The following is a 70863-nucleotide window of genomic DNA, read 5'->3' on the forward strand; positions in this document are numbered from 1 at the left end:
CTCCAAACAAAATGTAGTGATCAGAAGTTCTTCTTGCATGATAGAATTAAAGAATTTTGCAGATCAAGGCCTGTCTGAAATGATGGGGTAATATCCCCTCCTCTTGATTCAACTTAAATAGCTGTGTGTGTAATGAAAACCAAATTCCCTGTATCTCTGTCAAAGAAATAAGAAAGCCAAGTGTGGCATTTCCTTACTCCTGACCTCCTACAACTGGCCTTTTTTGTAATACAGTCTATGGTGAGTAACCACTGCCATGAAAACCAGTTCAGTTAGCAGTGACTAGGTGTGTACAACAGTGTTTCAGAAAGAGAAGTGTGGATGTTGGGGTTTTTTACTGTGTTTAGGAAAATAAACACTGTAAGCGTCACCCTTCAACAACCCTTAACTTGCTGTGGGTGTCAAGAAGACTGTTCTTTTCTCCTGACTTTCTTGGTCAATAGTAACAGCAAGGAGTTCTGGAGCAAAGATGACAACTAATGACAATAGTATCCACTTGTGGCACAAGAGCTGATTTCAGTTCAGCTCTACCAGTTGTTGCTCTTTAGGGAAGTTGGTGTAAACCTGGGAATCCAGCTATAAACACAGAGAATTACATCTAATGCTCCTCTGTACAAGAGGAGGAGACCATTCCCTTTCCACATCCATCTATGCCAATAAGTCGTCAGCGTTGAAACCTGTGCAGCAAAGCTGATATCTGCTTCCTTGTTTTTAATAGAGATGTCCCAGATGTGGCTGGAGCTTGGACTTTTTTTGTGGGTTTTTTTTTTTGGTATTTTTGTTGTTGTTTATCCTGCGCATTCATGGCTTTTACACAGTTGGTCTTACAGGCTGGAGTGGTGATCACCAGTGTGAAATATTAGCAGGAAATTTTGAGCTGCATGAAGTGCTCTGAGATTAATTAGTCTGCACATTGGTAATACTTATACATGCATGTAAAATTTGAAGTTTCCCTCTGCAGCCATTCTAAATTCAAACTCTGTGGGAGGTAACAGGACTGGCAGATTAATGTGAGATTTGGGTTTGGATTTTGGTTTGGATTTTAGGGAGGTTCAAGCAGCAATTAGATTAAAACAGAAGTCTGAATTTGAAGATTCAATTCCTCTCCAACTTTCAATATATTTCTGTCAGACACAGCTTACATTTGACCCCTGTGTGCCAAGTGAATGAAGTGAATCCAATCTTCCTGAACTGGGGAAATCTTTACTGTTAATTGAAGTCCTTTTTCTACAGCGTGTCTTTCTCCAAATCACAGGACAATGTAGGGAGGGAAAAATATAAATATACTCACACTGGCCCTGTAAAGACGGAGTCAAACCTATAATGTTTGAACAAAATAGCATAAGAAATGACTAGGACTGCTATAGCTGTTATGAGTGATAAATGACTTGGTTCAACTCCCTACCCTAAAATGTCTCAGCGCTTCCTTTTACTGGGATTTTTATTGGGATCCCAAGTCCAGTGTCACACCCTTGTTTCTTCCATTTTAGCTAAGACTGATTGTAACTGTTTACAGGTCTCACTCTAGTTTCCATACAGTGCAAAAACAAGAAGGAAGCATTAAAAAAAAATTGATCTGTATATATATCCATATGATGTGTACATATCTGTGTGTGTACAGACATAAAAGGACAGCAGGCACTCTGAATCAGTGAACTTTGATTTTCTCAAATGTTTCTCAAATGATCAGAGAGATGGTGGCTTCAGCATTATATCAGCCTGGTTCTTCCAGATATATATATATATATATATGTATACCTCCTGTGAGACAGTTTAGACCAAAACACATGCAGGGTGGCACTAAACAGCATCCTAGGAAAAACAGAGTATCTAACACATAATTACTCATAGGAGGCTGTGCAAACAGCATAATGCTACTTAAATCACCAGACCACTGTTATCTTCATTTCTGAATGTTGCAAACTACTTTCATCATCCACTTTCCACTCACTACAGCAGAAATAAGTTGGTTTATTTCCCAGAGTCAAGCTTAAAGAGACAGTCGACTTCTAAAAACCTTGGTGGGCTGACTGCAGATCACTTTGGATGAAGACTTTTAAAGAATTTTAAGTTTGTCTTGGCCCTTTGTACATCTAGTTCAGCTTTTGGCCAACTTCCAGTAGAGGATGACGAATTCTTCACTTTCTGTCCCAACTGCTGTGAAATTTTGCTGTAAAATGAATTAAAATTGCAGAAACCCATCCAAGAGCTGGTTTAAAGACAGATTCCTGCATAGAGGAGGAAACAGCTTTTTCTACGCTACAGTAGGAAAAAACCCCATGAAACTGTTCAGCCCCAAACGGGCTGATGCAGTGCTTGTTGCAGAAAGACCCCAAAAGGCATCTTTCTCTGGTTTCTCACATCTTCTCAAACATGATGTGTTTTGCAGGTCTTGAGGCCTGCAGAAGAGAAGCTGGAAAGTGAAGAGAAGCTTCCACACAGCTTTTTTTACCAGGCCTACTTCTCTTTAGGTGGCTGAATGGAAGGAATAAAACTACAGAGAGGAGAAATGGAAGATCATCTTCTTTGCATGGTAAAAACTATTTAATAGTAAGCTGTCAAAGTCTCATCCATGTACAGTGAGACCAGTACCAGTCATTTTGCAGTGTCTAAGCTAGAGGCACTGACAGGACTTTTCTAACTATCTCTATTTCCATTTTTTTTTTTTTTTTTTTTTTTTTTTTTTTTTTTTTTTTTTTTTTTTTTTTTTTTTTTTTTTTTTTTTTTTAACCTGCAGTACATGAGGCAAAATTAGGATCAGAGCTGTAAGGTAGGCTTATATTATTTGGAAGGAAAAAGTGACATGCATAAGCACATTTCTTTCATTAAAATATTTGATTGTATTTACTTATATAAAAGTGAGATTTCAGAAACTAGTGGATCTCATTAAGTCACATATTGTTTTTAATGTAAAGCATTTCAGCACCATTCTTTAGGAGGAGTCTGTTTACATACAATATTAGACATCATTTTTCTGTATGTACTATGTGTGTGACTGTGGTACTCCTATATACAGTAAATAGTGTCATATGGCAAAAACAGCTGCACTGGGCATGTGGGATTTCCTGGAGGATAAGTTCCTAAGATATGTGTGTGTGTGTGTGTGTGTGTGTGTACACAGAGATGTAACAGCATATGAGCCAGTTTGTGAACTGGCTTGTTCAACTTAGATCTTACCATCTTATCTCATTTGGTAGCCAGCTACTTCTCGGAGCAGGTATTTTGGTTTCAGAAGAACATCTGTGAGACTTCTTATCAGCAATAACTTGGGTAGCTCAATTGCTTTTAGGTAAATTTGGGGGAAAAAAAATTCCCAGACTCCCAAAATGATCAGAATATCTTTGTGGAAACTAGAAAGATTCTGCAAAGAAACAAGCAGACTGTATGTACACACATATCTGTCTGTGGTGAACTTCCAACAACAATATCTTAAGCAGCTCTGCATCATATATGGTACCAGAACAGCTGATCTGCTGCAGATGTCTCTTGATATAGCAGTAAAACTCGGTTTGATTTTCTGTGTCACCATGACAGTTGGCAGTGGTCATGTTTGCAGAGTTCACATATGAATGTAATTTTCTTTAATGAAAGTCCGTTTCTACTGTGAATATGATTTAGAAATTCTTCTAGCTGCAGTAAACTACCTCAGGGAATTTTGAGGGGCACTGACAAAAGACTATGTAGGCACATCTGCCACAGGCAGTAGCATCCCTCCAGGTGGAAGAGCAATCAGAATCAGGCTTCTCAGCATTACAATCCCTGTGACACATTAGCAGGTTAGTAGAAGTCTATGCATCCACTGAGACTCAGTTTTAAAGAACCTCTGGCTTTAATGAGGTGACTAGTCAAGGGATTTTAGCTCATCCCTTAACATCAGCCGGCACAGCTTGCTTACTTGTATTACATACCTTAGGCCTATTTGTGCTGTGTCTGCTCTCTTCTCCCAATTCATATTGGGATCAAATCTACTCTGTAATACAAGGTCACATTATCTCATGCAATAGGGTGGAATATTTTGGGCTTACATATTAAATAATCTGATTTAAAAGTGTAAGATGTATTGACTCCCCTACAGTGTCATTTTTCAATGCATCTTGACCATACACACACACAAACATGCACCACTAGGAGCAAATAAACTCTGGACCCATAGAAACATTGAAGATTGCAGGTACTAAAGAAAAGGCATAAACCACACTTTCACTTTGATTGTGTTGAAGATTCAATCTCTCTTACACCATGGAAATTCTGATACAATACTTTTTAGAGTAAAAGAGTTAGCAAGGCTCCCTTAGGCATGAGCTCCCAAAGCCACACAGCAACTGCATCAACTGTACACATCAGAAAGATGTCTCTGCTGATGCAAGTACTTCACAAACAGAAAAGATGCAAGGGAGAGGGGTAGAATCAAATCTCAAAAGCAGACTAATCATAACTTCAAAAAACAAAATTTTGTGTAATATATGCCACTAGCAGTTGACTAAGAAAGTGCATTTTCAGTGATGCAAAACAATAGATCAAGATCTAATATATTTGTGAATGGCAGTAGTAATATCAGAACCTTTTACAACAGGCTGTGCAAAAAATATTTTGGCTGTAGTACAGATAGAAAGTCCTATGGTATGACATATACATACAGACCAATGGCAATAAACCACATAAAAATACACATCAACTGGAAATTGAGAATGGGTGGAAAGACCAGAGAGGCTACAACGGGCTTTGATTTAGTGCTTTTAGAGTAAATGCTTTCCACCTTCCAGTTTAAAGAGCATGTACACAACCAAAGACACCATTACAGAGGAGTCCAATAGAGAATATCAGCAGTAAAATGGCTAGAGTTGTTTGTTACATTCTCAAAGCCAAAGAAATTCTTTGCATAGCAGCACTATGAGAATTGCATAAGTTCTTGCATGCTAGGAAATTTAAGGTTGGTCCAGAAATAACAAACCTGTAAGGGAAATGTCCTGCATTCTGTATTGCTGTAGATTTTTGCTAAAATGCTGTTGAAGCCATTTGGATACAAAATCCCTATTTACAGAAAAAAAATTTTAAATAGACAATTGGAGAAATAGATTGGTGTTCTGAATGTTCTGGAAAATTATATTACACTGATTGGCAAGTCTTCCCTATATGTAACAGCCAACTCCCTTACAGTGTATATAATAGTGAAAGATAATTGTGTTGTTGGTAGAGAACAAGCAGAGTTCATCCCTTCAGCAACATTTTAAAGATACATAAGAAGTCTATCACTAACTCTGTAAAGACAAAACACTTACTGGAAATGTACTCTGAGTTTGAGGAACAATACCAAGGGGTTTTACAGGAAACTCTTTTTCTCTACTCCTGCCTCTAGCAAAGGCTGAGTCAGGCCATTTTTAAAGTCTCCAGGTGGCCTGCTCTGTAGCATGTGCAAATAAGGTCTAAATGATTCTACTCTGTGTGCTTCTACCCTGCCCTGTTCCTCCCTAAAAGGGTCTCAAGGAACAATTACGGCTCCATCTCCCAGCATGAAGGAGAATGATGCTTTCTGTCAACTAAGTACCAGCCAGCTGATTCCTGGCGGCATCCCCATTTCAGTGGGCAGCTGACTGTGTCTGCACGCCCATAGGCATGCAATAAAGAGTTTTAGATTCATTCAGAGTGCAAGTAAGAAAAACATATATCTGCATTAAGACTTCAGACAGCATATGGAGGAATAATATTAAAAACCAATTTTAAAAACAGGCTTACAAATCTCACCACCTCCATAAGTGACACTAGGATTAATAGAAAGGTCAAGTTATAGTTAGATCATTTATGTTTCTTGCATGAGTGTGTGTGTATGTGTAGATTTCCTTGTCAGAAATAATACAGGGGAATGAAACCCAGCAGAGCTCTTCCCCCTATAGCAAATAAGTGAATGAAGCCATTACTATGGTTCAGTAATCACAGCTATGGGAACTAGAAAAATCACCACAGTCCTCTGGCCCTGTTATGGGTGCAGCTGAAGAAAATATTTAAACATTGACAGTGGTAATTTTCTAAAATGAGTATGTCCAACTAGCCACCTGCAAACCAAAATCACCAGTTTTGATACTTTTGGGCATCAGAATCAATGTCTGTAATTAGGCGGACACAGAAAATCTTGACAAAATGAACTTGTCCTTGACCTATTAGTTTATTTCAAAAACCTTCTGTTCATTAAACTTACATACATCAGGGAATGTTGTCGATATTTGATCCTTTCTCTGTTATTCAACAGTGTGGTCTATGTCAAAGGCAACCAAAGAAACTGAAGGGAACTAAAGAAACACCTTCACTGACTAATCAACGGAAATGCTTTCATAGTTAACAAAATGCACCACCATTTTTCAGAACAAAACTACTTAACTTTACCTTAAAGGTAATTTAAAGTGTTATTTCAGTCATCTCTGACTGAAATAAAGAACCATTTTTTTTTACAATTCTTTCATATTACTCTTTCCTCGGCCCTAGGCATTTAAAGCTGGTCAGCTACTTAGGCATTAACAGGTCAATTTGCAAGGCATTTTGGTTTGCTAATTTCCACAGTTAGATAGAATATTAAGCCATGTTCCAAATTTACTGTGAATCATCTCTAATTTTTCTAGTGCTAAGGAAGTTAATGCAGTGCAATCTCTAAATTAGGGCAAGCAGGCAAATTTATAGAACTCTTGATTTTTCACCTAAGCACATAGATTTCTGTCTCTATACAAACTGTATAATTTTTCCTCAAGATTTTCTGTCCTTGTATCTTTTCCAACAATAACTTTGCAATGTTTGAGTAAATTTTGATGAATTGTTGATTGGCTTGAAGTCTTCCTATTCCCACTATTGTAGTGGGATAGACTTAGAAAGGACCAGAAGTCTAGATAGGACAAATTACTGTGGGCATAGTTGTGCCAAGCAGACAGCCACAATGGCGTGACAAGGAGGGATTTACAGCTCTAATGCCTGCTTGTTCCGATACTGACAATCCCAAACAGTTAACGATGCTACCATAAAGGCTATATTGCTCAGAACACATGGCCTCCTCTTTTCTCTCTCTTCAAAATCAAAGCTAGTGTAGAGGAAAGAACAATAAGGTCCTAAAAGGAAGGAAAAAGGCATGAATTCTCAACATGACTGGAATAGGACAACAGATCACTACCAAATTAAGCACAATTAATTTTCCCTATATTGCCACATATACAATTCACTAGGACAAAAGCCTACACTCTCTCTTAAATCCTTTTTACATTCACAGAAAAAGATGTGCACATTAATGAATCCCGGGATGATTTTTAAAATTCCTTTGAACATCCTGTGTTTCTCTAGGAGAAGAAAAGTTGTAAGACAAGATCAGGCTGATGTTGAAGAAGTGCCTCTTTACTCCTTTTAACCTAGACATGCTCCTTAAAGGTAACATTTATCATCATTACTGCACTATGTATCCAGCAGCAGCCTAACAGAGGGTGCAAAAATTCCAGGATGATGGACACTGTCTTTCTGAAAGTTCAGAGTCTGGGAAGCATCCATGTTTTGTTCACGCTGTGGGAAGGAACAAGCCAGGCTCTGTGTATGTCATTCAGATGGCCCATAATACCAAGTCAAGTGATGGCAAAAACATACTTGCAATGCCACGTGTCTAGAATTTTGGGCACAATTGTGATCATACCTCGATGCAATATTTCCATACTAGATGCAGTTTGTTGCCAGAGTGCAAGTAAACTTCGTAACTGACTGCCACGAGTCAGTTGGGGAGCAGTAAATGAGCAAGTGGCTCAGGCACTCTAGTCTAGGAGGAGAGTAAAAAAAGGAGTGTGGCTGCAGCACTGGGAACAGCGGCGTTTGTTCTCCTGCCTTGAGTGAAAGTAAACAAGTCCATTGTTATTTGACTTTGCCAAACCTCAAAGTATAATGCTAGAAGGAAAAATAAGTTTTACAGATTTAAGCATATACAACCCTTTTCTTCCCTTCATAAATTGTATGTTACAGTAGTTGAAATTACCGAAGTGTTTACAGTATGCTATATATAAAATGGCACATTTAAGCTTTTTAAAGGGATTGGAACATTTCAGAAATGTCTCTGGTGCTGAAAAAGGCTAATGTATTACAAATCATATAATATTTTAATTCAGAAAAAAATATGTTTGGGTATTTTGACTAGCATAAGGGTTAGGAAACCGAACGAGGATGCCATGAAGCATGACTGACAAATCAGTCGAGCTAGTCTGCTTCAGATACATATTGTGCAAGGCATTATCGCTGCAATCAGTCACAAAAAATGAATATTTAAGTATTTTTTACATTAAATACTACGCCTGTGAACCTATGTAAAAGATATACAAAATATAAATGTCATCAGGACTGTATATTTCAAACTTTTTAAAATAAACATGAAGTATATATATATATATATGTAGGCATATAGGTTGCAATTTCAATGTCAACACTAGCACAGTTTGTCTCTTCTAAATACAGGCCTGTATACTTCCTAGTCCAACACATGCACCTACACACACATGATCATGCATACAGCTTTACGTTCTGCTGTTTGCAGAAGAGTCAGAATATACAGCACTATACATTGTTTCAACTCAAAATTGATTGGCAAATTAAGGAAGATGCCGTTCAAAATTAATTACTTGTGAACTACTACCCAAAAAAAAAAAAAAAAACAAACAGAGAAAACCAGAGGTATAGTTATTTCATCTCAATAAAAACACTGAAGACCATGGTGATGATGACCTAAGATTCAGAATGCTTTGTCCAGCATGTGGCGGGGGTCACTCTTGGACAAAATACAACAGTGTGGAACTGGTTGCTATGACACATACCAAACACAGTTATAATGAGGCATAGAGCTTTCACAACACCATCCAACCCAGCTCTGGGTTCAGACTACTGAGGTCTCTGACCGAAAGGAGACAGAGCAGTTGTACACCGTTCTTCTCACAGCAGGGGGTGCTGACGGGGATCTAGATGCCCATCTGGAAGGTAAGCGTCGATTTGCTGGCCGAGCAGGACGGGAAAAACCCTTTTCACTTGAACATTTAGCTGGCACACAGATCTGGAACACAGAGGCAATTCCTTGGTTTAACAAGTTACGGCTTTTGCGGAATGCAGTGGGAATGCAGGAAGACATTTGCGGTGACCTCAGAACAGGTGGTCGGAAGCTATTAAAAGGAGTGCAGTCATGTACAGAATGCAAAAGAACAGCTATTTCTACGTACGGGGATTCTCACATCAGTTGTGGTTTAAAATACATGGAGACAAGTGTCAGGCACAAAGAAAGGTATAAAATGTTAGTTCAAGGCAAAACTGACATTTACCTCTTGTTTCTTTTAATTTTTGGAAGGTTTTTTTTGTCAATGAACACTGCAAACTGTTTTAAGTATAGAACTCAGAATACCATCTTATATTACTGAAGAAAGATCTACATATTTTTCAGGTATTTTTTGATAGATCCTATTTCAGCAGTCACATAGTCTGTTAAGAACTCTTTTTCCATTTGTTCAGTGTGAAGCTGTTTACACTTGGTAACTAATTCAGGATGCTTACATGTAAATACAGTGTTATGTCTACCTGCAGAGCCTTAGGAAACCCAACAGATTTTGATCATAGCTACAGTGATGTGAAATGGAAATAATGAACATAAACCAAATGCCTCATGCCATGTATAGTTCCTTACAGCTCTGTGACGTGAATGGTGCTGGACCTAAAATGTTAACTCCTAAACAGGCAGTATTCTACACTTTGTACGGATAGAAATGACAATATAAAGTGTGAACCTATGGAGAATTAAAATCTAATTGGCTTAATAAAGTTATTTTGGGCTTACATCAGTATAAACTCAGTCATTATTTAGTCATTATTCTTTCCTCCATTGATGAAAAATTGTTTTCCTGTCAGAAGTTTATTGGATGAAAAAGAAATCGTAAGCTTCATGGGTTTTTCCTTCTTTGCTGTAGCAAAAATGTGTCTACTAAGCAAGAGATGTTGCTTCACTGCAAGGCTGTCAGAAAGACATGCAGAAGGAAATCGGCATGGTCAGATTCTCAGCTGCTTAAATCCACATAGCTCCACTGAAGTCTGTGAATTTGTGACAGTTTAAAGCATACCAGCTGACAGTCTGAACCCATTTGAGTTTCTCAGCTCAAAACACACCTGCCTTCTCTTTTTTGAGATTCTAAAGGGCATATCTATTTGTGTTTGTTGCCCAAGGAGCACTTCACGAAAAAAAATTTTCTTCCTTTGTGGACTTTTACAGAACCTGCAATTTATAGTATATTTTCCAAACCATCTGTTTCTCTCTTCATTAAGAAAGAATGTTGGCAAAGGAAGTATTTCTAAACTTCTGCAAATAAAATTCAGCCAAATACAAATTAATTAGTCATGCCATGCTCTTCTGTTTCTGTGAGCCTATGTTTGAACATATAGGAGAAGCTGGTACTGAGACATGAGTAAGAGGAGGTCACTTCATTACTGGAAAATTTATGGAGTTACAATACCTCTTTGTCATAGGCAGTTCCAAGGAAATCATGAACCAAGCAGGACCCTGGATACTGAAGAATGCTACCTAAGTCCTCTAGAGTTTTGGACATGGCCAAGAGTGCTTAAGCCCTTTGAGAAGGCTTATGAAATACCAAAAGGAAGGAAAGATGGGGTTAAAACTCGATTGCAGTTCTCACTAGTTCAATCCTTGCCTAACTGCATTGCAGTTAAAATCTAGCTTTAGAGAACAACAGCAGGGATCAGAATCTGGCACACATCTCCACTCTTGTTCTTACTTATATGCTTCTGCCCTCCTACAGCTCTATGATCTGCAGAGGAAATGCTCCTGATTCATCCAGTTCCTGGTTTAAAATGTTTATTTCTACATAATTATTTACAATACAATGTTAATCTGCCTAATTTTAGAATCTGAGGCTTGGTATGAAACTGAATTTTTCTGGTCTTGCCACTCTTATGAACCTTACCTCTGGTAACTTCTGTCTCTCTTTTCCTTGCTTGAGTTGCTGCCCAATATGCTTGGCTGAATTCCTCGGAAATTCTTGCTTTTCTTGCTCAATCTGGAGCATTTCTAAATACTGACTCAGTTTCTCACAACCCCCATCAGTGAATTCAGAATTTGCCTGTGTCCACTTATCTTTGCAGCATTTTGCATTACATGGAGAAGTCACTGTCGATTTTTCATAGGTTTTCAAAAGCTTCTCAACAACGCCATAGTTCGACCTTGAGTCAGCTGAGCGCGGGCGACCGGATAAATTACTTGGTCTCCAGTCATGCTCCTGAAGCATGTGCCTATAACCACTAGTATTTGGATGTCCATTCATTTGTTTTTGTTGCCCTGCTGTCCTGACAGCTTTGCTGGGGTTGCTAGCTTCTTGCTCCTTGGCTGCAGAGAGTTTGGGATTTGAAACACAAGATGTATTTACAGTTTCTGTCCTGCTAGTAGCAGAGTCACACAGTGGGCCACAGGGTTTGTGATCTTCTGATGCTGTTTGAGGCACCTGGTTTTGTTGCAGAGCATTGTTATGTTTATCTGTGTGAAATACAGTCCGATTAAACTCATCGATCTTTGCTGCTAATGTTTCATTTCTTTGGTTCTTTCCCAAAGTATGTCTGGTGTCTTCCAGAATGTCATTGTGCAGGGTAGCAGGGGCATAAAAGTCATTACTGTAGAAAGGGCTGCTGTGAGACTTGGGGTTTTGTTTCTGATGCATCTTGTTGCTTTGGGCCATATTTCCGTCTGAACAACTCTTTTGGGCTGACAGTTGGAAAGGCTCACTTCTATTGTCTTTCCCAAGTTTGATCACATCATATGCCCAAGTGTTGTGGCAGAAACTTGCTGGAACATTGCACTCATTTTTGGTTACAGGTATTGCAGCAGTTACCATCACAGGAACTTTCACAGCCTGCCCTTCAATTGCACAGGCTGCTGCAGATTCATTCTTGTTTACAGGTGAAGAATTCCTCAGTTTCCCTCTACTCCAATAGTCCTGAACCTTACAATTGCTTTTGATGCCTGGGTCTCTTACTGGTGCTTCAGAAAGCTGTACAACTGTAGAAAGTGAGTTTGTTAGGTGCCGAGAAGTGCTCCGTGGAGGAACTGGTGGAGCTTCTTTCTTCTGCCAAGGACTGAAGTCTGTTCCTATGTCACCAGTAAGACCGCCATAAGACATGTTCTGCAAAGCCTCGGTGGAGCTCATCAGATTCTTCCTATTATTATGTTCCTCTGTTTCAAAAGCAACTGAAGTCTGTGATTCATTGCTGGACACATGGTTCATCTCAGGCAGAATAACTGTGTTTTGGGTTTCCTCAAATTCCCCCAGGAAAGGAAGTGACTTCATTCTGGAAATAACAGGAGAGGTGTTTTAGAGATGAGCAATAAGGATCCCTCCAGGGGACCTCAGCACGGATTCCTTCTCCCCGTGAGCGGGCATTTTAACACTGTCTGCCTAAAGAGATTTGGGAGCAGTTTTGCTGCAGCTGATACACCCAGTATAATTGAAACATACATGAAGAATTTGAAGAAATATCAAAAAAAAGTAATTTGTATTCCTTCCCTTTGCCACTATAATTCTTTTCTTGAGTTTTTTAGGTGATTTTTCATTTTCTTACTTATTCTACCATAAGGACAGGGGGATCTTGCGAGTTCTAATAACTCCCATGAGTCTACCTGACTATAAAGTGACTGAAGGAAGCCTCAGGACACAGTGCCTCCCTTGTGTAGGTCTCCTAACCTTACATATGACAGTAAAAATGTCTTTTGAGATCTGTTAAAAAATCACCTTCAGAAACTGCATCAGCTATGAATCTATTTGCTTTAAAGATACAAACACTAGCCCAGCTACAATAATAAATTAGTGACATACAGCCAAGTGACAGCATGGGGGAGTATAAGAAGTCCCTCTTCTCTTTGTGAGCATCTAAGAAGAGCTTGCCATGATGCACACTTCCATGGGGTCTCATTATAGCTAAGACAGCCTTCCTCAATCTTTTTCATGAGCACCCCATTACACCAGAAATTCAGTCTTACCTGAGGATTTCTGCACAACTTGAGGGGAAGTCTGGTATTTAGCTTGCTAAAGAAAACCACAAATATTGAATTTTTAACTGATGGTGGAATGTTCATTTGCCATACCTTTCAGGGGCTGACTTGCTACCTTTCCATTAGTACAAATGTATGGTGGTTCTTCCTTCTCTTGCCTTCTTTGCACTCGGGTTGCCAGTTCCTGTCATATCCCCCATGCTTATGGCTACATCTGGGCTTTAAGAAACTTCCCAGCCTGACAAACACATACAGTCTTGTACAGAACTGCATGAAAATGGGACCAGGGCAGATAGAACTATCTGTTCCCTTTGCCAATCCTCCATATAGCCATTAGAAAGAAGTACAATTTCATCTCATAGAAATACTAATTTCAATTTGTAGGTTCTGTAGAAAAACTCCATTTTGCTAATAAATTTCATTTGAATGTTTTATGCTGAGCACTGAAACACTAGGATGGTAGGACCTGCCCAACTCCTAATAACTCCAACAGCAAACCCACCTTTTAAGTGAACAGCTAAAGGAGCACAGTCTTATTATTAATTTTATTCCTCTAATATAAAAATTCCAAATACGTTTTTACCTTCTGTGGTTGGACCTCTTTCGAATTTCTTCTTGATAGCTGCATAATTCTTCACTGACTCTGGCCAGTTCTTTAAGAGCCTTTATAAATATAAAAACAGTCCTTTAATACAAGTGTTTTAAATGGTATCTCCAGAATTATTTTGAAACTTGTGGTCATTCGCATTTAAGACTCACAGCAAAGTGGCACAAAAAAAAATACAAAAGTGCCCCCATATTAGGAAGAGAGGTAAAGAGCATGCTGTTAACACATTTAAATAGTGAGAGGACACTCACTGACAGCAAACTGAGGAGGAAGTAGTGACTTGCTGGAAAGCTAAAACCAGGGAGATCAGTTCTTTAGGTTAACCTGGCAGGCCAAAGTCCTCAGTATTTTCCTCATCCTTTTACTGAAACATGCTCATACTTACTACATTGAGATCACCAATATAATTCTTGGTATTTTTCTTGGAAGGTTTGATGCTGTGGCTGTCTTCAAGTTCCTCATGGTTCTCAAAGGCCAGATTGTCCATTAACAGAGTATTGTTTCTGCTCTTGGCTCTGGTTTCTTTATATTCATGTCCTGTTTTACTGAGGAGACTCCCTTTTTCCATTCTGTCATTTTCCACATTGTGTTGAAAGTTCAGCTCCACTGTGTCACTCTCTTGCAAAGTAGGGGAATGCATGGACAGCTGCAGCATCTTGCTCTGAATGGCATTGTTATCACGGACATTCATATTGCTCTCCCTTCTAAGTCTTACCTCCTGGTAGAGCTGAAAAAACAATAGAACCTTCTATTAAATCATGGTATTCTAATGAACTTTATGGTAAAATACATATTTATCTTCTTTTGTTCACTCAGTAGCAGTGATTGGAAAGTTTTTTTATGTGTTTGTAGAAAAGTGCTGAGTCCCCTAGTGTGACAGCTCTCACACCATTATTGTCACAGGATAAGGAAAGGGTTGTTACTATTCACAAAGTCTTTGCCATGGTTTTAACCGTGGTTGGAATTGGAAGAGATCTCATGAGATTAATGGCTCTGCCTTGAGTTGGAAGCTGTATGATTGTCTTCCAAATAATCTTAGTGCACTATGTGGTGGACACAGCCCTGATCTGACGGATAGGGAATGTGGGGAAATGTGAGGGAAGGAGAGGGTTCTGGCTATGTTACAGCCTATTAAAGTATATTAGTTGAAGGAGGGGAAGTGAATTCACATCAAATATAATGCCATCTGCACTAGAGCAAACTTTTCTGGTTCTTAGGCAAGTGGAGTTCTTCCCTCTGACTGGAGTGATAAATCAGTACTGCAGAATAGTATTTGGCAATGCACTGTCACAGTCTTCTTTCATGCTATCTGCTGAGATCCAGTGGTTTCATTTGTAAATGAAAAAGTGTTAATTCCTGTCACCCAGCACATTCAAACTAGGAACCGTGATAAATTATAAATTAGAAAAAATAGCAACATCATAAAAACCTCTTCTGCTTACAGTATAATTCCCAGTGCCAAGAATCCCATGGCTCTTTATAAACATTCATTCTTAACTTGCTCTTACTAAGAAAGAACAGAGCATGCACCTCTGAACAGCCATCTGCCTGCCCTCTCACAGTGCACAAGGCCATCACAACAGCTTTTGGAAGGACAGTGAAAAAGAATAACAACATGAAGAACATGTGGCTATTTCATGGGTAGTGCTGTAGATGAGAAGTATTCTCACGTTCAGAGACTTAACACTTGACCTCATCCTAGGCTTTCAGATTTCACTTCCAAAGCCCAGCTGCTCATGGAAACTGAGGGCTGAACTTTGCCATTTCCAAGAAATGAGAGCTTCATATTGATTCAACATAGCAGTAAGAGGGAAGGACAGCATCCGTAACTATAATATCATCTCCTAAACCACACAAGTCTTCCTGGAGGAATCCAGGAATTAAGTCAGGTTTTGATGGGATAGAAAAAACTACCAAATAAAAATACAAGCTGATAAGGCAGCAAAAAATTTATTGAGGAAATCCTTGTACAGATGATGGCATTTAAAAGGTATCTATCTCCCCTGTTCTCCAGGCATGTGGCTTTTGGAGAAGAAATGTCAGGCAACTGAAATCAAGGGCAGCTATGACACAACTTAAGAGGGGACCTTAGGTTATCAGTAACCTTGGGGTATCACCTACAGGTTTGTCTGGTCCTGCAGTACACAGCTATTTGCTTATTTCTCTTCCCCTCAGCCCCATTCCATTCTCTCTCTCTTTTTCTGTCTCAGTCATGCTTTCCTAACCCATATGCTAATAAAGAACATGATGAAAACAGTCTTTGTTGACATTGCCAGAACTACTAATAGCCAGAATACCTTTTCATTACCATCATTCAAAAACACTTCATATACCTAAGAAAATGAAGTTCAACTATGTACACAGATCACATTACTAATTTTTGGAGTATTCTCACCTTGGCAGCGAAATTAGTTACAACTCCACAGAAAAGTCCTAACACAAAAGGAAATATGTGGCAAAGACCAACATATCTGCAAGTAAGAACTGCAGATAAAATATAAGAAAGCTGACATTATGGATTTATGCTGCAGGCTGGTTTAACGGGCAGTGTATGCCTGTGATTCCTTTGGCTCTGGCCATTTCACTTCTCATACTTTCACGTCAGCAATCTCTGCCATACATTCCTGTGTTGCTCAGCCACAGGACAGTGTTGGCAGAGAACAAGAAAAAACTGATCCATGTGTATATTAGATGAAAAATGTGAAAAGCTCACAAATGAAAAAACTTGCCTCTATATGTTGCCAGACTCATATAATACATTATAGTGCCAGAGGGTTCTGCTGCAGGGACAATTAAAAGAGAAATAAATAATTGCCATAACTATTTCTGGAAGGAGATGCATTGCAAATGGCAGGGAGTGAGCATTTCTTAGTATGTGTAAACACAAGTGGCGTCAGGACTTTCATGCTATTTACTGTACCTGTTTCCTCTCCTAAAAGCCATCCATAAGTGGAGGAGGTTCTAGCCAGAATGATTCTATATCATGCAGCATTTAATATATGCATTCTTTTTAATATTACCATTTACCCCAGCAGACATTGCCATCTAATTCTTTTTTGCCAGATTACGATACCTAGATATTTTTGTTACTGTTTATTTTCCTAAACCCCATACTGTTCAGTATGTACTTGAAAAAACTCTGTATGATATAGGCAGTGTGGCTCATGCCCAGTAGAACTGGCAGCAGTATGTACAGCCAACAATCTCATAGCACACAAAGTGACATTTCACCCACTGCTCTTTATTCATGACTGTTAAATGAGCAATTGCAAATACTGCTTAATCCAAGGTTTTTCATCCAACTATTAGCTATTAGAAACTTCCAGTGAACACATAAGAAATAGAATAAAATTCAGAAAAAAAAAATGTTGAAGTGACTTTACATCACCTCAAGTGAAAATAGTAGTGCTCAGAGCTTTTTTAGAAGTACCTCTTCTATTTTCTTCTGCATGACTTTCCATTGACATTCCCATTCTTTCCTTTCATTGTCAAATCTTTCCAGCAATTCCATCTTCTCTTTATTCCAGTTCCTCTCAGTATTCTCCAGCTGTTTACGCAGGTCCATGTTTACAGTCTGTGCGACAGCAAAGAGAGCTCTGCTTTTTTTCTTTCTTCCCTGAATGTTTCCTGGAAGTTTATCAGAATAAGTCTTACTTGTGTTTGATTCTAGCTTTCAGGGAACAAAAAAACAACCAAGCAAATTCGCCAAGTTCATAACTGAAATGTACTTTCAGGAAACAGTATCATATGATTGTTTGATATTTATCTGGAGTGTGACTGAAATATGGATGAACTAAGTGTTACAGGACATAAACCCAAGGGCACAGAGGCCCAGTCTGGAAAGGGGAGGTGGGACATGCATTCAGCATCACAGAATTCAGTAACATCTGCCACAGTGGGCTTTGTACCATGGCCACTTTGCATCTTTGCCATTAGTCTTCACTATAAATGTGTTTTCAATGAATTTGAGTCTGTATAATACTGAATGGCACTTCAGGACTGTGGGATCCTGCAATATCTGCCCTTGAGGATAAACGTTATTTTAAGTTTGTTTAAAAGACAACTGCAAATGTAAAGGTATCATGTTTATTCATGCACTCCTTTCATGCATGCATGGAGCACAACAAAGATTGTGACGTTCTTTTGGCAGTTAACGACTGTAAACTTGATATATGCAGAAAATTCTCATAGCAATATGAATGCTTTGGAATACATGAAGGAAAACATGACAGGAAAGTTAATAACAGGTACAAACACATATACAGTAGAAAGCATCATTCTACTATATAAAGGACTATCAGTCACTATAAAGACTTCAAGCTTTTTGGATTTACAAATCTAAATCTATACATGTTAGTTTTAGGACCAGCATAGGGAAAACTTGAAAATATTCTCCCATAGCACTAACTACAATCTAGTCCAAAACCTTTCTCAGAATATTTAACTAATTTGTACTTCAGTTTCTTCTTCCCCTTAAGAAGTCTTTAATATCTCAGTGTCTCTAAATGAAAAAATTATTATATGAACCACTAAATATTTGTATTTTAAAGGAAATACTTTAGATCTGCTCAAGTGGCAAAGCAGCTACAGATTTTACAGATCTGGTGTTACTCTTGACTTCTTAGGCTTTACATCAGAAACCCCACTACCATCAGCACATTTAGAATGCCAGAAAGACCAAAATAACACTCATGCATTCAGTTATGATGGCTCCTGCGGTATAATGGCTGGTACACATATGTTGATACTTCAGCTTGTTAATTTTAGTTTTTAGAGCCAATTGCTTTGTTACTTAGGTGGACACGGAATCTAGTTCTAGTGATAAAACACCTCTGCATTGCTTTGGTCCCCTGCCAGAAATCAAATGGGCAGGCAAATTAATTACCAGAGGGTTAACTAGGGCTAAGACCACTTTACCTTCCTGCAATTTGTTCATTTCCCTGACCGATGATCAGTGATTGTAAACTCACAGGAGCTGCCCGTTTCATTGCCCACATTTTCTATGATACAGTAAAAATTTATTCCTGAGCTTCGCACAAAGTTCTTCCCCATCCCATATGTTATTGGGCAAGTCTTGTTGATTCAGCTGTGGCTACTGTGTAATCACCATTTACAGCGTCCATTATTCAGCTCACTGGGAAGATGATGCCAAACTTGGAGAAGACTCTTTCCTGAGCAAGCAGAAGAGCTCAGATGAAACCCAACAATTTACTCAGGTCTTTGGGTCACAGCAAGTCCTCCCACAGGATCTCTCAAGCCATCACGGGTCCAATCTTAATTCAGGGCTCTTACCCCAAGCATCTGTTCTTGTGGCTCTGAAATGGCAATCTGTCCCTCAACTGCCTACAAACAGATTTCAAACCCTTCGCCTTTCCCTTGCCTAAAAACATACAGGGCAGCTTTATAAAAACATGAAACTCCTTGAAACAAAGACCTGCTGAAGGACAGCACAGCATCTCATGATAAGAGAAGCCAGGCACTGGTTTGCTCGCGGCCTCTTAGGGGATGCAGCCTGGCTATAGAGACTGCACCTCTCCAGGCCAGTGTTTCAGCTTTGTGCCAGACTTCAGTAAGTGCTGACCAAAAGCAACTTGCAAAAAAATACTATTGCATCTAAGATCTGTTGCAGTCCAAACACCTATTGATAATGAACTTTAAAAACATTTCCATACTTTCTCACTTTGCTAACTGAAAAATTGAAATTTTTAGTACAGTCATTAGCTTTTGCTTTTTTTTTTTTGGGGAGGGGGCTACATTTATGCCTTAATAACCTTTCAAGCTACCTCTGTGAAATAAACAAAAGTCAGCTCTCTGCTCCCCTATAAACCTTATACAAATGCATGTCAGAACAAACTTTTAAAAACCCCATGTGAAAATGCTGTGAAGTCATGAACAAGACAGGCAGACACAATCTTGCACAAGTGATGATTTTGCTAGTGCACTAATAGTAATAATGACCATACTTTAATCAGCAGCATATTACTAGAAAGGTCAATACTGTATAGCATATTATTTTTACACATATAAGAATAGATATAATATGTATTCCTTTACAGCACAAATATAGTGCTGAAAAGACCCCTGGTGTTTTCTTAGTACTATTGCCATGTTTGCATTCATCTTAACAGTTTTCCATTTTTTTGTATGGAAATCTGATTATAAAAAGAGATGAAACCATGAGAAGGAAATCAAGTCTTGAAAGAGGTTAGTTACAGAAGTTACAGATAGCCACTTGAAGCTCTAAGATTCACAAAAAAGCTTGTATTGCTTCTTACACTTCTACAATTTCCTGTTGCCAAAAATTCTGAGAAGAAAACTCATGTCTACTGATGTTAGCAGTTGAATTTTGGGGGCGGGGGTGTTGCTTGCTTTTTCCCCTACTAGAAATAAAATCCACTGTGCAGTCCTGGTATATACCCTCTGTCTGTAGAGTGCACTGAGATGTCCCCATGGGTATTTCACATGGCTTAAGCAACACAAAGGCATGTAAAATGCCACATTATAATTTGCTCTGTGGATCAGAACAGTATCTGTACTCTTGCAGTATTGGCAATTTCTGCATGTCCTAGACAAGGTCAGAAGCTCATTACAACAGTCAAATTCAAGCAAATAATCAATTTTGTCTACATCAGCTGCATTTTCCTTTAGTCCTCCCTCCTTTCAAGCAAAAAATGTTTTAAGCAACAATTTGATGTTAGTCATTATTCCCCCATATCATACTCATTCCCTTTCTATCCATATATTAAAAATGCAAAATAGTTTGCAAACAACCTCTATCAACTTCTGAAAATAATCTGTTTGACATCAGCCAAGATGTTATTTTTCAACAGATTTTAATTAGATTGGATGTACACAGCCCTTCAGAGACACAAATCTTTCCTTGTTTTCACAGAAAAAAATGAAATTAAATTATATTTCCAACAAAGAGCTGTATTTTGGATGACTAAGAAAATTGTAAACATATGTATTTGTTCACTTACAATCGTGTGCCATGTGTCACAATATTGTGTGCTTTATACATAAAAAGAAAGTACAGTTGAGTGAGAGAAGGGAAAGAAATCAGAAAAAGAGAGAAATTAGAGCCAGAAAGAAAGAAAGAAAAAGAAAAAAGAAAGAAGGGAGAGAAAAAAGGAAGAAGGAAGGAAAGAGGGAAGGAAAGGAAAGGAAAAGAAGAAAGAAAGAGGGAAGGGAAGGAAAGGAAAAGAAGAAGGAAAGAAGGAAGGAAAAGAAAGAAGGAAAGAATGAAAAGAAAGAAGGAAGGAAAAGAAAGAAGAAAAGAAGGAAGGAGAGAAAGAAAGAAAGAAGGAGAGAAAGAAAGAACAAGTGCTCACAATGCTCCGTCATTCCTGTTGTGTTAATATATCTCTGCCTGCACTGAAGAAACTAGCTGAACTAATGAAGTCTTTCTCTAAGAATAAAGATCATATATAACATACATGAACATCACATTACACATAAATAACATTTGATGTTAAAATAACTGTTTGCTGCATGAGTAATATGTTTTCTTTTTTAATCTTAAGTGTTTAAAACCACTGATTTAAAATAAACTGCAACCATACCTTTCATGGAATAAGAAATCCTTTAGAAGTTTCTCTGTCCATTTCTAAGCAGCAGTGAAAGCAATGAAACATATAGCTAGCAGGGATCCAGTTCTGTGAATCTTGATCTTTAAAAGAAATAAGAAAGCTGAGCAAGACATAACCTTTCAACTGGGGCAGCATTTGCAACTCTCTTTGAATAACTCCTCAACTTTTGCAAACTGAAAAACAGTTCCGTTCAGCATCATCCCCGCAGCTGGCTTCCATGTGACGTCAGTGCATGGAGGATGGTTTTAAAGCCACCTCTTCCAGCCCCCAGCTCTGTAACTTTATATCTCTTCATATTTTGTGTAAACAACTTCAAGTCCAGGACATTTTTAGGTTTTATAGTGCAGTCCAGTCTTTAAAGCTTGCAAAGCAGATAATGTTAATATTAAAGTTATGACAATAAGCAATTTTAGGTTTCTTTTATTGTAGTCCAGATTTTTTGCTGTTTTTCAGACACAGCTTTCAGGGTTATATTTTTTTGTATGATTATTTTGAGCTTTGCAACTTGATCCTCATAAACTGCTTTTTAAAGGGAGTTTTGTTTAAAGCAGCAAAACAACAACAAAAGGTTTTGTCAGTTAACAGCTATCTTAAAGAGCTAAAAGCAAACCACTCCTCCCTAAAATCTTTTTCTGTACTCTAAATATGCTCTTACTTATGAAGTGTGGAATTATTAGGCACTGTGTAATCCTACTGTCTTGCATTCTGAGAATTACAATAATGGTTTCTTTGGGATATACCCAAATATTCCTGATATTTCATAAGGTTTCTGGATCAGATTCTCCAGTCTGTTAAGACACTTGGTGTCTCAGCAAAGCAAAGCACTTGAAACTGGATGGAGAATCTCCCTTTCACAGGGAAACTCATCTCTGGCATAAGTCTGGTAAGGAAGGTTCAAAAACACCTTGGCCTGGATATAAATCACTGGGACTGCCCATAGCAAGTGTTGGCATGGGGCAAGATAAGGGAGTGTATGTGACAAAAATGATCCAGCAGGTCCAAGTCCATAGGAGACCCTGAAGGCGGCACAGCAAAAATTAGCTGCTCCCCCTGCTGAGCCACAGGCACAAGGAGCCCAGCTCTCTCCTTATGTCTCTGCCCACAACTCTCCTGTTGCATTATGTGATAAATTGCTTTCATTTGGCAACTGAGAGAGAACCCCTGTGTGGAAGCTCCACACACACGTACGACTGCCCTGCTGGGTACTTGTGCCTGGATGTGTCTGTGGACAGTGACTGAGGCACAGTTAGTAAATTCCTATTTCAGGAAACATTTTTCCCCACATGTACCTAGAGAAGGGCCCCCAAATACTTGACTCAGGCAGCATAAAACTGGATAAATCGTGCTATCAGATGGGTGTCTTCGAATGCACTGAGCAGGAGTGACATATATTTTTATGAGGAGAGCAGCTGATGACAAGAAAATCAGTGAGAAAAAGGGCATGATATGAGGTTTCACACAATCTTGGCTTAGTCAGCACTCTCACTCTCATCTTTAGAACAGTAAGTTTCTATCTGTGATAAAATCCATACACAGTATAAAGATTTTAGCTCTGGGTGCATTTTATAGTAAATACCAAACCAGGTTTCAGGGAAAACACATTTTTTCTCCTTATATGGTCTAGCTGTAAGTCTCAGTGAATACATTACTTGGGTGCTTATTCTGCTCCCATGTAACATAAATAACGGGACTTGGGCTGTTTGCAAAAATTTTAAAGATTATTTAAAAATTGAACAAAGATGCCCAAGTACACCACTGAATGTTCCTAAAGAAAATCCCCAGACTCCAAACTCTGAGGATTTAAAAATAAAGCAACAGTGTGACTTTCTTTTGTGACGTTAGGATCCAAACACCAGCTGACACGGCTGGGGGTGAAGCTGGAGTGCCTGGGAGCAGAGCTGAGTCCACAGCTGGAGGCCAGGTGCCACAGCACAGCCTCCTCCCTGAAGCCAGCACAGTTGCACCACTGCACATGAAGACAGACTCCTAATACATGTTTTTTTTTTACTCTTATCCATCAGCATAGGCTATTATTCTTTAATATTGCTAACTCAGTGCCTCTCGTCTTGCTATGTGAACTCTTTGAAGTAAAAAGAATAAAATTAAAGAAAACAATGGATTAAATCCCAGGCTTGAGTTTTCACTCAGCCAAAGGCCCACATTTCTGTTAGTGTGAAGAATTAGAAATATGTGAGACTGAGGAGCTCATTAGGAGACAAGCACTGGACCAACCTCATAGGTCAAAGAGCCACATTAAATTCATCCTAATACTGGAAAGGCAGAATAAAGTTGAGACAAAGAAAACACGCAGTGAGTTCTGAAAACCTGGGATCATTACTCTATATACCCTTAAGTGTAGCACTAGTGACTTCTGCTTTTGAGGAAAAGAAGTTATTTAACAGAAACTGTCCCTACTGTCCCTCCTCCAGCAGCAGGAGCCAAACCAGCAGATGTGGCTTTCTGGCCTCTGGCACAGGTAAAATAAGCAGGAAGGTTTATTACATTCAACACACTGCTTCCCCAGGAAAGCATATTTTGTCTATATCTGGTATCAGCTCTACTTGTGTCAAAGGTCAGCACCTCAACAAACAAAAGGTGCAAGGGCATTTTAAACAAGCCCTCTGCTAAATTTCTCTTCATCATGAAAGACTGGAGGCAAAGCAGCGTGAATTTCAGCATGGGCTATAATCTGATTACATACTCGAGGTAGTGTGTATTCTGGTTAATAGTCTGTGCTCAAGACTGTTTCTGAGCATCTTCCGTTCTGGGGCACTAGTTTGGTTACGGCACACCTATTGTGCTATGGCCACATAAACTAGTGACAAGAAGGAAGAGCACAGCTGTCACTGCAGTTAACCCATCCACAACATTACATTCCTGAATGTTGTACACCTTGGTAACACTGGTATACATTTTGGGAGTGGATATATACAATTGGTATATATATATATATATATATATATATATAAAAATATATATATTTATATATATATATATATATATAAAATTGGCAGAAGGGAGTAAAAATTCTGTCTCCTCTTACTGCTGTGCACTTCTGAGATAGCACATAACTCAGTGGAGGAATAGAGCCAACAAAGTGTTATGTCATGTCGCTTCTCCAAGGTTACATTGGAAATCAGTGGCAGATAGTTTAGATGTTTACTTTAAATAGAGCCACTGTAATTTTCCTCATAGGCAACTGCATGTGTAATGGCAAAAGTTGGGTTTGAATATCACTTCCCCTGGCATTAAATCAGAGACAGAAATGTAAGCCAATGGGAACTATGTCCGTGATACTGATGCCTTTAGAAGTCTCCTACTCACCTATCAGATTCTGGGGTGATTAAGGGAAAGGGCATGTAATACCCTGAAGCTCTGCTTGTTTTTGTAAACAACTCTCAAAGTTCATGAGCAGTTCATCTCTTTTTATAACACATATCTAGACAGCCATGTTTTTTGGCAATTTTCTATTTTCCGACTGCCAGGCATTTTTCTGCACTACAGCACCTGCTCTCTTCTGGTTTTGATTCTGAAACACTGGTGACATGTGTCAGCAGACACTTATTCTATCTCTAAACTGGAACTTCAGGCATGGATATTCTTGGTTGAAAGAAATATCTCTGATCCTAGAGAAGATGAACAAGGGAATTTTTCAGTAGCAGAAAAGAAAATATTTGCAGAGGGATTTTGTCAGGGCACTCAGAGCTGGCTCTAAATAGAAAACAAGTACAATTGAATCTATCTGGTTGCATTAAAGGAAAAATATATCTGTTCCCTAAAATACATAAAAATTCATTGGAGTGACTGCCAATTTACACAAGTGTAAAAATGTCAGAATTAGGCCTATAGATGAAAGATTTTTCCTTTTGAAAGAACATGGAATTAGTTCCTTGGGAACACAGGAAACAGAAAGTAATATTTCAGAGAAATGTTAAATTAAGGCAATCTCATAGTTCAAATTCAATGACTTTTTTCACCAGAATGTTACAAAATGGGAACTGTTACTCTGTTAAGTGAGACCTGAACTGATAGGTGACCGGGCATATCCAGCTTCTTGCCACATGCAGTTAAAATTTGTATTCTTCATGTTATTGCTATTCAGAATTACAAGCTATGCAGCAGGCAGAATTAGTGAATCAGAAGCATTCTGTCTACCTCTGCCCAGCCTGACTCCCCTGCACTCCTGCTAGAGGATGCTGATGTATTCAGCTACATTTACTTGCTCACCTGAGAAGTGGTCTTTGCCCACCAGGCCAGTAACTGAGTGGGGAGAATCTGTGTTGTTTCTTGCAAGTATAATTGTTGCATTTCGTAATGCTAACTTATGTCAATTTAGCAAGACAGAATATTTATTTGTTTGGCTAGATGTTGTCTTCTGGCTAAGAATAAATGTTCATACAGATTTCTCAGCAACTTTTTAAATTGCACAATATCTGGTGTGAAACAGATAAGCAGTTCCAATCCCTGACTTCAAGGAGAATGAAAAAGGACAGGAAAAACACATCTCATTTCTCACTGAGATTTCTCTGTTTGTGGGGCTCCTCACTATTCTCTGTGCTTGTCACAGATTCAAAGACTGTTGGGAACTTCTAAAATAGTTTTGTATAATTTGGTGTGCTTTTATTTCAGATTGTAGCCTCTGCAATAGCTCCCTAAATGTCTGAAAAGGTTTCAGCTTTGATTTGCTTTGTTGCTGCCCAATGGAATTAGGTCTAGGAAAGGTCCAGCTATATGCAAGAAAAAAACACTGTGAGAAAGCAATGGAGTTGTAACTGCCAGTGTTTGTGCAGAGATTATCTCCACATCTTGTCTGAAGACATACGCGTAAATTAAAGTAGCTTAGAAACTCCTCAAAATTAGTTTGGGCCTGACTTTGTTTTTATTTGGGACACTAGTCAAGGCTATCTAATTATCTCATATATATTGATTATAATTTCCTTTAGACATATCTTGCTAACTATAAAATAGATAATGACAGCATCCTCTGGCAGGAATAAGAATTTAAATCAAAGAGGTCAATAATTTAAATGATCATGGTTACTACACCTGCAGAGTATGCTGAGGGAAAGCTAGACAAACAAGGAGAAAAATACAATATTTAATTAATACCAAATATTTAGAGTTTACTATTTTTTTTCTTAAAACATAAATTTTATTTCTCCACCTCTGCTGCCCTTTGAGGATTTTCTCTCAAAGTGGTGTCTCTCAACAAGTAGCAGAGCACAATCCAGGCATGAAGATGAACTTTTCTCACTGGGGAATGGGTTAAGTGAAGTGTGATAGCATAAGTCAAAGGGAATTCTTATTCCTAGCTTTTTTTTTTATTACCACTATTATTATTAAATTATTTAACATGGTAACTGTGGGAAAAAATGTCACTAATACACATTTTTTTTCACCTGTGGAAAATTCACATTTGTGGAGCTCAGTGGTTTCAACATAGTTTGAATAAAACAGAAAAGAAAACTGAGCCCCACTGGGCATTTCAGATGAGGTTTTCATGGTGGGACATCTACTGTTTGTAGGAACGGCCCATGTAAGTGTGAAAGAAAGGTAATGAGTCACCTGTATTCTTAGTTCAGCCTCTCATAAGCAAGACAGGAATATTCAGGGACTATTGATGCACACCTATGTACACAAGCTTCCCTCACCTATGGTCGCTGGCTACCAACGGCATGGTTAGATGGGGATCACTCAGCAAGCTAAGAGTTACCATGTTCATTCAAAATTTGTTCTGAAACCTGGAGAATGTAAAGCTGTGGTAGCTACAGACTGGGAAATGTTATATGATAAATTCGACATGAGACAAGGTGACTTACATCACTCTCATCAGTACAAGTTAGGCTCTAGCAGGGTCATTTTTCTAGAGCATAGAGAGAAAATGCAGCCAGCCTGTGTCTCTCTGAAGACTCCTACACTACTCTGATACCTCCTTCTCAGGCATCTCATTCTCAAGGGCTCCAGTTCCTAGACATAGTTAAAGAGTGCTTTATATACCAAGCATTCTGATTTTGTCCCCTCCAGGGTGCCTAACCCACATTAATCCAGTGCTGGAAAACATCATCATCACAGTAATGCAAAATATATATACAAGCTGTGACATACCATGGCAGAATACAACGTGGAATGTGATTTTACCATTCATACGCAGCTAGAATACAAATTCTGTTTCTGGGAGTGGGAAGAGGAAAGTAACAGAGTCCTCACACCCACTCTGCATATTTCTGTTTTGTTTCTGATTTGGCATAAATTAATAAATATTAAAATGGTTTCAGTCACTCAGGAAGCTTTTATCCAAAAATGATAAAACCAAAGAAAGTGAAAAATACCATTTTCTATTTGCTTACCTGGAACACTATGGTGAGCAGGTTTCGTATGCAACTGGGTGACTTTTTGGTATGTTTTTTGCAGCTTTTTTGGTTTTGTTTTGGTTTTGGCAAACAAGTAGTCTTCAGTGTTTTTACAGCAGTGGCTATTACAGAAACTATGTCTCTTGCACTTCTTATCTTGGAGGGTGGACAAAATAAACAAACTGAAAATAACACTACAATGAACAGTAAATGACGAATGGCTTACAGTACAAAAAACAGTGTAAAAAGGAAGACAAGTTTAAATATTGTTGTGTATGAAAGGGATGAAAATAATACAAGGATGAGAATAAGTAAAATGATAGGCTGGAACATCTGGGAAAGTAAATACAAAGACAAAGAGAACAGTCAATTAATGGAATAGCAAGTCCAAAGTTTCAACAAAACAAATAGTGAATCAGACTATGCTTGTGGAGGGACCAAGTGTCCATCTCCCATTTACTTCAGTAGGAGTCTGCATGGTCAAGCCTTGAAATGTCCAATTGTTAAATGTTCAGTTGTTGGTATTTGTTTAGAAAAAATACTAATTAGTTTGCTTTAAATTTGTATAAGTCCATGCAGTGCTCTGCCTTTAAGCTAATGGGAGCTCTACAAGCTCAGAGCTATTGCTAGATCAGAAAGTGAGCATGCTAAATGCCGTCTCTGTTTGATTTCATGCAATACATGTATAGTAATTGATTAGCTTTAAACTCACTGTGTCTGTGACTTTCTGATACAAGGAAACAAAAGACTAATTAGTCAGCATAGGAATAAGAATAGCTTTCAGCTTCACCTGGCAACTACTTTGACTGTATAAACTAGCAAGACAGCACAAAGTAAATTAACACAGCAAGAGACTTACAAAACATTGGGTAATTCCATGAGCAATAACAAGATATGCCAACTATAGGAATGCATGATAAGATAAGAGTAGGTAATTTTCATTTTTCATGGCAAAAGATCTTGAGTCAGTAAGGAATTAGCTCCCCAAAACCGCTCTGAAACAGTTCTGCACAAAAATGAACCACAAAAAAGATTCTTGTCACTGCTGCATGCAAGCAGTGACCCATAGGCCTTTAACAAGATGCAATCAGTTACAGCAATTCCAATATTCACATTACTGTGTGGCTCTGTGATTCCATAAAGTAGATTCACATTGTTTCTTTTTATCCCTAGTTTGCCATATTCTCTGTAATTTCTGAAATTTATAGTTTCTTCCTGTTTAAAATTAATAAAATTTTTCTTTTCTTCACTTAAGAGGAAACCAATCACTAAGAAAACTATCACATTCACTTATGTGCCAAAAATACTGTCTGTACTGCCTTTAGTGGCAATGAAGGCACACCTCTGTCAAATGCCATTGCAAAGCCAGAAAGGAATAAAATCTTCTACCTCCTTGCACATAATTTTAATTTCCAGGAGACCAGACTTATTCGCTGTTCACAAACAAATCTATTGGTAGAACATGTTTTTATATGGCCAATTGGGGATTTTAAGTAACTTGAGAAATAATGATCGTTGTCCACTGCCTAGAGTAAAGAATTTTCATGTGCCATAAATTGAATTTGAGGCTTAATTTGCTTGTCAGAGCCTTTTTACCTGTAGGCCGTAATAAGTAAAAGTCTACCTGACTCACTGACAAAGGTTCATCTGCACTTCGATCGTCCGAAGACTTTGGAACTTCGAGTCTGTCAATGAAAGCCTGGAGCTCTTTCCTGAAGGCCTTCATCTGCGCATTGATGCGGTAAAGAAGCTCGTGCTCACGTATTCTGCTGCCATCGTCTTCCTCATCCATCAGTCCAAAGAGGTCCCCATTAGCTACATAAATTCGTGCCTCTGTTATGATGGTGCTCGTGTCAGAAATTAGGCGATCTATTGTCTTGCCCAGCCGCTCAGCTTCAGAGCGAATGTCCTTCATGTGCTGCCTGTCAGTGAAGCTTTTCTGCCACCCAGATGGTGTTGGATAAAAAGACCTTGTGGGTGTCAGGCACCGAATGTTTCGCACCTCTTCAGAGTCACTTTCCCCACCTATAGGGCCTTCCCTTTTGCGGTGAGGAGGGCGGGAATCATCATCGCTCTCCTTTTTTCCTGCATCACTTTCCGCATCACTGTCTCTAGGACTGCCACGGATCCCAAGATGAGAGGCCAAGTCATAGCGCTGCATGTTGGACATTAAGACTCTGTTCTCATACTGGAGTTGCATGACTTTGCCACTCAGCTCATTGATCTGCATTCGTGCAGCTTTCAGCTCCTCCTGTAACGCTTCCGTCTTGGCGTTGTCATGGTGCCTAGAGCTCTCATGGGCCCCAGACTTGTACTTGTATTTGTTCAGCTCAGCTGTTATGCGCTTGTTTTGTTCTTCCAAATCAGCTACATTTCTCCTCAGCAATTCTGTTTCATCTTCTACTAGCTGCAGATGCTGTCGTAATTCTGAAAGGGATTCACTCTGCTCTCCCAGGAGTGGGTTAGTGGTCCCTGAGAAATCATCTCCTCTTAAATCATCAAGCTCTGCTTTTAGTCCTCTATTTTCTACTTCTAGTTCCACTATTTTCCTCCCAAGAATGTTAGCTTCCTCCTCCACAAGTCTCAATCGAAGCTTGAGTTCAGCTTCTCTCGTGGTAGGTGGCCCACCTGCTTCACCTTTTGGCAAGGGACTGTCCAAATCCCCATAAAATGATCTGTATTTTTGCAGCTCATGTTCAAATCTGTCTTTTTCTTTATCTATTTTAGCCATTTTCTTCCTCATCAAGGCTGCTTCTTCTTTGACAAACTGCAGCTGGCATTTCAGGTCTTCACTGTCCTCCTTAGGAGAAAAAAAAACAGTATTTGAAGAAACTTGATGTCAAACAGGAGACCTCCAGTAGATAGTCTTGACTATAAGATTAATAATCACAGGTATATGGCTTTATATATTACAAGATTTTCCTGCAATCATTTTTTTCACTGATCAATACATTAAAAAGAGAGAAGTAAGGACTTAAACCTAAAAGAGGAGAAAAGACTATTTTACTTGTGACTAAAATTTGCACAGTCCCCAGAAAATACTTAGTGGGGGGCAGAGGAGAGGGCTTGTAAAAAACCCTAATATTTTCTAGGCTTGCAACACTATCACAGACTTTACAGTGTTCAAAAATCCTGAAGTCATCACACAAAGAGCCTATAATCTTGTTTCACTGGTGTTGCCATTTACTTTACCTAAAATATCAGGTAGATGAGAGCTGGAGGGTTCTGTCACAGTACCAACAGTTTGTTTAGGTGGTCCTTGAGATTAGTGGTGTCTGACTGCAAATCTGGGGTAAGACCTCTCCATTTCATGGCATATATGAAAACAAAGGGCAAAGCAAAAAGCAAGACAAGTGCATATCTGCAAATCATGTACCCCATTTCATTAGTGTCCCTGAAGCCTCCACATAAGAATCCAGGCTACAGCTATTGCAACATACCTCTGTTGGTGTCTGCTGGGACCCTTTTTTTTCTGATTTTGGAAGGTCTTTGCTCCCTCTCCTTTTCAGTGACTGCAATTACAACAAAAGGAGATGCACTGAATATTTCACTAAACAGGTATATAATTCACATATTGTTCATTTTAAAATATAGCAAGTCAAATGCAATTATAAAGGAATTAATTTCTTCTAATTTTTGAGACATCAAATACAGAGGGGAGACACAGCTGCCCAAAAATGACACAGCAATGGCATACAAGTAAAGCTTTGGTTTAATCAGTCTGTTACCTTTTTTTGTTCAACACATTTTAAGACTAATCTATTATGAATGCTTAACGCATGACAAGAGTGGTAAGAAAGCAGGTATCCCAAGTAGTAACTTACAGATGAGAAAGTTGAGACAAGCAGTGAAACCCAGCTTGCCCATTTGGTATTAACCTTAGTGAGACTAAGGCACTTAAAAATGCCTTAGCCTTAGACATTGTGGTAGGGAAGCTACACAAAAGTATCCTGGAGATCTGTCAGTTGACATCAGAGTACACCTACAAGCACATCTTTCTCCATGTCCTAGTGTGGTCACACATCTGTAAGAGTACACTGCAGACAAACTCACACATAGGTCTGGTCGCTGTTGTTTTGTTTTCAGAACATATTCAAGGAAATACAATTTAAAACTGCTTGGACTACAAAGTCCTAGTGAGGCACAAAGAATGTTAGCTCAAGAACAGCACCACACAAACACACATATGTACCACCGTATGAGCAAGATTCTTTGGTGTCCTCTCTTCTGCTAGATAGCCCAAGTGAGCAGAAAAGAAACTCTTGCTTTTGAAGCAGGATGCATTGGCCTGCTAGTGTATCCAGAAAAATCTTATAATTGCTGACAGCAGAAAAGGTTGATAATGGGAAAGCGGCAGCAGTGGAAAACAACCAGCACTATCCCACTGGCAACACTCAATACAGATCATTGAGAAAACAGCAGGAGAGAGGAAAGCAAATGAGAGAATATGTTAATACATAACACTCCACTTGCAGCTGTTCCCAGTTTTTATGTTCCCCAGGTAAACTGTAGGCCCTGAGGCAGGACAGTGGTAAAACCAACATCATCTCCCTCTGAGACTATTCTCCAGTGAAGGCACGACCCTTCATGCCTTTGAGAAAACATTCATTTCCCTGCACCAGCTAGGGGAGAATCCAGCTCTATCTAAAAGCCACTCTGTTCCCATAGAGCCGGAAATAAAATATGTTTATAATCCTCAAGAAATAGAGTACAGTGGGCGGGTATGCTGTACATAACAACTCTGTGCACTATTTGCCTGCTGGTACCAATCATTCTCTTTTTTCTGCAGATCAACCCCAGTAAAAAATCGTATGTTCATGGACTGCTCACTCCAAAGGAAAAGTTAATGCCACAGAAGTGACTCACATATAAATCTGAGCAACCACAAGAGATAATTTTTCATGAGGTTTTTGCTCAAATTTAGTATAGAATTAAGCAATTAAGAAATATTACCTCAGATTCAGTCAGAACTAAAATTCAATGATGTGTCTACCAACAATCAGAACTGAAATTTTTATGTCTCTTGCAGAAACACTGAATGCTCTCAGTAGACCAAATAATAAAACCAATCACAGATCATAGCTGGATAGCTGTGAAACACAGGCTTCTAAGGTAATCCAGAAAAGACGTGAAAAAAGTTAAACTAACTCATTCTTCCCTCTAAATATAAATCCAAAAACTCTGGATCCAGCCTACAAACTGGTTCTTTTCTGGGGTCAATCATCATTTATCCTATTATTGAAATGGTATATGCTTTGGAGGAGTATTTTTGTGGTTTTCCTTCTGAACCGACAAATTTATAAAGCCTTAAACTTTCAAAGGAGCAGGTTTCTCTTCTGTATTACCATCAATTATACCACTATATATTTCCACTTTGAAAAAACCCTTTTAAATCAGTTAGCACCACAAATTTCTCCTTGGTCCAGATTCTTGCCAGTGCCACTGACTGATAAAACAAATAAGGGATAGTTAACTACATTTCTGCTTGATTATCTAAAAGCCTTTTATTCACCCTGCTGAGCTCAGCATCTCTCCAGAAATAATGAGGTTCTGAAATGCTGAGCTGAAACTTCTTGTGTACCGTACAATGTTTCAAAAGATAAAAGAAACAAGAAAAAGTACTTTTGTAGGTGTGACACGAAAAAATACAACTTGTTTTTCTCCTTTCTCTCTATATTTTTAATGTTTTTAATCTCTCTATGTTTTTGTTTTAAATTTAGTAGTCAGGATAGCAACATTTTAATTACAACAGTAGTTGTGGCTGTGCAATGATTAGGCACTACTTTTTATTCTGCTCTACTTGAATTACAACAAATCATCCACAGAGCTTGTATTATTCACCAATGAAATTACAGTGCTTAGCAACAAAATTTTGTAGCAGAAAGCAATGAAGAATAAACACAATTCAAATGGCAGGATGACTGGGATAAATGGATTAGGCCCAGTTGGAACTGGTATGATTTCTTTACTTATGAAAAACACCATGAGACAATTTCTGATCAGTAGAGGTTAAGATCTCACACATTTCAGCTGACAGATGATATCTGCCAAATCAGTGTCCCACAATATCGTGCCAGAGCACAGAGGCAAACTCATTCCAAACAAAGAAAGCCACATATCAAGAAGTATATCCTGCTAGAAATACTACATTTTTGAGGGTTTCTTCCAGAGGCGTATTTCACAATTTACAGTGTCTACTCTTTCTATCACTTCTCTGAAGCCTTGCACTACTGCACTCTTCCAATCCAATATTCAACATAGTAAAATTTATTGCTGCTAATGAAAAGAAATTCATCGCAGCAAAATGGAAAAAGAAAAACCTATGGCAAAGCCAAAAAATAGTAACTCACATTTGTCCAAGCAAATCTTCATATTACACCTGCAACTGGACACTACTAAAATTGTGTGTTATTTGTTTTGACACACTAACAAAACTTAGAGTGGGTGAGTGATTCAGCTACCTTCATATATAAAATTTGATCACCTTTCAATATAATTCACCCCTTGCTACCTTTTTCCCGTGTCACAGGATACCAAGAAATCTACTGTAGTGCCACTAAAAGCCACCTCTACTGTTTTCTCAACTGTAGCAAAAAATTGGCCCCTCATATTCTAGGACCGGTTTTGAAAGTTTGTTGTGAAGGACAGTTTGGAGGTTCAGATAATTTTACTTCCATATAATTAAAAAATCATATTCATTTCACATAATTTCACATAATCATTCATTCTAATGATTATGAGTTAAAACAAAAGACAACAGTAAAGCAAGAAATTTAAGACTTCTTTTGCACTATCTGATTTGTAAAGCTTACCAGACAGTGCTATGGTATTAATAACCTTGAACCAAGTTATGCATCTGCAGGAGAAAAGAATAAGCAAAAAAAAAAAAAAAAAAAAAAAAAAAAAAAAAAAGCATATAATACTGTTTCTACAATGGGGAGTTTACTAAACTGCTCAAATAATAATGAAACAGTTGAACAACACTGGGGATTATAAAACCCATAACTGTGGCACGCATCATTATATTGTATAATCTCTGCTTACCTCTTTACCTGAGAGGTAAAAGTGGGTTTCACCTGACTATTCTAGCATTCACTGTAGCCAGCACACATGGGGCTGCATGTGTGTTCTGATAATGCTGAGAAGTGTCCACAGCCTAGACAAGACTGCATAACGTTTTTATTAGATGCATTCCAGATCACACATAAAGGGCAATTCAGTTGTGATGTTCAGCAGCATCACATGTCCAGTGACCTTCATTGGAGTTTATCCAGTGTCTTGCTGGAGATGCTAAGCACTTCTCAAGACCAGATGGCATAATCTTTCTCTTGCCAGCCCTAAATTGCAAGCCAAATGTGCAGTCCAAACATCACCTGCCAAGCTCAGTGCTTCTCAGGTGTAAAAAGACCTGAAATCTACTCTGAGAGTAACACGATGCAGAAATAATTGCATCATGCTCCACTGAGTAGGAAAGCTATAAAATGAACTCAAATTCTTCCCACCCCATTCTAAGCTACAGTAAGTATATCAGCAATTAATAAAGAAGCCTTAAGCAAAACATACCAAGATTTTTCAAGATTCTGATATTTGATTATTTCAAGCCTGATCTGGGGGTATTGTGTAAAAATTACTGTAGGCAAGCACAGGAGGAACTCCTGACACATCAAGGGATTTACGCATGCACATAGTTCCCATAACAGCCCTTATCCCTCCTCACAGAACAGGCTAAGGCAAAGGGTGTGCAGCTCCTTGAATCTCCACAGCTACCACTGAACCTTCACAAAACTGTACTGCACTCGATTATGGTTAGCTGCCTCCCAAAGGTGACACATCTGGAGAGTTTTCAAATACCAGAGTAAACCTACCACCATCTTTACAGTCTTGAAATGTCGATGAATACTGAACAACTTCTGGGCTGCACAAACTTGACTCTGTCTGTTACAGGGTGACAATTGCCAGAAAAATTAAAATTTACCCTAAGCCGACTCCCCATATTTCCCCTTCAATCAGTATGGCTGGGTAACTCATGGAATTGGATGAACTATGACACAAGACATATTTTTTAGTTTTCTGCCACTGGCTCTAATGTAGTAAAAACTAAATGGACGCTACACATTTTGGCAAATTGAAAATGCCTATTCTCCTAAAAAAAAAAAAAATTGTTTTTAAAATGTCTCCCTTATACTGCAACTCTTATCAGTGCAGTTTGCCAGCAACCAACTCAAGACACTGGCCTTGTCAGTCATTGGCACAAGTACATAGAATAATAACAACACTTTACTCCTTCCACCACCCTTCAAGAGCAGGAGTCTTTTTGGGTATTTCTGTATTCTACTTCCTTGCAAAATTAAGGCATGCACGTAAAAGCAAAGGATAACTGAAATACAAAGATGCACATCCCCTGTCCATGAAGCAAATGCTAAGCATATCCTCACTAACTCTAGCAATGTTAAAAACTGGTGTATTTGAAAACACTGCTGAGAACAAATATAAAATGAAAGTAATCTTTATTACTTCATCACAGGAAGAAAAATAGATCTCATGCAGTTATTTGCATGACTTCATATTGCAGAAGCGAAAAGAGGAGCTGCCTTACAATATTTGTATTATTTCATTTCCTTAGGAGCTATTTCAGTTATTATTTTCAGATCCATTATTCATTTGCCAATTAAATGAGAAAAAAATAAAAGGGGAAAAGATACACAACATTTGCACTTTATCTAGAGAAACCTTTTGCAATTTGAACCAAAACCACATTGCCAGAGCATATAATGGCAACTCTGTGGTATAACTAGGTAAAAGCATTCTTTGCAGTGTGTAAATGAAGTAGCACATTTATGCTTTGATTACATGTGCTTCCGTCTTTTCCTTATTTGAAAAAAATCTCAAGCAACAGGAGATGAAAGCTGCCTTTTCAAAGCTTTCACTACGGTCTGGTCAAATAGCTGACCAAACTCTGATACTTTGCTTCCTGTGATTAAGCATTCCTTCATCCATCAGGATATCATGAAATAGTGAAAGCAATTTATCTGAGGAGGAAGAGGTCTCCTGCCATTTGACCCTTTAAAAAGATGGAAGAGCTAGACATGCTTAGTTCCCCAGTGCTATCCAACTAGGCCTCATTATGGATGCAGAAATCACAGTCATCTTATACTTGGCTCTGTAATCCTGAAATGCAAAAGAAAATCTCAGAACACCATGAATATTTTGGAATGCAAATGCAGGAATAAGGTATTTTATTGCATAGTGATGCCAGTTAAACCTTTTCCTAGGGCTTCCTAAATTGGTGTTTATTTGTCAACCCAGTTATTTGACTGTTTTGAGAGAAGAGAGTCAGTCTTTTTGCCAGGGTTTGCACAATGCCTACTCCAGTGTACTGCCCCAGACTTTATTTGAGACTGCCAGCATGACAGATAGCCTGTCAACATAGTTCAAACCACCACCACATAACGATAGCAAAAATTACAGGCACAAACATGGATAAGGCAACTGTGAAGTAAATACATATGAGATTTTGTCAAATGTAAACAGTCTTCTTTCTCACATCTAGTATCACACACAGACTTTTCCAGTCTTCTTAGAGGAATATCCCAGAAGAGATTCCAAACAGATTTTCATGAGGAAAGTTCAAGCAACCAGACTAGGTTCATTGTCTTGGTTACAAAAATGCATATCTATAAACCAAAGTGTAGTTACTATACCCAACAAAAAAGGTTCATCTGAACATGAAAAGTAATGAGAAGGAAAATAAGTATGATTCTGCACACAATGTGCACCTCTACCCTGCTTGCTGGAAATGTATACAGAAGCCAGTTTGTGAAGTTGTGGGTTGATCAAACATGTACATTTGTGTTTATGCTCACTTCATACTAAAGATTTGTATGAAATGCACAGCACTCATAGTCTCTCACCTGGATTTACAGCGTAGGATGGCATTCAGCACACACATATCTGTGTGTATTTGTAGGCACACAGCAGAGAAAGGGGCTTTGAAGCTTGCCCTATGAGACTGCACACCTCTGACAATACCTCCCAGTCATTGGGACATCTCACCAAAAAATTAGATTTTAGAGTTCATTTGAAAGGATGCTAAAAACTAAGGTGAATTCAGGTAGGAAGAACTCTGAAATCATTACTTGGTCTAGAAGCCTGAGCAGTGTGCGGAAGATTTTCTATTAATAGGGGAAAGAAATACAGCTATTGTGTCAGCAACCATCACTCTGTTCTCTGGCTATAGGGAGGGGTCTTCTGTTACACTTAGTCTCTTCTTTCACTTGTACTTTCTTGGGAAAGTTCTACTGTAAAGCTAGCTTTTTGTAAACTGATTGAAAAAATATTTTCCTCATTATAACATATGGGGAAGTTTCAAAGGTATTTGGGAACTTAGATTATTGAAAACAGTCCACCACAGAAGCCATTTGTTGGGCAACATTCCCCACTCCTGTACTGTGTATAATACATTCTTTGCTGCACTTTGTTCTTCATACATCAATACCCTTACTGCATGTGAGGTATCTGCCTGATGGAAGGTTTAGTACTTTGCCCACAGACACACACATGTACAGATATATGGCACAGAACACAAGCAGATGCACAAACCACTGTGCCTATCAGTGCCATAGGGAAAATGCCCTGCTTGATAGCATGTAGCTGCCTCTGATCTCCTGTTAACTCCTATGTTTCATCTGAGAAGTCAGCTTGGAAAAATTCTGGATTCTCTTGTTTAACAGAAGTAACTTGCAAACTCTTTCCTTTCTCCCTTTCCAAAACTGACATTTTCTGATGCCTGTATGCTCTGCTGCAAAATGGGAAATTAGATTCTGCTTGTTGTTAACAAGTAACTATCACAGAGTTGATAAAAATCACAGAGCAGTTGAGGCTGAAAGATCTAGTCCAGTCCCTGCTCAGTGCAGACAAGCAGGCTTCTCAGGGCTTGTCCTGTGCAGTTGTGAATTTCTCCAAGGATGGAGTCTCCTCCTCTATAGGTCATGTTTGACCACATTCACTAAAAAGTTTGTTCTTGTCCTATCACTGAACATCACTAAATGTGTCTGAATCTTTCTTTGTACCCTCCTATCAGGTATTTCATAGAACCATATATCTAGGGCCTGCCCAGACACCCTGCCCATGGGCCCTGGAGCCCCATTTCAGCTCAGCCCAGGAGGCTCCAGGTCCTGCTTGAGGTATGTGAGATGCAGTGAATGTGAGTCTGTGTCTTTAGCTTGCCACAGTTGTTCCTGTTGCCAGCCACAGACCCTATTGATACACCTGTGCATTGGCTTTATGGCTGCACCTCAGACCTGACTCATCACCTTAAACCTGATTGATAATCTGGTCACCCTGATGGGGTGAGAGTGCAACCAGGCCCTGGCTGACAAAACCCCTGCCCTGCTGTCTGTGTTGTTCCCTGGAACTCCCTAGATCACAAGAGGAAGCCAGCCCTTGCTGATCCCCAACATCTCCAGGCTGAGCAGTCTCAGCTCTCTCAGCACCCATGGAATTTGACATGCTCCAATTCCTTATCATCCTCATAGCCCTTTCTCCAGTATGTCCAGAAGCCCAGCACTCCATGAGTGGCATTGCCATCCCTGAATAGATGGGAGAGATCACCTCCTTTAAGCTACTGACCTCATTCAGGTCAGTAATGAAGATGTTAAGCACAACTGGCTATACATTGACCCCTGGGGTCCTGCCAAAAGCCTGAGGGTTCTAATACGCCTTTACAACTCTGATGAGCTTCTGCAGGGTCTTACACCGACAGTCCTGGCCACAGCCCCAAGAGCTCCACCTGAGCTCCGGTTTGGGTCTTGTATCTCTGCCTGAATTACATTGTAGCTGTATCCAGCTCTGTCCTAGCTGTGGATGGCCGTGGACCCTATAGATCTTAACCCTCATCTGTGCCCTGACTTCCTGGCTTAACCTTGCATTTTCCCTTTGGTTATTAGACCTGTGGATTGATATCTAAGTTAACCTCAGATCTCCCTGTCACCCCACGATCTGGATTCCTGGTTGATCCCAGCTGCCATCCCTAGGCTGGTTCTGGTCACTTCATCGGATACTGCTAAACTGGGCCATGGCTGTGGTGCCCCTGCCCCCGTCTGTGGTGTTGTGCTTGGCTTCTCCTCCCAGTTCTTAGAGCAGTTGGCACTTGCTGTTTGCTGACAGGTACACCAGCAGGCACCAGACTCCAGATGGACTTCGCACTGCTGATCGCAACTGTTTGAACCCAGTAGTTCATCAGACAGTTTTCAGTCAACCTCATTGCCCAGTTATGTAGCCTATAGTTTATCAGCTTGTCTAGGAGAATGCCATGGAAGAGGTTCCCTACACCATGAAGATGCATACATTTTCCCTCATCTTCACATTGTAGCTGATATACCTGTAGAGGCCCTTCTTGTTGCCCTTTGACATCTCTTACCAGATTCCGATCCAGTGGGTTTTGGCTTTTCTAACCCTACTCCTCTGTGTTCTGATAGTGTCTCTACATTTTTCTAGGATCACCTTCACCTGATTTCCTGCACAGCAGAATGGACCATGGCTATTGTTGCAAACAATAGCCTCACCACACTTTTTTTTTTAAGTGCACTGGAAACAAACACAAGAGATGTTATGAAGCATTTGAAACAAAACATTAAGTGGGGAGGTGCTTTTTTTTTTTTTTTTTTTTTTCGGAGAGGGCAAAGGAGAAGATGAATTTGAAAGAGAAGGACCAAGCCAAATCGAAAGCCTAGAGTATCATGCTACATTTTTTGCATTCTATGTGCCTCAAGGATGCTAGTTAACAAACAGTTCTCCTTCAGGAACTACTTACTTATCACGTATAGCAGCACATTAAGAAGCTACCCATGCTTCACTTGGCTTTTGTGATTCTGTAACTACCGGGCACTTTATGCCAGCCACCTAAGTTCTCAGAAGGATCATTCTAAAAAAAGTAACAAGCAATATACTGAAGAGTAAATACAGCAATTTCTGTAATAGTTTTGCTGTACATGTCTCTGTTGTCTGTGTTCTATTTGAGGTCTTGCCACTATGTTTCACCTGTTTTTACACTGGAAACTGCACTGAGGTTGCTCCCTGAGGGCCCATGACATGTTCCAGAACAGCCATCTGTACTATGACAAGACAAGGTTCTCCTTCCTCACACTGACAGCTGAGTTCAGCCAAAATGCAGGCAGTGCTTAACTCCATGGTGCTACATCCTGCTTACTCTTCTAAAGCCAGAACAAACTACCTAGGGCTGTGAGGCTCTGCCAAACTTCTATCAGGAACATAGGAACCTAAAAGACACATTGGGAAATTCCATGTGCAGAATAACTGAAAAATCTACCAGGCTACAGGGTGTTCCATTTTTTTTTAACTGTAGATTCACTAGCAGCACCAGAGACTGTAAAGACTAAAAATTGTTTCATGTAGCTTTGCTGAAGAGCTCAGTTTAAGACTGAGAAAGACAGCCCTGAAACCAGCCGTGACCACATGAACTAAAGAATAACAGAGCTATGGTAACTTTCCTTTCAATCTGAAACATGCTCAGCTTTGACACATTGCAAACACTCTGTTATTTCAGGTGTTTCTCTGAAGGGACAGGTGCGCTTCAGCAGGACTAAATACAGTGATATAGGGACAGAAAACATGTATAACTTATTTACCAACGCCTTGGTGAGACTTCCAGTAAGATGATGACATTTGGTATATACTGATTCCATATAAAAACGTGTGTCTAGACCTCTTGTTCAGCACTTTGAAGATGTCTCTGTTCTTCCTCCATAAAACCTTCCAAGTGATAGAAATTTTGCAAATGCACATGGACTTCCTTTAAATCTAGAGAATCCTGGCCTACCCCTTTTCTCCCATTCATGTTTTTGTCACAGTACAAAGAGGTTGAATTTGTCCTACTTCTGCAGATATAAAAGGTTTTCTTTCTCCTTTAGATCTCTAGAAAGTCGTACCCTAAAGTCTGTAGCAAGAGAAATACTCTTTTACAGCCTGCCCCAAGGGGAGTTCATGATCACAAGCTATTTTCTCTGGTAACCAGTCACCACTTACATCACAGTTACCACACTGCTCATTATTCTTACAGACAACTGGGCATGCCAGCTATATTGGTTTTGTCACTGCTGATGATTGACCCTTGCCAAGTAATTCTCAGCAGTGGGAACTCACATGGCAGCAACAGACTGGACTTGCTGTTGTTCATCTCATTTGCCATCTCATTTGGCTCCATACCAAGTCAGAGAACCTTTGCCTAGTTTTTACACTAGTAAATTAAATGGTCAGGGACTGTTCTCAGAACCTGTTTCTTTTCAAACAAACAGGACCACATCCAAATTGTCAATCAGGAATAAGCTCTGACCCAGGCTAGACCCCAAATCATGCCCAAGCACTGAAGCAGTGGTAGTTAACCCAGGTCAAAACCATCTGAGGGATGTACAAGGAATCACTTGTCAGTTTGCAGGCTCCTCTTTAGCATGATTTACTTTACAAATATAGTTTTTGACTGATGGAAGCAATTCTGTAGCAATTAAAAACTTTGAAAAGAATGATCCAAGGAAAAGAAAGGTCTCAGGTGCTTCAGTTCATGATGTTGGGACTCCTGTCTTTCTCTATAACATAGTTTCTATGTGTTTGGAAGCTCAGCTCTTATTCTATGTTTCCATCCTAGATGGGCGATTTTTTTGAAGATGGTAATTATTTTTTTTCCTTTAAAATACACCTTATTGAAAAGAGACTCTGATTTTATCTGAAGACTGTATGTAATATCAATAACACTATTGACAAGATAGCTTGCAAATCTAAGGCTGCTGATAACTACTACAGAAATGAAGGAAAACAAAGTAAGATTCTGACACAAGGAAGGAACTCCCATGTTTCCACAAAACCAGAGTAGCACCATTATGCTTACAGATTCAAGAGAATAGATCAGACTTTATTTTGTGATGGCTAAATTAGTTTCTGTTTTAAACCTATTCCAGATATACTCTTTTTCACTACAGTTGCGAGTCTTTCATTATTACTTCCCAATTAGCCATCAATCCTGCCACTCCTTTTGCACATCCTTGCAAATTTTCAGACAATTCAATAGGAACTCACAAAGCAGCACACCAGCTTGAATGACTGAAAAATTTTACCTCCAGGCATCTTTACTCACAAAATCTCCTCACAATAAGACGTTTATGGAGCTTTATTCATTGGAATCATTCACTATTTATTGCATATGTTTTGGAGTATACTACTATTGACCATCAGGCTGTTTAGTTTTAATTTTGAGTAATTCTCTTGAAGCAAATGGCTGGTGTGAATTGCTGATGGCTGATACATAATTAAAATCTAATTTTATGAAGTTTTAAGTGTAAACTGCTTCTAAAATGCACTTTTTCCCCTACTTATGGCATGACATTTTCAGAGAAGTACTACAACAGATTTTGTAACAGAGATAATTATTTTTCTCCATTATGATTTTTTTCTCACTTTCAAAGAACTAAAATGATGCAAACTCTGCTTATCTCACTCATATACTGTAAAATCACAGTGTGCTCTGAGCAAGTATGTCAGAAACCCACCCTCACAGATTATGAATAACATGCCTGCAGAGTACTGCTTTTAAAGCAACAAAATATTTGGGCAAAATACCAAGGGTAACAGAGTATCCCAAAAGCAAATCTGAAAAGTAACCAGGGGTTATGCATCCACTTGGAATGTGGTGCTCAGAAATCACTGAGCTAGCTGTGCTTGGAGATAGAGAACTTTTTTTCTTTCTCTTGTACTAACTCAGGCAGACACTTGTTTCTCATCTCTTTTTAAAGAACCTCCTCCTCATCCTCTTGTTCTCTTCACCAAAGCAGATTGAATTTGGGTGAGGTAACAAACTGAAATTTCAGATCATGGAAACTCTCTGCTTAAAAGTACTATTATTAAAAGTGCAGCTCATACACTCAGCGTTTGGGTACTCCAAAAGACCCAGGAAGGGGCGGGTCTGGTGAGAGCCCTATTAAACCCTCCCCTGCTGCCATCTGGTGCCAGGAACAAGTAAATTACTGTAACTGTCCAAAGAGTACTGCTTACTGCACTGAGCCTGTGAGGCTGAGCAGCTACATCAGCAGGTGTACTAGCATCTCATCTCTCTCTGCCTTGACCTTGCCCCCTTCATTACCAGCTGTTTAAAATGAGACTCTAACTCAGGAAAAATGAAAATATGATGTGCGATTATTATGTGGTTGGTAGACAGTATGATGGAGGAGACTCAAACTTTCAAAGCAGCACAACCAAGTACTCATCTCCAGTGACTCATATGCATGCAGCACGGGCAATAAACAGAAGCTAGAAGCCCATGAACATCTGCACAGTTATGACCTCAGTGGAGTCACGAAGACTTGTCAAGATAACTCACATGCCTGGAGTATAGCAATGGACTGATGAAAACTCTAAAGTTGGGGAAGAAGGGTTTTGCTCTACACAAAAGAGCAGTTCAATTGCATTTGGTGTTGTCTTGTAATAGATGATGGGCCAACTGAAAGCTATGGACACAGATCAGAGGACAAAGAAGCATGGTAGCATAACTTGGGGGGTATCTTCTACTGACCATCTGATGCTTAAGAGAAAATAGATGAAGCATTTTTCAGACAACTAGAAGTCACGTGATTTTTGCAATTGATTGAAGACAATTTTTGCCACAGGTGATTAATATCAGCTGTGGCAATTACCTGCTGCAAATAAGGAAGCGTTGGTCAGGGGTTTGATAGCCAATGGTAGCACTGGCAGCCTACTATGAGACTGTAAGGTGATGAAGTTTAAGGTCCTGAGAGAAGGGACCAAGAAAAGTACCACATAAGAAAGTTCTGAAAGCATCCAAAAATTTAACATTGTTGTTGGATAGGGTTGCCTTGCCCACTGGAAATGCTGCAAACCACCATTCATTATGAGACTTGTTTCCAATTTCTTGCAACCTCACTACATTTTAGTTGTTGCAGATTTTCCATGCCAAGCATCTGTCCTGGGATAAGTTACCAACATGGTTAATATTTTTTGAAAATTTTAACAAAAATATTCTATTTTTTTAAGATGAGAACATCCTTGTTTGCTCATAATAAATTATTCTAGCAACTGTTGTTTTGAGAAGTTCCAGTATGTCTGTGTTCCAGAACATTTTTGTGTTTATACATTTCTAACTGTGTTTATACTTTTCAAATTCATCAAAATCATGGCATAACCTCTCAGAAATCTCCCATTCCTATACATTACCAGGTAATCATTTGTTGGACTTTTAGTATAAGTTGCTGAAAATTCTGTATTTATGAACTACCACACCCTCTCCCACCTCAGCTATCAATCTGCACATTTTCTCCAGCTGACAGATCATGTTCCAACTCCAGGGCAGAAGGCAAAACCTAACAAGTCCTGTGATTGCTGTTCCATGAAAGTCTAGATAAAGCTGAGTCTAGGCATTAGAATCAAAAACCCTCCCTTCACTGCTCACAGTGATGTAGCTGCTATCTCCTAGCACACTGAGTAATCCTCCACAGCTCTCGGTCCAGACACAAAAATGAAGACCTAAGGCTTGGAAATAAGGAAAGGAACAAAACGAACTAAGGCAGCTGACAGATTTATATGAGGGGGTGGAAGAATCAGGGGAAAAGGACAAATTTTGCAGCAGAGAGAAGCTGTAACTAAGAAATGGGGATAATATATCTGAAGTTGAATAAGGGCTAAATGAACTGGAATATACTTGAAATCCAGAGAGGAGATTCGACACCCATGAAGAGCTGGAAGGATGTAGAGAAGGAGGGAAAGGTGGGGGAGAAGGACAAGACTGGGACTTAAGAACCAGTAGACAGCAAAACAACCACTACTACCAGGCATACCAAAAAAAAAAATAAAAAAGAAAGAAGAAAAAACAGACATGGGATCAAGACTGAGAGGACATGGAGAATTTGAGACTTTCTGAGTTATAAATGAAAGACTTGAAATAAGTGGTTGTGGTTAAATGACAGAAGAAGGGGTTTAGAGAGAGAAAGGGCTGTGAGAAAGACAAGAAACTGGATTTTTGTCAGAGACTAGCTGGGCAAGCTAGTGTCAGTGATCAAGGGGACTGGTGCAGGACCATTCCTTACCAGTTCTTTCATAGCTTTCCAGTTTGGGGTTTTGGTGTTTTGTTTGGGCTAGGTTTTTCTGGGGGGGAGGGGGTGGAATTTGGGTTTGTTTGTTGGGTTTTTTTACAGCAGCTTTTGTGGTGTAATTTCCAGCAGCTCATCTGATTTCTGTGCAGCCTGAACACTCAGAGATGTGTAGAGAGCTGATCTGTGCTTAAACAGCAGGCAAAGGTTGCAAGAATAAGCAGAAAAGTATAATTATATTCTTGCGGTCCCACAGCATGTTAGTACCACAATCAGGAACAGAATTCATTTTCTTCCTCCCAGCTCCAATGCCCAGATCCCTAGACCCTATTGTCTTCTTCCATTTCCATGCAGTGTACATGACAAGACAGGCACCACTCCAGCAAAACGCAGACCCGTGCAGGGAGGCATAAACTCCTCCGCCTGCAGTCTGAACTGAAGGGACAGAAGACATTTCTGGTTCACTTGCCATGTAGCCATGGTTATTGCAAGTTCTATATCTGATCAAATACTCTATGCTTAGATGAAAATGGTGGCTTCAAAACGTCACCCTTAAGTGGCTGTAAGAACTGAGCTTGGAGCACCAGCGGAGTAATCTATCTCTATCCAGAAAGATCTATATCCCTGAAAAACCCTGAGCTTCTTGCAATTCCATGTCTGCATTGCAATGAGGATTTGTAAATACCATGGTTCAGTACATCTGTCATATTTTCCCCCTGCTTCATTTGTCTCGCAACAAGCCACCTAAAGCACAGCTAACTGGGTGTTTCCTACATAGCTACAGCAGATGAATGAACTCTTGGTTCCTACTGTGATAACAAAAAGCTTTACATAAAGTAGCTAGGCTTTACCAAACAGTTAACAACAAACTAATGAACATTAATTAATTAACAACATGTTGACTTTTTTTATATAACTGAAAAATTATGTCTAGCTACCGTTGTTTTCTCTTTCTTTTAGGAAATAATTCCTCTACTTTGTTTTCAGCTTCCCCAAAAGCATTACAATTAGTAGTAACCATTAATGAAGAGGAAATCAACAGAAGTTGCTAGAAATAAGACTAACACAGATTAAAAATCTCATATATCTGTGTGGACATATGCAGGACTAACATTAAATCAAAAACCTGCAGGCTGGGGGACTGAATGCAAAAGTAGCTGATAGAAAATGTATGCATTGCTGGAACACCTTCCAAATCCTGGATGCTTGCAAGCTTCTGCTGCCATCAACAACAATTTCTAATTTGTTGTGAAATTTACCATAAATAAAAATAAAGCTCTAAATGAAGAGAGCCAACAGCAATTACCTCTCTATATTAACGGACAAATACATTCATATGTCTATATTCACACGTCTATATTCACACAAATGTTCACTGGAGAACTCTAGATTTGACTCTACACAAACACATCTGCCAGCATTTATCTTTTATACAAGTTTCCAGTCAAGTCTCCGTGCTTTTTAAAACAACTGAGAATCCACACAGAGCTTTGGTTTTGGTCCTGCCCTGGAGACTACCTAACAAAAACTTATACTTCTGCTTCTTGCATTTTCTATTAAGTCTTATTTTAACTATTCTATGCTATCTCACACTGTTCATTATAAAAGGAGAATAAATTTCCCCTGACAGTTATACATAAATAGATTTTAAGAAGAATGGAAATGTTAGTGTTTCTGCAGTACATTTAATGACATAAAAGTACAGAAATCAGTCATTATGTATTCTGAGCACTCTTACTATGCTATGAAACAAAAATGGTTCATTGTCTTTGGAGATTAACTTTGCCATTAACTATAAGCTCAAAAAGGTGAAGACCACAATCCAGACAAAAGGTCTTCCATGCATTTCTATCTATGTTGCGTAGGACTTCCTTAGATAGGAGGTTCCATTGGTTATAATGGTTGCATTGAAGTGAGAAAGGGTTATAAACCCATGAAATTAGAGGAAATAACTCACAAGCAAACAGAAAACTAATATTATACCTATCTAACAAAGACATTTAAGATGTATGAAACCTTTGATTGCCACAGAAGAAGAAAACTTATCTGTCAAGAAAAATTCCAGTGCACTTCACTTAGCTTTGGGTTGTTTTCATAGTTGTTTCATGTTAACATATTCATAGCTTCTTCACCAATTCTAAATTCAAGTTCTGTCAGAATTAGTATTTTTTACCAGCATGCTTCCACAGGTCCCCCAAGTCATGGCATGTTTATAAAGTGCAAAACAATTTAGCTTTGCTTCAACCTTGCTTATCTGTGACCTGCACTATCTTCCAACTTCCCCCATACTGTGCTGACAGTCCTAACCTAAAAAGCAGCTTCTCCTACTGAAAGGGACTCAGCAGCCTCTTTGTAGCACATAAATGAAAACTCCTGCCTAATTATGATGACCCATATAATGACTATGCATGGCAGTTCTTCCCAGTTCAGTGTAAGGACCTATGTTTCTGACTCTTTGTCCACTCTACCTCTACTATGGTATCAAGTCTTACTTGATTTTTTTCATTCTGGCTCAGTGACCCCATTCTGTGCCAGTGGGAATCATCCATTTCAGCTCCATAAAAAACACTGTTATGTAGCACAGCCCCTAGTTTAAACATGACACTCTCTCTTTTGGAGTCTCCACTATCCTTTCATTGATACCAACTGCAAAAACAGAAAGAGTAAACACCTAAGTCAAAGAAAGAAGTGGAGAACAATATGGCAGAACCATTGTTCCACATAGTGGGCCAGAGGGAAGAACCAGGACAAGGAGAAAGTGACTAGTGATGACAGGGATGAAGAAGCCTATTTATTGGTTAATATCAAAGAACATATGCTATTAAATTGCACTAAACGTCATTGTAATCTGAAGATGTGTAAGAGGAAGCAAGGCAAAAGAAGCTTACAGCAGTACAACCTATTAGAGGGTAGGAGGGTCCAAAGATGAGAATCAACAAGAAAGTAGAGTCTGAGTGGACAAGAATAATGAAAAATTCTGAGTAAAACCAATCTTAAGCACAAGTTGCAAGGATAATTGCAGAAAGATCATGCTCTCATAAAGAAAATGGTCCAGGAAAAAAAGTTGGTTTTGATGGCAGAAACCAGAGTGAAAACAGAAGAAGAAAGTCTCAGGGAGATGAGAGGAAAGCTAAATAAGGCTCAGATTTCATGGCCTTTTAAATGTGCAGTTATCTGGGATAGCAGCAGAAGGTGGAACAAACCACCTGTTTATCATCTAACATGCTTGAAATTCAGTTCCTGTAAAGAAAACATATGAATATTTTTAATACTACATCACTTAAAGACAGCACTTGCTGTTCCTAAAAATATCCTAACTTATCATACAACTGAAATTTTCCTGTTTTTAACAACTGAAATACATCTCTTGCCTCACACAAGACCAAAGAAGACCCTGGCATTCCTACTGGGGTTTATTTCTAAAAGTGAAAATCAGTAGCCTTCATTGAATTTTAAACACTGAATGAGAGCTGTTGCTAAAAGCTGTTCTGAGAATTCATTCTTAATCCACAGTTTCTCCTCTTACTGCCTGCTTTGTTATCTCTGTTGGCCTAGCTATTACTGCTGTAATGCAATTTTCTGCTTACTTAATGGCATGGTATCTCGCATTTCTATAATGGCAAATTGAGTAATTTTGAAGATTAATTAGATACAATGTAAAACTATGCTTAGATTGAAAGGCCAGGTAGAGTCTCTCACTTCCAGATAACTCCAAAGAGCCTGACTGAACAAGATGGGGAGACGGATAGATCTCCAGTCTCGGTTACTGCTAGTCCCTACTAATAGCAAGGGAAAACTACTAGTCTTTGTAAAAACGTGGGGAACTTATCTGTAAATTTAGATACTTCTTAACACGCTTCAGTGCTGTTCCTGCATGAATCTTTACATAGGTACAATGTATCAAAGCCTCTGAACTCTTGTTACCATCAGTTTCACAATTCCCTCCTTGTAGAGGAAAAACAAAGCCACAATTTAGTGTCTGTTTTGCCTAGAAAACACAGAATATTTTAGTTTGTATTTAGCTTCCCAATCACCACGTTGTAGTTCAGCACTCTTGCAACTTTCAACTTCTGCCTGCCATATTTTTTGACCCCAAAACAAATTAGAGAAGAAAAAGTTAGTTCAGCAACAAGAATTTGAGATCTTCGAATAACTGGTGTAGAAGTAAATAGCAACACTTACCTCTTTCATTTTTTCCAGTTCATTCTGCAGTGCTTGTTTGGCAATTTCAACTTCTATAAGCTGCTGTCTTAATTTTTCATTTTCATCTTCTGTTATAGTACGTTTTTCTTCCACATTTTCTAACTCATGATGAAGTCTCACTGATACATCTTTTGCAACCTAAGTGAAATGGTATATCAAAAGAAAAGTTAAAAAATAAATTATTACTGCAGTGCTTAGTGCCTAAGGAACCATTTAGAGGCTAATTCCGGATGGTTTGATGAGAGCGATATGTAAGGAAACATGCAGACAAGGACATCCACAGACAGAATTCTAAATTATTCCAAATTCAAGGCAATTCCTCCAAAAGATGGTACATCGTTCCTATGGACTTCACTGGAAATCCCATTAGACACTAAACCTCAACTGTTTCTGAGGTTCTGTTATATCCACAGTTAAACAGGACCTTCAGTATTCCTGGAGACAGTGAATCAGCTATCTTCTCTGAACCACAGTTAGTTTATGTGTTTCAGTACACCAAAGCATATGCCCTTCAAATACTTGCAATACAACAGAATCTAAAAGCAGGGCCCATCTTTTCCAGGCCTTCCCTAACTATGCTTTGTATAGGACCACAAATGGACATGTGTTTATTTCTACTCTGTGAGTTTCTCTCTCCTTTATGGACAATTAATCTAAATATTCACTACAACTGGTTCATTTTAAGATTAAAATATGAACAAACAACATTTTTACAGACCATCTTTACCCGACCCAAATGATGTCCAATATTTTCAAGGAAAATGAACACTAACGTTTTTTGATTGTTGTTTGGTTTTGTTTTTTTTTTTTTTTTAATTCATTTTCACAGGAATAGAGTTAAAAGGTATATGACAAGATCTGACTCCTCTTCTTCATAAAAAGTAATGAGAATCTTGCCCTTCAAGGCACTTGCACTGCATTTTGTGATACCACTAGAAACTATAATCACACACCAAAAATATTTAAATATACACTAATCACTGTTATGGTGGTGATTTAGACACATAGACACGTGGTTTGAAAAGCCTAATTTTCTGCTTTTTTTAGAACATGGGAAATCATAATTAATCCTACTTAGCATTAGCTGGGGAAGCTCAGTGAGCTATCCTTCATAGTTTTCACCAGAATGATCTTTATGTTAGTATGTCAGAGAGTTCTTAGACATACTAAAACACTAAAGAAAAATAATAATTGTAAGCAAGCAGTCTAGAAGAATCAACCTAGAAAAATCCAATCAGAAAACAGTAGCAGTGAGTGACTCAGCCTCCCCTGACAAAAAACCCCGTGTGTGTGAATTACAGATACAACACCAACCTCCCCCATTGCACATGCACTCAAGACACATAATGCCCAACAGAAAGAGCGAGTGGTGGGGAATTTCAGTTATAACTATACTCCAAAGAGACTGCAGAATGAGCTGAGAATCACACCACAGGGCTTCAGATTGATGTCTTTTCTTTCATTTAGTGTTACACTGCTCATCTGGTTGCCCAATCAAAGTAAATGGAAAATCATGGGGGATATTTTAAACAGCATCCTATCAGAATCTGCCTTCAGTCCACAGATACAGTCTGGATTGGTAAATAAAACCAAATTAAAATATCATTACTGATATCAAATATTTTGACACAAAATTTGATGGAGTAGCTATTAATGCAGGGAAATCTTACAGAGCATTCTAGGTTGCATGTGATATGGGACTCATGCAAGATACATTTTAATACAGCTACATGCGAGACTGTATCTATCAAGGATCAAGTCCTCTAATATATTGCCCATGCAAAATGAACAGTGTTATTTTGGACAGTCATTCAGAAGAGGACTTGGAACACTACAGACACCTGCACATGAATTGTAATTATGGTTAGACAGCACTTGGAATTCTATTAGGCAGAAATCTGGCATTACAAATTCATCCCTACTCCAAAGCAGAACACACTCAGGATCCTTGGGAACATTGCAGAAACACTGTTCCTTTCCAAAAAGTTAGTCATACAGTTATATAAAAACATGGGGGAAATGCTAATTAAAGTGAGCCCTTTGTCCAGCTCAACCTAAGCCATTAGCTGCTATCTCTTACACTGGAAGGCAAGAACCCCAGCAGAGGTATTCTCACCACTTCCATGCCCTGCCTGCATGTGCATGACTTGCTAATACAAAGTAACACTGGGACAACAAAGAAGCCAAATCTATAAACTGGAATCACAATATTCACTTGGAACATGAAGGCTCACATTCAAATTCTGCCTGCAAAGGTACATATCTCAACTAAGCACCTAAGGATCTTTCTGAGTGTGCAAAACATCCCCTGATTTAAACAAAAATTCCCGGGACAAAGGGATATTTTCCCTCCTGGCCAAGAACACTATTTTGTTAAGAGCCACATGGGCAGTTGTATTTATAGAATTGTCACAGCCATGACAGCAAACGTGGGGTTTGAATATGCATAGAAAAGGAAATCAAATAGAAATTTTAATAAGAATGATGACAAGATGGAAAACTTTCAGAAAAGATGATCCAAACCAGCCCTGGGAATACCATATCTCAATCCACTATACCAATCAGAAAGAAGTTTAAAAATTACTTTACTCCAAATCATGTATTAAATTTGCATTTTCAACTGCAGTCCACAGAATCCAGTGCACCATAGGTAACCAGAATCCTAGCCAGAAGTGTGACCAGTAAGCTCACATTTGTTATACAGAAGTCTGCACTTCCACGAGAAATGGTGGGGAGACCAGTCAACTGAAAAAATTTATGGGTCCTGGTTCAGCAGGAGCCTTTCAAAGTCTAGTGGATGGAAGTAGAAATTAAACTTGCAACTACCTCAAGAAAGATTTTTTTTTGCCCTGCAACTGGACCAATCTAGACTGAAGATGATTGCTATTCTACCAAGGATAATCTTTAAACAAGGACTGAAACTTCTCCTCATCAAGGGGCTGTGGTTCATTCAGACTTTATGGATGAAACGCAGTTGATTACACACTGAAATGCGATGGGTTTTGTCTAAGATTTCAGGTGGATGTGGAAAATCCTGGATTTGCTGAACATAACAGCAGTTTTTTACTGACAGCAACAGTGTCAGGGTTTCATGTTGTGACTCTGCAAGTATTCAATGTACTCATCCCTTGAAACCTTTTACTAAAGAGTAACAAAATCCTCTCAAAGTCAATGGAGCTATTCAGTGAGGTTGGTTTAATTCTGCAGTGTAAAGGTATGTTTTGCATTCAGCATAAAGTGTCAAAAACCTTTAGCTCCTAAATTGCATTGGAGTAATTTCTTGCACATTATCTTTACAAAAATTGGTTGGACTGAAGCTGAAAACAGCCAATCTCCATACTAGAAGGGCTTCTATTACCAAGGATAGCTTGGCCATTGCTATTCTAGGAGGTGCACTGGGTGCACAGTGGAATGGATGGAAACGCCTGAGTCATGAGGACTGAGAGCACGACTGTGTCTCCATCTGAGGTGCTCCCTCCCCTCGACACCTGCTCACATCTTTACCTTGAGGTCCTGCTCCATGCTGCGTATGAGCTCGCTGTCAATCTCGCCGGTCTGGGCATAGCGGAGCCTCTTGCGCTCAGCCTTGCGCAGCCGGTACTGAAGGATCCGGCAGTTCTTGTTAGCTCGCTCCAGTTCGTGGCGCATTTCTTGAAGCTGACAAGCATCCTCCTCAAAGAAACTGTCCCTCATCTCGTCCATCTCTGTTCTCAGCTCATCTATCTCATTCTGGTACCAGGGCGAGAAGGGGACAGGGATGCAACAGGTGGGTCAAAAGCACGTATGCCAGCACGTACAGGGGAAGGAAGCCAAGATAGAGCTCCGCCCCATTGGGACCGCAGGTAAATACAACCCAGCCCATTATAAGCACCGCAACGAAGCGCGGAAGTGACAGTGCCCACATCCCCCACGACAGAGCCATCTTAACGCTGCCTCCAGTGTTTCTGCCGGGGCAGAAGGAGGCCGGGAAGGTCCCTCCCAGTGCGGGCGTGGGTAGGCGGCCTGGCCCCCGCCCTGCCGCGGTTCTCCCCCGCCACCGCCCCGGCCACTCACCTTGAGGCTCTCGTTCTCCTCCCGCAGCTTCTCCATCTCTTCCTGCATCTCCTCCTGCAGGTGCGGGCTCAGGGCGCCTTCGGGGCCGCCGCTCCTGCCGTCGCCTCCCGCCTCGCCCTGTCGCATCCCCTCCGCCCCGGCCGCCGCCATGGCAGCGGGCGAGGAGGCGGAGGCGGCCGGGGGAGGCTCGGTTGGGGCGGCGGCCGCGGAGGCGGCGGAGGAAGCGCTGCCGCTGCTGCTGCTGTGATTGCCGACCTTGGTTTGCATCTGGGCGGCCGCCGCCAGCCCTTTCCTGAGGTGGAACTGGATGAGCTCACTTTGCAGGCATCCCTCCTTCCAGTACCCGCCGCCGCCCGCCGCCGCACCGCGGCCCTTCCCCGCACCCGAGGAAGATGGAGGCGCCGGGGCCGCCTCCCCCGCGCCCTTCAGCGGGGACCGCCCCGCTTTCCCCCGCCACTGCTTGGGCGGCGGCGCTGCCGCCCCCTCCCGCTCGCCCCCGCCGGCCCCTGCAGGGGGCGCTTCCTCGGAGGCGCCGGGCGGCGGCGGCTCCTCGGCGGCAGCCGCAGCTGCGGCTCCTTTCCCGGCGGCGGCGGCGGCGGGCGGGGGTTCAGCACCGGCGCCGGGCTGGACAGCTCCCCGCGGCGGCCTGTCGGCCGCACGGCCGCGGGCGGCTCGGGGGGCCTGGCCCGGTGGCGGCCGCGCCGAGGAGGCCTTGGCGGAGGTGGCGGCAGCGGCGGGCGGGGCGCGGGCGGCGGCGGCGGCGGGCGGGGGGCGCGGGGCGGTGTCGCGGGCCCGGGCCGGCGAGGGTGCTCGCGGCTGCTTCCTGCCGCTGCTGCCCTCGGGATGCAGGCGCGGCTCCGCGGCGGCGCCCCCTGCAGGCGGCTGGCTCATGGCGGCGGCTATCTCGGGGACGCGTCCATCATCCGCGCTGTCCTCCGCCTCCCGCGCCGCCGCCGCCCCGACAGCTGCGGGAGGAGAAGACGGAGAAGGCGGTCGGGGTGGGGACGGGGAGGACAGGGAGACGGGCTTCCCGGCAACGGCGGCGACCAGCGAGCCCGCTCCCTGCCGCCCCCCAGCCCTGCCCCGCGCCCACCTGCCAGGGACGAGCCAGCCGAGGCTGCAGCCCAGCGCCAACGGGAGCGGATCTCGGAAGGGATGCGCAGGGCTCGGCTGAGGCCCGTTCCCACTCCGCCTACACCTCGGGGCGTTTCCCCAAGCCCCATGCCCAACCTTCCCCTGACGGGCCGCCACATTAAGGATAAATTTCCTTCCACACACCTTCCTTCTCTCTCCCTCGTCCTCAACACCAAGCCTGGGTTGCTAATGCACCTGTCTGCCTGCTCAAAGGCCTCTTCCAGGTGTCTGTCATAGCTGAGTGGGGGAAGGCTGCTCTACAAAGGGCTGCACACGTGGAAGCAACTACAGATTTTCCTTGAGCATTGACAGGGACTCTTTCCAGGGCAAGGTGACTCGGCAATCGAGGATCATAAAGGAAAGGGGTTCTTCAATCAGCTTCTAAACACAAATTTGTCCCAGTTTGTTATCCAGAGGCACTGTTGGCATTTAAGACCGATTCATATTTGTTATTGGTTATGCAGATCAGTAGATTATATAGGACTGAGGCATAATCACTCAGCAGATTTTCAAAACAAAGCAAGGAATACACCTTCACCCAGAACAAAATGTTATGTCATATTCTCTGAAGGGTGCTCACTTCTCAATTTGCCCTTTTAGTGAAACAACCAGAGTTTTCATGGCTGCAACAGATTATGAAAAAGGGCTGTTAAAAGCCATATCATCCTCTTAATGTCGCTCAATATATTCTTAAAAAAATAGCTATGATTCATAAACTGCTTTCACATAGCTTTTATTCAACTGTCCTTAAAGGGAAAACGTGGGCAACAGAAGAAATTACAGCATACAATTCCCTCCCAGAACGTGGCTTAAACGTTCCCTGCTAAAACAGGGAATAAAGAAAGAAGCACAACTGGGCAAAGTCAGTGTAGACACTGTACCGTACCCTGACAATTGCTTTACTAGACAATGAGGCTCTGTTTGCTCTCCTCTCACTGGCAGTAGCATAACATTTCCTCTCAAATGCACTGTCATTATCAACCTGATTTAAACCAATATTCTGGAAATTATTTCTCAAAATGATACAATTAGGCAGAAACTTCCCAGACATTAGTGAAAAAGGAGAATGGGAGTGTAGACCTACCAAAACTTATATCACAACACTTTATTAAAGATTTGCTTTGCATTTCTATTAACCAACACAAACAGAATTCCCACACTACAATTGTTTGGAGCTATATAGGTATGAAATGTATAAAATTAAATCAAAATTAATAATCAGGGACCCTATGCTATATCTGAATCTTTTCGGGAACTTTCACTGCAACTCAACTATCAACCACGACCTTCCAGAACACAACCAGCACCCTGCATGCCCCGAATTCCAGGATCGGCTACCGCCTACAGTTAACTTGGCTGATTTTTGATAAATATACACACATATATAAATTTTTTTTTTTTTAACTGGCACAACGAAAGCCCTGTTTGAGCCCAAGTCCGAAATCTCCGTCCTCACAAAACTCCGCGGCACAACCTTCTCCCCAGAGGCAAACCCACGTGGCGCCGGGCCCCGGCGTCTCCGCAGGTTTTCTTATCCAGGCAGAAAAAAGGGTAAATAAATGGCAGCAACAAAAGGGAGCAGTCCGGTGGCTCTACGCGCCGGCGCGGGGCTCTCGCCTGCCCGCCCGGGGCTTCGCGCAGGGTATCCCCCCGGGCCCCGGCCCTTTCGTCCCGACAGGAACCCGCCTCTCTCCGAGAATTCGCAAACGCGGCTTAAGCTTTGAGAGCGCTTCTGCCTTTTGTCCCGGTTTAAAGGCGCGGGGGGGGATTTTAGAAGGTCCCCCCTCATACCTGGTGGGTTTGTTTCATCTGGATCCCGAGTAACATTCTCTTTTTGGAGCGAGGAAAAAAAAGAATGAAAAAAAAAAAAAAAAAGAAAAAAAAAAAGAGGGAGAAGAAAAGGCTTGGATCTAAAGCATCCGCATTACTCACCACCACTTCGTCTGCTGCCCGGCTGGCGAAATGCATGCACGAAGAGCTGGGCACCGCACACGAGGTACGCGCCGCTGCCAGAGCCTCTCAGGAAAATGAGCTGACCTCACTGGGCCTGGGAGACGGAAAAGAGGGGGGAGGGAGGAAAGCAGCGAAGGGAAGAGAAAGGAAGATTAAACAGCGAGAACCCCGCCCAGGCCTGAAAGCTGAGTTAACGTCCCTTCTATCCGCACACGGTGGAATAAGATTACAGCGCAAATGGGGGAAGGAGCTGGCTGCACGCAAGAGATGCGCCCTCTTTCCCTTTCCAATGCATGCAGGCAATCGATTCTGATCAATTATTTAGCGTCCCCTTCAGGGGAGCCTGCTCGGGCCGGGCAGGGATGCCGGGCGCCTTCTGTAGCGGCAGCAGAACGGTGACAGGGCTTTCTTTCCTTTGTTCACCCGCCCTCTCCTGCGCCCCCTCGGAAGAACCCGCTTCCACCGGGAGGGGTAGAGACAAAGGCAGCCCCCTCTCAGAGCTGGTTGAGATCATTCTTCGGGGTTATTTATCCGCCTGGACTAATGGGCCACTGACCCTTTACTGGTGTCACGGGCAAACCCCAGAGGTTACCGTCTGTTTTACCTCTCTGTTCTATCATGAGGCGAATTTACCTTTGCTCTGAAGCACCTCAGACAGCTCTTAAGACTTTGCGATTGAAGTCTTTCCCAATTACAAACAAAGAGAAGCAGAGAAAAGGCTTGCTTTCCTTCCCCTCCCCTCCCTGCCCTCCGAGGAGGGTCCCTTGCCATCTGATGGCTGTGCATGGGAGTGTCCCGGACCCACCTGTGTCTGTGTTTCTGTGTGAACATCGGGTAAGAATAGTCTCGGGGGGAGCAGTACTCGGGTTGGGGTTCTTCTCACTCCTCCTGCAGCAGCTGGCAGGTCCGGGGGAGCTCCTGGGCTCTGCCTCAGCCCCGGCAGCGCCTTCGCGGCGGGAGGGACGGAGGGCACTTCTCTCCAACCGCGGGGAGACTGGGTTTCCGGGCTGGAAACTCCACCCGAAGGATAATTAACTGAGGATTTCGTGCCCATAGGTGTACTAGTATATACATACATGCGTGCATCTATATACAAACTATATGTACACGTATACAAAGTGCATACATATATACATAAATGTGTGTGCATACACACGTGCAAATACACGGATAAAATATACATATATATGCATAGGTTTATATATTGTATGTACATATATACTTATCTCTGATGTTCTTGTGCAGTCCTTGAGGGAGGGCAAGCTCGGGGAAGGACAAGTTCAGGGGAGACCAGCTGCCCCCTTTCCAGCTACCTCTCCAACACAGTCCTCTCCACCTCTTCTGATATGCCAAGCAGGACTCAACACATCTAAAACAGCATATCCTGGCATGCAGAAAGGTATTCCCTCCATGCAGGTGCACGTCCTTCAACCTTCAGCCCAGGGACTGCATGAACAGGATATATATAGATGTGATGACTTGAGGACAATCAGAAAATAGGAAATGGAACATTTCTGCTAAAGAAGAAAATCACTGGGATGATGAAAAGCTATTTTTTGAATTCATAATATTTAATGATTTTTAGACCTTTGAAACTCATAAAGAACAACTGCAATCATACCAATTAAACAGAATAAATAGTTGAAAACATGAGGGATGAAAATAAAAAATATTTCTGGAGTTGGAGTTGAAAAACTTTCCTATGACAGCACTGGATAGATTCTGCTAAAACATCTGGGATCCTGGTCTCAGTGAATATACTGAATAGAAGCAAAGAGTTCATCACAAAAACATAACATTTAATCTACACAATATCTTTCAGAAGGACAAACACAACAGTCCCTGCATTTAAGCAGTTAGCATCCATCCTTTCTGCTCACTTGGTGAGTGAGACTTCTGGATGAACTTTTCACAGAAAAAAATTACAGGATGTGATGACATACCACCTTACAATAAGTTTTATCTGTATCTTTTGCAAAGATACGGATTCTTATTTTCCTATAGTAGTGTCCAAATGAAAATCAGGTCATCAGATTATCTTCACCCATATTTTCAAGCCATATGTCTGATGGCAAAGATCAATCTTATGGTAGAAAAATTACCTATTTCTCAGTGTCACTTGGGACTGTTGATTTTATTCTCAAAATTTCCATTCTGACTAAACTTCAGCCCTGATACAGTTACCAAAATTGACAAGGGCACAAAAATTATTCTACTAGTATCATTTACTCTTCTGGGGGAAATGAGTATAATCTACACATGCTAAAGCACTCTTTTTCTAATATAAGCTATATTTCCATTAGGAAATTCTCTGCTAGATCTCTGTGGGCATTTTACATCACTCAAAGGTCGTGATATAAAAGATACAATAATATTTACCCTTGAATAAGTACAGTATGAAGAGATATATACATTAAAGATAATTTAGTAAAAATTCCATTTATAAACAGATTTTGTTGTAGAGTCTCTAAAACCTGTGCGTTGAAATAATGTACAGAAAGAAAGATCTTAAATTCACAAAGGAAACAAGGGGCTCTCAACTGACTATTGTCATTCAGAAGGGAAGCGCTGATGTGATGCTAAACAGCTGCATAAATACACTCAAGTATCAGACAAAACAATGGACATAAAATATTAGAATTAGGGAGAGGTAGAGATCAAACCAGAAGACGTAATTATTGCTCCAACATAATTCCACAGTACAGAGATTTTGATTACTGAGAGCAGTTTTGGTCCCTCATCTCGAACCAGGCGTGGTGGAAGAGGGTTAGGTACAGAAAAGGGTGGCCGGGGTCTGAAGTGTCTGTGCTTGAGGAATGGCTAGGTATGGTAGGAGTCTTCAGGGTGGACATGGGTGACAGAGGAGAAATATGATGCAGGTCCCTACAATCTTTAGTGAGGGAGGTATACAGGGGTAAAAGGTTCACTGTCACTCACAGTCTCCTCCCACACAAGTAGAGCGAAGATTCAAATGTGTATGAAAGAAACAAGCAGGCGATGGATTCCAAAAAACCAGAAAACAGTCCTTGTGGTTAAGCTGTTCAACTTCTTGTTATAGGGTGTTGTGAATATAAGGGTCTATGTGGGTTTAAAAAGTGATGAAAGAAAAATCAGTTGGACGTAACAAAGGGCAAACATGCTCAAAAAACACCTCTCCACTGACTATTTCTTTAATCTGAGAGATTGTCTGGGAGAGATATTAATATGTGTTTTTTGTGTTCTCTTCTAGCATCCACTATTGACCACAGTCAGACACGTATGAGTAAGTTAAAAAGTCTTTGATCTGGCTTTGTATGAGAGTTCTTATCCTATTAGCATTGCACTCTAGCTTTTCCCCTCTCTCTTTTTCACCTTCTTTTATTTCCTTCTTTTCTTTTACATTCCTCCCCCATAGATTTCTTGTCATGCAGAGCACTGGCAACCTGCTGCACCCTCGTAGAGCATACCTATGACTTTTTCATTACTTTTTTGTCTTCAGTATCTAAAAGCATTTTGACTTGATTTAGAGCTGTGAATACCTTGTTTTCTAGTCCCCATTGTTTCATGCTCATGTAGTCATAATTTTTTTTGTTCAGTCTACAACTGCATTTAGTTGTATGCAGTTGTGCAAGAGATGAAAGAACACCAGGCTTAGAAGTAGAGGAAGAGAAAGGAGAGGAAGAATTTCTCTTCCAAGTAGAGTTTCAGTTTAGGTCATATAGATCTCTTTTCCTAAGTTATGCAGAGAATCCCTTTACATAACACTCTAAAGGTATGACCGAAGCATGACCTCCCAGCTTTCAGTAGAGAATACTTTAATAACAGATTTCAGAAGCAGGTTGGCTCACAATTGCTGTACTTTTACCACTTGCTTACTCACCTCCCCTGCCCTCTTGGGAATATGCTGGGTTATGCTGGGGCAGAAAGAGAAGCTTCTGGAGCATGCTGTGCTAGTTCATGGTACTGGCACTGCCCCAGCTGGCAGAGACTGCAGTTTATCTCCATGCCCAAGAAGATGTGCTGGACACAACTAATTATATACCAGACTGGATCCCATTTTCTCTGTCCATTAAAAAAAAAGAAAAAAAAAAAAAAAGGGAAGTTTGGAACTTTTAACATGCCAGTTTCTAATATCAACTCACCAGATGACCAAGTGTGCCAAGCAGTAACTTGAGAATAAACAATGAATACTTTACAAGTGCTCTCTTATTTACTTGGAAATGGAAATCTTTCCAGATGTACTCCTGTATTGGGTCTGGCTGAGCTGGAGTTCATTTCCCTGTAGCAGCCCTCACAGTGCTGTGCTTTGCGTTGGTAGCTCAGCAGGTGTTGATAACACACCAGTGTTTTGGCTCCTGCTGAGCACAGCATCAGCACTGTAACATTCCTCCCTCAACTGAGGGCAAGATCCTGGAAGGGGGCACAAGTAGTCAACTGACCCAAACTGGTCAAAGGGATATTCCACACCGTATGACATCAGCTCAGATATAAAAGCTAAGGCCAGGAGCAGGAAGGGGGGCATTCATTGTCTCCAATGGCTGCCTACTGAGGAACCATTACGCGTGCTGAATCCCTGCTTCTTGGAAGTGGCCAACCTTTGCTGCTCATGGGAAGTAGAGAATAAACCCTGCTATCTTTCACTTCTCTTTGCTTTTGCTCACACAAGCTTCTGCTTTGCTTTAGTTTTAAATACACTGCCTTATCCCAATCCATGAGTTGTTTTCCCACCTTACTCTCTCCCTTGTCCGGCTGGGAAGGGGAGTGATAGAGTGGCTGAGTGGACACATGGTGTCCAGCCAAGGTCAACCCACCAAAACTGCATAGCAGAAAGGGCAGAATTGAACAGCACCAAATCATCATATTTCAAAAAGAAGAAAGCTTCGTGTTAGATAGCAATAATACTTGGGTGAAAAAGCAAAGCTAAACCCCAAATATTTTAAGTTCACACAACCCAGTAGAAGAGAAATAACAGCACCAAGTGATTTGTTAAAAGAGGCAGCCTGGCACACATGTTTTACTAGATCATTACATAAAATCGTGGTGGTCTGATTGTCATGTCTCCCTCGTTTTTCCTCCTCCTCTTTGATGGTTACTCCTCAGCCAGAGACAGCTATAGCATGGCATATTGAGGTTGCACCTTCTGTTCATCCACAGACCCTACCAAGGGGACAGGATGCCCCACCAAAGGTGCAGAAATACCATCTGCACCCTTCCTGGCAATTCATCCCAATGGGAGAAATAGGTCACACTGCTTTTCATCGCTGTGTAAAGGAAACAGCTTCAGCCTTCATATCTGTAAGGGATCTCCTATATCCTGGTTCAGGAAATTTGTTTGTCATGCACCGTGTCATACCTGTCTTGGTTTAACCCTTGCATTCAAATACCTGCCTGGTTTCTCAGCCTCACAGGCTTGTTAGAAAGCACAAAAAAAATGAAATTGTAATGAAAATTGGAGAAATCTTTGGCTCTGTCAATGGAGAATAAAACCAGGCGAAATTGAGTCTGTTGCTTAAAATAACTAAATTCTTCTGAAATAAAGGCTTACTTCTATTTTTTATATCATACATATCATTCAGCCTTTCTGAAGGCTTCAGGAAGCTTTGTAGCCCTGATTTTTATCCCTACAGCAATCAATTGTACCTATGGTTTGGAGATAGTGTCAGAACTGAACATGCCTTGAAACAGGTAAGTGCTGCTCAACCATTTCTAATGATAAAACAACTTCTATGAGTCTCTCTCTGTCTCTCCTGGAATTGCTATAGCTTATGTCATTAACATGATCAAAGAAACCCTAAAATGTATTCATCTAGAACTTAAGACACTGAAAAAAGTCTCACTGTGTTTGCTGCTATCTGCTTTCTCATATTCAGAGTATAGGATTGCACCAAACTTGCATAAATCCTATCATGAATACATATATCTGCATAGTCTATATTTTGCATTAGTATCTAAAGCTCACTGATTACTTAATGAGGCTAATGGGAGAGGAATAGTACAGAAAATTTTGTAGCTAAAACTGTGGGAATGAAAGCCAAAATATGGAATTTCTCTAGATTGATCAGTCTCATACTCTGTCCCATTGCGTTTTATACACCATGCTCACTGGCTGCTGAACAAAAAGATATTCCTGTTTGGACACTAACACAGTACCAATATGTTCAAACAGCCTTTTCCAGGAAGACATTTAAAATATAAAGCACAATAATCGCAGGTGAATGGACGGCCTTAAAAGAAATTAGTCATGAGCAGGCTGTACCCTGGGGTCTTGCCTGCTTCCTCCTGAGAGGGAGGCTGTGCCACAACCTGGGTGTCACACTGAGCAGTGACTCATGATCAATATGAAGGTTTCACTGCTCATGTTAGTCTTTAAAGTCTTCATTGTGTCTTTCTCAAGCAGGCTGCAGAGCTTATGAAAGTGGTGCTCCACCACAGCTTAAAGTAAGTGGAAACAGAGGTTCTAGCATCCTAGAGGGGTTACAGACTCCTTCTTTTGTGCCTAAAGAGAGTATGGGAGAAGCAGAGCTATCCCAATCTCGTACATCTGGTGACTAACAAAGCACAGTACTTTCCAGGGGTCTTCGCAGTTGGTGATTTTTCTTCTTTAAACTGTTACAGCTCAGCAGTTGGCCATTGCGTTAGTCAGGCAAGTGCAAAACAAAGCTGCACAACTTTAAAGGCACAAGAATGCCCAATTCCCTTTGACTGCTAAGGAACTTAGGAAAGGCAGGGATGGAGTGAGGAAACAGCCGAATAAGCAGCATTTTGTTAGCTAAGATGTTTGATGCTTTTATTTAAATGTTTTTATTTATTCATCATCTAATGTTAAGTTTGTATTTCCTCCTTGTTAATAGAGGATGCTTGTTTTGGTGGACATGTATCATTGCCAAGGCTGGGACTGTATCTTGCTTTTCTGACTTCCAGGTGGCATCACATTACCATACACATATATTTCCAGATGCAAAATTCAACATAGATTTTCCAAGAGCTGATGTTAGACAATTAGTTGCCTTTTCACCTGTGATAACTCCTGAATTACTCTCTGCCTTGTTGTCATCTTCTTAAGGATAATCTATTTTTGTTTTGTCTTTATTCTCTCTGGTAATTATTCCCTTTTACTTGCATTTTAGGATCAGCAGATTTTTGTATAGATCATTTGTGAGCTTAATGTAATTTTCAGAGATAACTCTTGGACTAGGAACTTCTGAAAATGTTGTCAGATTTATCTCTCTTTTTTTTTTCTCCTAAATGTCTGTGAGACCTCAACGTGAGTAATTCTGAAAATAAGTTTTTTCATTTCTATGTTTTAATGGATTTTGAATATGATGATTTAATATTTTGTTTGTTAATTTACACTTGTAAATGCTGTAGAAAAATCACTGTATTTAGGCAAGCTGAAAATTAATAAATCAACAGTGAATCAGATCCTTTGTTCAACAACTTTCTGGGCTTTTTATCAGGCCTGTTATGCTGTTATCTACATTCTGGATCATATCCAAGCTTCTTACATAGTACCCTAGTGCTTTTGGAGAAATTAGAGGACTCTGGCACACATCAAAATAACAAAATCAGGATATCAGGTTTTCCAGCTGGTACATGTGCACAGAAAAAGCTCTGTAGGTGTACTGAGAAGTACATTTAACAGCTTCATCGCATGGCTTTTGATTCAGGGACTGCATATTTAAAGAACAAATGAGAAAATTATTTGGCCCAGATCTCGTCCCTTGTGATCTCTGGTATTGCTTCTACAAGGCTTTAAATGACAGGCAGTGTCGATCAGCTGTAACTATACCTACAGCAGCTTCTGTGCTCTCTCCGGGCTGCGGAAGAGCAGCTCACTGTGCGAATGAGGCCAGAGCCCCTGTTTCTATGGCGACTTTACCTGAACGTCACCCCATCAAGCAATCCTTCTTCAATGCCATGGAGCTGGTGAAGGGGAGGAGGGGAGAGGTGAAGTCAAGGAAGGAGTATTTCCAAGGAGGCACTTGGGAAATCATCATTGGTGTGTTACCTCTGTAGCCTTTACGGTAGTGTCAGAGTGTCAGGGAATGGAAATAGGAGAGACCTCATTCCTGCAGGCCAAGCTTCGAGGAGATGCTGGGCTCCTCCACCCTAATCCCCTCCTGCATTCTTTGCATCTCACAGAAAGCACAGCAGTGACAAAATGCTGACAGCCTGATCTTGTTTGGAGTCCCAATGGAATAATGTTATTCAGCACAGCACATCTACCCTGGAGTAATTCTATAACAAACAACATAACAATCAAGGTTTGTGCAGTAAGGACAGGGCCACTGACATTCGAGTTCTGCAACAAGGCTTTGGGTCACATTGTCATAGCAAAATGTAAACCCTGGACAGCTCATGCTGTTGTCCATGAGGAATCAGAACATTGTGGGACAGATCTGAGATAATCCTTTGCTGATGTGAGGTACAAGAGACCATAACTGTAGCAAAATTGACCCTTAAGCTTAAGACAATTTCTTTGGGTTGAAAAGGATGCTGCAGAATGAGTCTTTCTCCCTTTCCTCTGAGCCTGAATGTGGGGTTTACTTGGTACATATTCCAGCAGTGAGCAATAAATCCAAGAGTTTCTGTTTGGCCTAGCTAAACAGTTATTAATGAAATATATACAGGAGAGGATGCCCCACAGGTTTCATTCATTTTTGAGGGAGGAAGTCCGAGGAAAGCACATAAACTTACCCTGCTGTAAACCCGTACTTGCTCAAAAGAGCTGTGATACTCTCTTTCCAAACTCACCCTCTTTTCCAATGCTCCAACTTGTTTTGTAACGGTAGAAGAGGCATGTGTAAGAAGCAACAAATCCTCATATTTCAAGGGTATTCCCTAAAGTCTTCTGTGACTAAATTTTATCCCCAGTGAGGTCAATAGCATATCTTACACTTTCATCAAAATGACCATCCCCAAACACTAGGATTCCTTGACTGTTTTCTCATTGCTGCAAACTGGCACAGAATTGCTCAGTGATTTGAGTACTGACAGATTTAATTTAGAAGCTTTACTAAATAAACTGTGATGATGAAAACATATATTTTCAAATCACTGATTATTTCTGTCATTACTAGAAAAAATACAGTCAGTTCACTTGAAATACTTCATATAACCTGAGAACTGCTGTGAAATACATTATGGTACTAGGAATGGACTTTATTAAAACAGTAGTTGTCTTTGCTATCTTTGCGTGTAAAATATTTTTGTATGACAGGAAAAAAATTTTTTTTGCATTCTATTCACTTAATGCAGCAAAGTAGATCATCCCACTTTTATAACGAAGTTTTTCTTTCAAGAGGAAATGATGTAGTTGCTGGAAAGGAAGGTTCTCTCTGCTCAGCTAGTGCTGCTGATGCTCAGGCGCAGAGCCAAGCAATGCACTCCCATCTTCTGTTTGATACTGGCCAGTTACCTTACAACCTTCAGACACAGTCTTCTAACATAATGGTAACGATAATTCATTACCATCTCTCCCTCTCCTATCCTTCAGATCTAATTCTGGAGTGAGTTATGAAAAGCAGACTAACTCAGGGAAGTTGAGTCCCTTCTCTCAGAGATGACTGAGTTTAATTTTTTGAGGTGAAAAAAAAGCTAAAGCATTTTTACCCACTTTTCACTTGCATACATTTTCCATTAATCAATAACCTTAAAGATGCCTTGCTGTGTTAAAACAAAATTTCAGTTTTCTTTTTGTTTACCATACTTTTAGTAACTTGAATTACCAAAAACTCCAGTGCTGAAGGCTTCACTAGCATTAAAACCCACAAAAAGACACAAGGGAAAACTTTTATTGAGCCCAGAATATCCCTCTTTCAGCAAGAATAAGTGGCTTCTTCAGTGACTACTGTGGTGACATTCTCTCTCACCACAGGATGTTTTGTGAGCCATTGGGAGTCTGAGTGCTCAAGTATGACCCTGATTTGCCTATGTTTATTTTTATAACCTTTCAGCCCCATTTTCTAGGCTGTGTGTGAGAATTTCATCACTACGATGAAGCAGTTAAATTGGATCTCACATTATGTATTGCCTGCATAATGTAGTGTCCCAAAATTGTTGTGCTCCTGAAAAGATGAGAAATTGAGGAGCTGTCAAATGTATGACTTCCCAGAGTAAGGAATGTTCCTACTACCATTCTTCATTTCCTACTAGAAAAATTAGACTTTCCCCACACGCACAAAGGACAATGTTGATCTCTCAGAAAAGCAACTGGAGACCTATAGAGGTATTTGATGTGTACTGATGTTGGAGTAATACTAACGAAACAGAAAATGATGGACTTGTGTGCAGGGGCCCATTCCCTAACAGAGGAAGCTGAAGGTGCACACAGGGAGTAATTACAAAAGTTCTGTTGTGTATTAAAACATTCTTGATGAGAGTATGAGAAAAGTCTTGCTGAGAATGAAAGTATTTTAAAGTCAGAACTTCTCTAGTTTGTATGAAAGAGTGCAGCTTCTGTTCCCTGGTTGCACTCTTATGATCATGCTTGTAATCATACTCAATTGACAGGGATCAGAGTTGTTCTCGGGCTCTAGAGGAGCATTATAAAACCCTGTGCTCCACTTCCGATAATGTTAAAATTCAAGTATGCTAAAATTCAACTGTGCTCTCACCACTACAGATTTCTCTTCTACAAAAACAGCAACAGCCTTTATAGCTGTTCTGCTGTGTCTTATCTGAGAACACACATCTTTGGTACAGTGGAGGTTGCCTTGGAGAGGATTTTTCAATGCTACTTTACTGGGTTCCACTCAATGATTTCCCTGAAACCCACTCAATTTTGCAGAAGCCTGCTGGGTAATTTTAACCTCCTTTTTTTTCTGCATTCTACTCACTAATTTTCCAGCCACACACCTTTGCAGGAAGAATCATGATACTTCTAAGGCACTTCAGACAAGGGCCATGCAATCCTCCCATAACAAGAATCAGAATCATATCCTGCTGAGAGTCCAAGAATGGAGGACTACTAAACCAAACACCGTGTCTTACGTTTTTCATATCCATTTTCATGTTATTTCTTCTTTAACATAGACAGCAAAGGAAAATGAACAGCAAGAACAGAGTTAATTATAATCAGAAATGACAACTTAGAAGACATGGGTAAGTTGCATACAAGTGGAATTGCTATTCTTTATCCTTCCTTGTTTTCATCTCAGGGTGCGTCCAGTGATATATGTATTTTCTTAGACACTAAAATCCCTTTCTTGATTTTAGATCAGAATTAAGTGAACATCATGATGATTAGGTACTGAATTTGTGAAACACCACAACACTTTTTTCATTTGCAAAAGACAGTCGCAACTGTTTTCCCACATATAAAGTAACAAAAAAAAAATGCAGCAGGCATTCCGATGTCTCTCGATTAGGCAGTGGAAACACCTTCTGTCATTTCACTGTAAAATGTCAGTGGTGTTAATGAACGGTTTTATTGACAGTATGCTGTAATTAATAGTATTAATACATTGGGTAGAGGGTTTTGTTGTTTGGTTTGGATTGTTTGGGTTTTTTCTTGTTGTTCTTTTGTGGTTTTTTTATAAAGCAACAGGAGACTCAAGACATCTGTCAAATGACATTGCTATCTAGAACAGAAGATACATGGCTGTTATTTAGCATAGTCACGCAATTCTCCCACGTATCTTGGTGGGCAAACCTTTTAAAGCAAGGCCAGAGCAGCAGTGGTGAGCCAGAGCCACAAGTCTTTCAGGGGTGGGAAAAAGCCCAGCATGGATCTTCACTGCTTCATGTGAGACACCCTCAGCTTTTTGGGGAATCTAGGGTCTGAATTACTGAACCTCCTTCTATTTCAGGCTGATGTAGAAACAGTAGGGGAAGGAGGAGATGTTAAAGAAACATTGTCTCTTGCCTCTGGGACAAGGCTGAACACACAGTGTGGGCTGTCAGAAGCTGACTCCTCCCTGGCTCTCCCTTGAGGAAGGGGAGAAGGAGCAGGGGGATGGAGTAAGACATTCTGGGAAAAGTGTGTGACAAGCAGGCTGTAGGGATGTTGCTAACCTTAATATGTTATCTGGTGTCACTTTGGAAAGCATGCAATGGGTAAATTATGCCAAGCAGAACAAACATAATCCAAGAATATTAGTATATTTCAACCTTAAGCAATGAGCAGATTGATTAAATATATTTATATATGAAGAAACAGGTTATTTCATCAACTAGAACCTCTAATACCTAATCAGTAGTTTATACAACTTTGCTTAATCACATTCCTGAAATGGAGGCATCAATTACACATTTATCGACTAGATAGAATTTGTCCCTGAGTAGTGGCTTGTTAAGTCCAGAAGACTTTACAAAAGTATGAGCCTGCTTTTTACTATTGAAAAAAAAAAAAAATTACCATATAGAGGAAAAACAAGCAGATTTAGCCAGACAACTCACCTTTTGGAAGTATTTTGCAGCTCTTGGTGAAGAACCTTTTAAATCTACATCTTGTAATCACTAACAAAGCTTTGGCTAAGGACCAAACTATTTCTTCAAGCGTGCTTAAAGGCCTTGTGCCTTCATCAACCACCTTTTCAAAGATAATGGTGAGCTGCACCAGTGATTTGAAAAGAGCATGACAGCAGAGTTATTTCCATGACCTCTTGGTGAGCACATTAGTGCATGGGCAGTGTCCCCTGACCAAGGAGTTCTGGAAACTGCATAGATGAATACCACCCTGGGGCAAGGCCAGCAGCTAGTCTACTTCCCAGACAGCAAAATTTGGGATTCTCCCTTCTAATATTGTGCACATTATATAAGAACTATCAATATGTGGACAGGGAATTATTTGTTTCTGTAACTGTATCCACCCTGAGACTCAGATTCATCACTTGGTTAGTGTTTGAACTGTGACAGGGAAACATCATACATACAAGTGCCATCAAGATCACAGCAGACATTTCTTATAGGAGAAGTCAGAAGGACTCCAAAGCCTTTTCTCTGGGCCACACCCTTTTTCTGTACAGTACCACACTACCTGGCAGCACACGTTCGTCTGGATCAAGCTGACTTAGTCCGAATACAGCATGTGATGTTTACGCCAGTTTAAGGCATTGTACCAAAAAGATTGATACCTGGTCCAGTAAAAAGGGCCTATGCTGTTACCTCTGCTAAATACAAACAGAGCAATGCTTTAAAGAAGCCTGTGAATTAAGAAGCTGAAGTCAGTGCAATGGGCAGGGGAGAGTTTGCCAAGTTTTTTTGGCAAAGCAATTGGAAAGCACCACCGTTAAAGATTTGTTTAAAATCATTCTGTAGCAGATTGCCACAATGTCTGGCACAAGGAGCCCTAAAATCACATGTACTCTCTCTCTTTGCATCTGTCAGCTGAGATGAAGACAGCTGACTGAGAATGTAGATTTTTTTATTTCAGTGCTGTGATTTGGCTTATGTGCATACTTGCCAGTGTATTAAAACCAAATTCTAGTCCAGTCTTCTGATTCTATTAAATTTTTTTTCAGTTACATGTGAAATTAATAGATTGAAAAGTTATATAGCATCATCTAGTGTTCATTTACAAATTTACAGGAACCTGCAGTTTCACCACCCTTACTTATTCAGATTAGCTGGCACCAGTGTGGACTCCAAAGGAAGATGTAAGGGAAATTCTTTATTTCCAGCTGTCAGTCTTTGGACTCTAAGGAAAAAAGAAAAGAAAAGAAAAGAAAAGAAAAGAAAAGAAAAGAAAAGAAAAGAAAAGAAAAGAAAAGAAAAGAAAAGAAAAGAAAAGAAAAGAAAAGAAAAGAAAAGAAAAGAAAAGAAAAGAAAAGAAAAGAAAAGAAAAGAAAAGAAAAGAAAAGAAAAGAAAAGAAAAGAAAAGAAAAGAAAAGAAAAGAAAAGAAAAGAAAAG

At 40.3% G+C, this 70863-nt stretch overlaps 2 protein-coding genes and 1 long non-coding RNA gene across 6 annotated transcripts; all 3 read right to left on the minus strand.

The window, feature by feature from the left end:
- Positions 1-6141: 6141 nt before the first annotated feature.
- Positions 6142-14013, minus strand: KIAA0408 (KIAA0408 ortholog). The gene is made up of 4 exons (XM_027880544.1): positions 13895-14013; positions 13620-13699; positions 10962-12336; positions 6142-9052 (listed from the first exon to the last, which is right to left on the minus strand). Exons 3-4 carry the CDS (start codon positions 12333-12335, stop codon positions 8879-8881), a joined length of 1548 nt encoding a protein of 515 aa, XP_027736345.1. The 5' UTR covers position 12336; positions 13620-13699; positions 13895-14013; the 3' UTR covers positions 6142-8878.
- Positions 14014-17251: 3238 nt separating this feature from the next.
- On the minus strand, positions 17252-54326 carry SOGA3 (SOGA family member 3). 3 transcript variants are annotated; one of them, XR_003570868.1, is made up of 9 exons: positions 53946-54326; positions 53397-53621; positions 49872-50030; positions 48983-48985; positions 31023-31094; positions 29216-30382; positions 27580-27915; positions 21206-21312; positions 17252-17270 (listed from the first exon to the last, which is right to left on the minus strand). XR_003570868.1 is itself a non-coding variant. In XM_027880542.1 (8 exons), exons 1-7 carry the CDS (start codon positions 54210-54212, stop codon positions 21250-21252), a joined length of 1956 nt encoding a protein of 651 aa, XP_027736343.1. In that variant the 5' UTR covers positions 54213-54326; the 3' UTR covers positions 17252-17270; positions 21206-21249. The 3 variants fall into 3 exon arrangements, 1 of the variants encoding a protein (XP_027736343.1); XM_027880542.1 differs by lacking the exon at positions 27580-27915; XR_003570869.1 differs by lacking the exon at positions 17252-17270 and having other exon boundaries at positions 21205-21312; positions 27580-27776.
- A 1210-nt stretch (positions 54327-55536) lies between these two features.
- LOC114055923 lies at positions 55537-58080 on the minus strand. 2 transcript variants are annotated; one of them, XR_003570871.1, is made up of 3 exons: positions 57838-58080; positions 57012-57126; positions 55537-55702 (listed from the first exon to the last, which is right to left on the minus strand). It is a non-coding gene; the product is annotated as an uncharacterized LOC114055923 (long non-coding RNA). The 2 variants fall into 2 exon arrangements; XR_003570870.1 differs by lacking the exon at positions 55537-55702 and adding an exon at positions 55799-56870.
- Positions 58081-70863: the final 12783 nt, after the last annotated feature.

The sequence above is a fragment of the Empidonax traillii genome, unplaced genomic scaffold, assembly GCF_003031625.1.
Source record: "Empidonax traillii isolate 1590-97213 ecotype Southwest subspecies unplaced genomic scaffold, ASM303162v1 scaffold72:size2462915, whole genome shotgun sequence".
Lineage (NCBI taxonomy): Eukaryota > Metazoa > Chordata > Aves > Passeriformes > Tyrannidae > Empidonax > Empidonax traillii.

What these genes read in the sequence shown, in the direction of transcription:
- SOGA3 (XM_027880542.1), bottom strand. Translation starts at nt 54,212, where the DNA reads ATGCAAACCAAGGTCGGCAATCACAGCAGCAGCAGCGGCAGCGCTTCC. An exon ending in CCCAGCAGACACCAACAGAG is followed by an intron (nt 30,383 to 31,022) that starts GTATGTTGCAAT and finishes TTTTCTCCTAAG; the next exon opens with GAGGACAGTGAAGACCTGAA. An exon ending in GTGCAGATGAACCTTTGTCA is followed by an intron (nt 21,313 to 29,215) that starts GTGAGTCAGGTA and finishes TTTCTTTTAAAG; the next exon opens with ATCAAGATTCACAGAACTGG.
- KIAA0408 (XM_027880544.1), bottom strand. Translation starts at nt 12,335, where the DNA reads ATGAAGTCACTTCCTTTCCTGGGGGAATTTGAGGAAACCCAAAACACA. An exon ending in AGAGACAGAAGTTACCAGAG is followed by an intron (nt 9,053 to 10,961) that starts GTAAGGTTCATA and finishes TCTGTGTTCCAG; the next exon opens with ATCTGTGTGCCAGCTAAATG.